Genomic DNA, 72089 nt, shown 5'->3' with positions numbered 1-72089 from the left:
GTAAAATCAGAGTCGGCCTTTGCCGAAAAGCGAAAACATAAGACTCAGAATTCTGACTATTAATTACTACAAAATATAGTTAAAACTGTGTTTAAAACTAATTTAGTAAACATAGGTGACCATCCTTGCCGAAATGTAAAAGGGGTGCAAGGATTTGACCCCTAATTTTTAAAAATCTATGTTCAAAAGTGACGTTAAACTGGTATAAAATCTTGCATAATTTAAATTAAAATTTTCATTTAAAGTTTTTAAAAGATAGATTATGTAAAAAATAATATGCGATTAAAGGCCGTCGTATGATTTATATAGTAAAATCAAAATCATAAAAAACATGTACGTAACCTTTATTTACACTGTCCTGTGACTTTGGAACATGGTGGGGGTAAGAGTGAGGTTAGGTGCATAAACCGGTTTAAGCTCCCCAGTGGTGGTTTTGCCACTGACCGTCCCAAGGCGGTGCCCCGCTGTGTTCCTTTAATTGTTCGTTTTTGTCATTGTGTGTGCGTGCGTGCGTGCGCGTCCGCGAGCTGGGTTTACGTTCATCCGTGTTTCTTTGGATTATAAAAATTAATATATAAATGTAATAAAATACATGAAAACACTTTTGGGCTTGCTAAATAATCAGCTCCTGACACTTTTTTTTATAGACATTGTTCTAGCAGAGGCCCGCCCGCAACAACCTACCTTAACAGCGCCATTCAACCTGAGACTACACGCATATTACCCCTATTGCCGAATACCAGTGCTTAGCGCCTTACATGGAATGCCAAGACGGGCTGCAGATAAAGGTTCAAACACCCTAGTTGTTGGCGCTATCACTTTTTGTTTAAATATTCGAATTTTCTATACTTGCAACCTTTCCCCTAAGGCTATATTACCTCTACTGACAGAAACAAGTGCATAAAGCCTTACATGGTACGCCCAGATTGGCTTCAGGTAGAGGTTCAAACCCCATTATAGTTGGTGCTTTTACATTTTCTTCGAATTAGTGAAGTAATGTAGCGACTGCGGGCCGCTGCCAGAGAATATTATTTTTATATATTCATATAATGTTTAGTATTCTATTTTAGAGGTGAATTGTAGTAGGAGCTTTAGCCTTGCTGCTCAACTTCCTTTGGAGGGAAGAGAAGAGTGTTTCTATCAATACAGACCAGCCCGAGTTTCAGCAGGCCAAATTCGAGTTCAACTGTGTTAGGCATTCCATGTACACTCCGGATGTATGTCAAATAATACGTGATCGAGTGTTTCTAATTCAGTAAAATGTCGGCATAGATTATTGTGTAAATAACTCTCTCATCCCAGACCGTGTCGCCAGAGCCTTAATCTCTTATCATGCCGGAAGCCATTACTATAAATTTGCATTTTACTGGGTATATGGTCTGAAAGGGCATAGCCCATTGTTTCTTGTTGCAGCCACATCTGTTTAAAAAATCTCTAGATTTAGCCTTTGTTAGACTATACCCTTGTGATACCGCAAGTTTGACCGGTTGTTGGTTTGCGTTTGCCTAGTTGATCGACCCTTTCATTTCCCATAATGACTATGTGACTCAGTATCCATAGTAGGGAAATGTGTATACCTAGCTACGTTCGTGAGATGGTTGATTTTATGTAAAATATAAATTATTATTTGACCTGCATGTACTTATTGATTGAAGTACTGACAAACTATCGCTTAATATTGCTGTATTATTGGGCCGATATTCAGGCATCCAAATCAGTGCCGATTGAATGGCCATCGCCTCGCACATGAAAATGGATACCCTAGGGCCTAGTTTAACGGCGCCCGACGAGCAAATTTCTTTGCCATAGGAGTAAACAAGCACAAAGGCTGCACCCGCTGTATTATTACTGGGATTTTTACTTCCATCTGTATATTTGCGATGATGTTCCATTATATGAATTTCCGTAATACTTTTGGCCAGATGAATGACTTTATTTTTAGTAATGAAATTTGTAAGGCTAATAGCAGGGATCGTGACCTTGATACCAGCACTGTATGTTAACATTGGCTCTTGTACATTTACATCATTCAATTGATATTTATCTAGTAACCTGTTAACTTCCCGAGAGTATGATTGTATGTGGAGTTCTTTCCTTTGGACGTGGTGGTCCATAAGCCTTTCAATGGTACAGTAATGGCAGTGATTCACCGAATCGGCTTGATCTGGTCCAGTATTTGGGCATATTGACCTCTCGCGTTAGATCTAATGGTAGCTGGGCTGCTTCTGCTGAAACTGTCATCCTACTGGTTGCCTGATATGCACCTACAGCTACTCGTAGGGCCTTGCTTTGTATTGCTTCTAACCTATTAACTTGTGCCTTACAGACCAAAGCAGATGCTGCGCTACCATAATTAATTTTGCTCATTATTTAGGAATTACATAATAGTTTTGTTTGCTTATTTGGCGGATTATAACTCAAGAATGCTTGTGCCTAGCATCATGAAAATTAATAATGGGGAGGTTGGTAATGACCAGCAAATGACCTCTATTGATGTTGAGGTCAGTAGGTCAAAGGTCAAGGTCAAACAATGACAAGGAGCAGTTAAACGGTTTTTGGACGATAACTTGAGAACACTTGGGCCTAGGATCACGAAACTTTAGAGGGAGGTTAATCACGACCAGCAAATGATCTCTCTTGATTTTGAAGTCTATAGGTCAATATCACAGTGATCTAGAACAGTTAAACCGTTTCTGGACGATAACCTGAGAACGCTTGGTTCTAGGATCACGAAACCTAGGGAGGTTGATCTTGACCAGCAGATGGCCCCTACTGATTTTGAGGTCATTAGGTCAAAGGTCATGGTCACATTGACATAGAACAGGAGAACATTTTTTGCCAAATAACTAGAGAATGTTTTGGTTTAAAATTACATTTGATATTGAGGTCACTTAAGACTGGTAAATGACCAGTAATTATTGATTTGAAGTCAGAACGTCAAATGTCCAGTGCACAGTGACCAAATAATGTCTGTTCCTTGTGCAGTTACTGAATGCATCAAGGGGGGGGGGGGGGGGCATTTTGCGTTCTACGTGCTCTTGTTTTGTTGTTGTTTGAAAAAAGTGATTTCTATGACAAAAGTAGTTAAAAGTATGAAAAACCATGATTCTGTAATTACACATGTATAATGTGAAATTTGGTACATAGTGAGAAGACAATATTTATTTATTTTCTATTCCGTTTGTACACCCCTTCTCCTGTCTGTACATAGATCCTGCTATAACTTGTTTAAGATAAGCAAGAGGAAAACTAACTAAATGCAATTAATAAACTAAGCATATTTCCTTTCAGAATATTATAATATGAAATACTATTCACATAAAAGTTCTAACAATTCATTTAAAACATGTAAAACACACACTTCAAGATTTGTTAAGAAAAACAGGGACCCTCCTGGCCTAGTGGTGAAAGTCTCGGACTTCAATCAATTGCCCATCACCAATGCGGGTTCGAGCCTCACTCGGGGCATTGAATTCTTGATATGAGGAAGCCATCCAAATGGCTTACGGAAGGTCGGTGGTTCTACTACCTAGGTGCCCTCCCGTGATGAAATGATGCACGGAGGGGCACCTGGGGTGCTCTTCCACCACCAAAAGCTGGAAAGCCGCCATATGACATATAGTTGTGGTTGTGCGAGTTAAATCCAACAAAAACAAAAATTGGTTAAAAAATGGTATAATCTATGGGTGCATGGATAACACATTACGCTCGGAAGCTTATTTCCAATGGGGTCCGGTTTGACCAAAAGGAAACAAGACGGAGAAACTACGGTGATTTGATTAGTTACTTAAACTAATATTTTTGCGATTCAAAGGATAGACATAAGTAAAACGATCTATATAAAATTTGCTCACTAGTTATGAGAGACCGAAAGACCACAGAATAGCTATAATTTCACAGGTTTACATCATCACAAAATTAAGTTGCATACTAAGATTTATGACGCTAGCATTAACAGTCATTTCGGTAATATAACTAAACAATCTTCAGATTTGCAGTTGCAAGATGACTTTTACAAAGACGTGTTTCTTATACACTTAACATTATTTGGCACATACCATTAAAACAGAAAATTCCAGCAGGTAGACTATTGCAATGAGGAAAAATATTTGGTCTAGTGTCATGTTATGTACATCAGTTACACGAACACATATATCCTGGACAATAGTTGTAAAAATGTTATTTATATGATTTAGCCTTAGATGTTTTACACTGCTTTCAAGAATTAGCATGTTTCAACATTTAGCATGTTGACATCTGAAAAGTATGAAGGAGTTAAACTAGTTTTTGGATTACATTCTTTTATAAATCTAACAGTATTATTTTGAGTTAATTGTAGTTTCATTTTCATGCTTTCGTTTAAACAAAGTGGCAGCGGATTAATGCAGAACATAATAATTTTCTGCAGTTGGTTTAAACAGTATTTTATTGATATAATTATAATTGTTACAGTAAATTGTTAAATGTACAAACATAGAGGATTGAGTAGAAAACTATAAGCTTTTTTTTAGAAACTCTCTCCCTATAAATAATGTTATTTCAATGGTAACAATATAAACAATCCATCATACATGTTCTGCTTGCAGTTTCTTCGTTTATCTATGGTATCTCACAAAATGTGTCAACTGTAATTTTGAAATAGATTGACAAAAAGGATTTTCTAAATAAGAAAATTGAAATGTGTATATGAACTTAACTCTAAACTGTAAATACTTTATTATGCGATGATATCTAAGAAGATAGGAATAGGAAAGAAGGAAGCAAAACTAGACGAAATGAGGTTGATAGGTCAGAAATGCCACTTTAGACACATGGAGTTTTAGGACTTTCGTTAAAGCTATGTAAAAGGGCTAAACTGACAAATTAAAGAACCTGGAATACAAAGCTATTATCACAGCTATTAGTGTTCAAGAAATAGATAAATAAATAAATAAAAGAATTACATATCGAATCTCTTTGTCTTCTGTATATATTTATGTACATGTAGAAATATGGAGTTAATAAGTGTGCTTGTAATTGAGGAATCGCCATTTAACAGTGTATTTAGTGTAACAGCAGTTATTGGCCTAATATAGCTTAGAAGTTATGTGCGTTCTCTTTGATAATTAGGACAGCTGAAAAAGAAATGTGTATTTTCCTCCTCACCACATACACACAGTGGACTGTTTACAGTATTTTTTTTTGAGAACATATGTTCGTTAAGAGAGCTACAATGTGGCCTAAGTCTGCCATGAAGAATCTGGAATTTACGCTCTCCTACATAATAATGACTTGGGACGTTCAATACATCAGAATAAAGTCGTCTTTTGAAGATACTTAATATTGGAGAATTTCTGTGTTCTAACGGTAGTTGGTTCCAGTCACGACAGTTGATGGCAGAAAGGAGTTAGCAAAGAGCTGAGTGTGATAAAACAGGTTTCTGGAATCACCGGCATTTCTAAGATTGTATACGGATGTTTGTGCAACAGTTTCAGGTACCAATGAAGAAAGATACTGTGGAGTTAATTTTTCATTTTGTAGAAAAGAGTGAGTTTATGTTTTGGCCTTCTGACTTTAAGGGGTTGGAAGCCAGTCTCTTATAAAGATTGGCAAAAGAAACAAGTTTGGTGGCTCCTGTGATAATTCTGTATGCTTCAAGTCGGATTTTCTCAAGTTCAAATTTATCGTGCTGGGTTATATTATCCCACTCGACATCAGAATACTCCAGAACAGGTCGTATAAAAGACAAATAGATAGTTTCAAGAGACTTGCGGTCAAGAATAGATTTTAAGGCTCTCATTATGTTGATTCGTCTCCATGCCTTTTGTTTGATACTATCTATATGTTTGTGCCAGTTTCCGTCGTTTGAAAATACATCTTCAAGATGCTTGTGAGACGTCATCTCGTTGATTGGAACACCATGCATATACAATGGAGGATGCAGGGGTTTGTTATTTTTACGAGAAATAAAAAGAGATTCTGTTTTTTTAGGGTTGAAGTCGACAAGCCACTCATTTGCCTACTCGTCTATTTTCATGAGGTCTGAATTTAGGGTTTCGGCTGCAGTGACCGGGTTGTCAACAACAATGTACAAGCTAGTAGCATCAGCAAAGAGTCTGATAGTTGAACTGATATTGAGAACAATGTCATTAATAAAGACGATGAAAAGAAGAGGACCAAGGATAAAACCTTGTGGCACAACTGCTGAGATACAAATCGTTTGAGAAGAACCTCCAGGAAGAACAACTTTTTGCTTTCTCTTAGATAAATAGTCACGAAACCATTTTAACAGGCATCCAGATACACCTGCAGATTCCAGCTTGAACAAAAGACCTTTGTGCCATACGCGGTCAAAAGCTTTGGATATACCACAAAAAACTTCTCGGACTTCTTTACCTTCATCTAATGCTTGGCAAAAGTATAAATTATAGAAACAATTGGTTGGTAGTTGAGTCATTGGGAACAAATCCAGATTGGAGAGCTGATAGAGTGTTTTTTGCTGAAAAGAAGTTAAAAATATACTTATGAATGATTATTTCTATTACTTTGCTGATTGTGCTTAGAAGCGATATAGGTCTGTAGTTTGAAATTATGAGAGTCATTTTTCTTAAAAACAGCACATACATGTGCCAATTTTCATTGGGATGGTATTTGACCAGTATTAATAAATATGTTAAAAAGCTGACAAAGTGGTCTTGCAAGTTCCTGTGAGAGTTTCTGTTACTTCTTCCTTTGTGATGATAACTGAATCAAGTTTCGAATGGTTTGTAATTGTTTGCATGTTTGGCAGTGTTTTGTTATTGTCGTTTAGTAACGTTGAGACTGAAAGAAATTGTTAAACAAGTTTGCTTTATCTGTATCTTCTGTAACAAGAGTACCATTGTCATTTAGTAGTGGAACTGATGTGTTTTTGGATGGTGATATAAACTGTTTTAGTATCTTCCAATAGTACGATGTTTTAAGATTTTTCAGTCTGTAGTTTATTTGATATTTTTTCTGAAAGTTGTGTTTTTCATAATTGTGTAGTTTTGTTTCTTATTTGTTTGTAAATGTTCCAGTGATGTTCATTTTGGGTTCGTTCGACCTTGTCATAAGCTCTCTTTCTCTTTCTTATATGTTTTCTTATGTCGTTATGCATCCATGCAGGGTCTGATTGTCTTATTGTTGCTATTTTGTTTGGAATGTGCTTTTTAGATATAAATAGAATTGTATCAGTAATATTTTCAACATATGTATTAATATCATCATCAGCTAGGGAGTCCCAATTAATAGATGCTGCTTCTCTTCTCAGGTTGTCATAATCCCCCTGGTCGAATTTCCATATATTGCGCTTATACTTTTTCGAATTAGGTTTGGAGCAATTAAGACAACAATAGATGGGGCAATGGAATCTAAGATTCTGGTCAAGAAAGGGATCTCCTTCTCCACATGTGTAAACACTACATGCTGAAAAAGGTCAATAAGAGAGTGAGGTGTTTCAGTAAAATGAGTTGGCTCATTTATGAGCTGGTTCATGTTGTATTGTGATGCTAGGTCGTTTATTTTTTCTGTGTGTTGCCGGTTTAAACATATCTTAATTAAAGTCACCTGTGACGATTACACTATTGATGTTTGTGTCAAAGGCAAGGCCAATAGAGTTTTCTATGTTTGACAAAAGAAGGGGGGATGAGTTTGGAGGGGGATAAAATGTACCATAAAGAATTTTTTTACGCATGATTCTAAGTTCAATCCATATAATTCCACTCCAGCAATCTCTAGATCAGGTCTCCTGATAGCAGGGATATGACTTAACATAAACAAGAAAGCCGCCATGGGTGTCACCTGGTTTGTTGGATTTAACGTCGCACCGACACATGATAGGTCATATGACGACTTTCCAGCTTTAATGGTGGAGGAAGACCCCAAGTGCCCCTCCGTGCATTATTTCATCACGAGCGGGCACCCGGGTAGAACCACCGACCTTCCGTAAGCCAGTTGGATGGCTTCCTCACATGAAGAATTCAGCGCCCCGAGTGAGGCTCGAACCCACATCGATGATGGGCAAGTGATTTGAAGTCAGCGACCTTAACCACTCGGCCACGGAGGCCCCCACCTGGTCTGTCCTTTCTAAAAGGTGCAGCATAATTATCAAACATGATACAATCAGACTCAGTGTCATTACTTAACCAAGTTTCAGTAAAAGAGATGACATAGAAATGCTGGAGTTCTCCTTGTAATATATCTCGTTTATGGAAAAAACTCTGAACATTATAATGTACGAAATATAATGACTTCTTAAAACCATCTACGATATCAAAAGTAGACCACAAAGAAGATGACGACAATGAAGAAGAAGGCTGACTAGCGTTTGAGCTAGGTCCTAAGTTCTCGTGAACATCGCCAGCTAGAAGAAGAATCAAAGCCATCCAGGTTATCAGCTCAAAAGTTGTAAAGCGTCTTAGACCCTTTGTCTTCATCTTGAGTCCAACAGAAAGTCCTACCTTCGTCCTATATAAGATCAAATTTACAGACATTAAGTAATACCCGGACTGAATATACTATAGGGAGAGGCAGTCCATAGTCTTAAGTGACCTACCAAAAAAGAAAGAAAAGAAAGTAGGAGTAAAGGTTGGAAAGGAAAAGTAATGATAAGTAAGATAATTAGATCGCAAGTGCGCATTTGTGTGTGTGCGTGTGCGTGTGTGTGTGTGTGTGGGTGTGATGTAAACTTCACGACAAGATTGACTTTTTCATTTTGATACTGTATGGTAAACAAATTAGTGCAGTTCAATAAAAGACATTTACTTTGTCTGTACAAAAAATCTAAGTCTTGAAATTACTTTGTAGACAGTATTATTGACGATTCTTTCACCCGATAAATGTGATTTTTGACAAGCTTTGTAGATTCTCTTCCAATACATACTATACTGAAGCGTTTACTTTTTCTTACTTTTTTATGAGGTTCCAAAAGCATACATTCTGTTTTTCCAATATGTTGAGACAATTTATTATCAACAAACCAATACTGGTATAGTGTAGTGTAGTGTAGTGTAGTGTAGAGATAGGTATAGGTATAGGTGTAGGTGTAGGTTGAGTATAGGTATAGGTATATATGCAGGTATAGGTGTAGGTATAGGTATAGATGTAGGTATAGGTTAGGTATAGGTATAGGTATAGGTATAGGTAAAGGTGTAGGTGAAGGTATTGGTATTGCTATTGGTATTGGTAATGGGTATCGGTACCGGTATCGGTATCGTATAGTAAAGTATTGTTTTCCCATATACTTCCATTATAACATTATGGCGCTTACGGCCTTCCATAAATCGAAACACGTATATTTAATCACATGTTTTTCAAGAACTGTCTTATTTCCACCAAAATATCGGACGAAAAACATATGAGTAGTTATTTATTTATTTAAGTAATTTTCGTGTGAATGAGATGACCCCCTGTTTACATCGTTGGCACTGCTGATAAAACTGACTAATCAGAACGGACAAACACTACCTCATTCCCAGAAAGTTTCCTCTACTTTTTTGAACTTGCAGTCTCTGACCTATGGTATGATCAATAGTATCGTAATCATTCCAGTAAATAAGCCTCTGGATTGTTTGTTCTGACATAGTCTAAAAATGAATAAGACAAGTGCCTATTGAGTGTGAACCTCTAAAGCCCGACTGATGTTCACACAATAAATTATTCATAAATAAGTACTTTTCTAAATGTATGTAATAGCTCCTTCTAAGATTTTAGAAACAGTTTCAAAGTAAATATTTAAGAGTTTGAATGAATGTCTTTAACAGCAGTAGATTAAGAGTACACAAGGTTTTTTTACAGTTGGTAGCTTGGCTATTATTTTCAAGCTACTTCCCCTTCCTAATTTGTCTCTGTACATTGAGTCTTAATTTACTGTATTATTTTGAACTTGTCAATCATAATTTTCATTTGAAATGAAACCACAACATATTAGCTATTGCTTTGCTACAGGAAGTTACTCCTTTTAAACAGATCACGCATGGATATTTTGGTGTCCTCCCTTTACTCGTGGATTTCGTCGCTGCATCTAGATTCAACATCGCATTGACTGCTGACGATCGAATGTTTATTCTTTTTTTACTGTTCGTCCCTCTGGTACGAAACTGCTTCCTCCCAATATCATATTTGGGTGTGAAAGATACATGCACAACTTGCATCGTTCAATCCTCTGAAACAAGTGAAAGCAACGGTGTGTAGATGAGTATAAAGATGTTATTTGTTTCCTTTTGTTGATGGATCACTCAACGGCAAAATGTTTGTATTTATACAAAAAAAATCAATGGCGAAATTCAGGGAGAGAGGAATTCCGCGTTGTCCGGTAATCTTGGTTTTTTGTTATATTTTTATAGCAACTATTGGAAGAAAGGCAGGTGTTATAGCCCACTGTGGACAAATTCTCGAGGCCATGCTTCTATGGCTCGTTATAATCTTTACCTTGTGCACATATCTATAATTTACACATCCATCCATACTCTGTCATGGGGTGTATTTTGATGGCAGAGGAGGAAGGTATTGGTCTTTCTCTTTTCTTCGAACAAAAAAACCCATCGGAGTTATTTTCCCTGATATTAGATTTCCAGTTGTTATTTTGTAGCTTATTGTGGCGAACAGCATGCTTCTATGACTCGTTATAATCTTTACCTTGTGTACATATCTATAATGTACACATCCATCAATTCTCTGTCATGGGGTGTATTTTGATGGCAGAGGAGGTAGGGTATTGGTCTTTCTCTTTTCTTCGAACAAAAAGAAAACTAGAATACCTTTGGAGTTACTTTCCCTGATATTAAATTACCAGTTGTTATTTTGTAGCTTATTATATGGTGGCGAACAGGATCATTCTTATATCTTATAAAAATATTATGCGTCATCAAGGCAGGATATGCTAACAAAATATAAGTAATATAACTAACAGTTATTGTTCGAGGAATAGGTAACATTGTGTTTATAGACCTGTGAGAGATTTGTGAACTGAGCGAGCGTAGCGAGCGAGGTTTTCAAACCTCCTCACAGGTATATAAACACTATGCAGACCTATTCCGAGAATGATATGCTTCTTTGTTTTACATGGTCCAGATTGGTTTCGGATTTGTAAAACGTTTGTAACGTGTATGTATGATTAAAAACAAAAAATTAGAAGAAGAAACAAGACAATATTGCTACAATTTATCGGGTACTATTAATATAACAAAATGCCCAACTTGCTACGCACCTATAAATATATTAGTCAGCAGTTAGGACATGACATTTTGTATTGCATGGAAAATCCGTGCTCATTTGGGAAATATAGGGAAGATTATAGTCTCTTTCTGAGATCATCAATGCGTGTCTTGACAGTTAGTGAGAATTTGACGCGAATGGTATTCTTTTTAATTATTTTTTTACATAATCACACTGGATAACCGGCTATCCTGACGCTCGCTGGAAATGTAACCCTGCTGTAAATTGGTAGGTAAAGTTTTTCATTTAATTCTAATAAAACGAAGCCAATTCTTGCAAATCAACTTGACAGTTTTGTCAAGGAATGAACATGGCTTACATTTACAATTTCTGGGCCAAAAACGATGGTTATGTTTCTAGATATTCGCTAACAATTTCTTCAGTTATGTAAAATCTAGCAAAAATCCAAAGATTTGCGCAAATTGTTTTGTTTATGAACAACCTGTGAAAACTTTTATCATCTGGTTTAACGGATGTGTCCTTACGGAACACCTGTGTGAAGTTTCCGGATTCTACGTTATTCCTGAAAAAATATATTAACCGTTAAATAGGCTTGGTCGAAAAAAAAGGACTGTCGAAAACGGCCGCTAGTGCTGTCGCTGAACTCGGATATTAATATTTATAGACTATCCATTAACTCCGATGATTTTGAATACTTTTGTATGTTAAAAGTATTACTGGCAGTTATTTGACGGAAACGTAATTATTTTATAAAACGGCAAATTCATTTCAAGAGGCTTTATGACTATGTTCCTTCACACCCGGGCTGAATTTTAACCTAGTACACGCCATTTTCTTGCCATTTTTCAGCCATGCGAAAGCCAACCATATATTTTTTTTTGTAGTTACACCGAAACAATAAGTACATATTGCCACTTTGCCAGCTTTTGATGGTGGAGGCAAACCACTACAGGTGCATCAGGGCTACTACAGAAAGTAATTTCACCTCGGGTTTTGCAAGTGCAAATGATTGCTTCTGGTCGTCAGTCCTTTGAATTTCGTTTGAAGAATTCAGTATCTTTAATGAATCTCAAATGCCCGTTCTTGTCTTGACAAGTGTTTTTAGCGCAGTGCTAGATACGTGTATAATCTCATTTGCTCATACATAATTATTTAATTACTCCTTATGTTAATCTGCTATTTTGTTTTATTCATAAATACCTTTTCAACAAATAGCAGTTTTTTATGGTCTTTAAATGCAAGTTGTTGATGTATACAGGCAAACGGTTGTAAACGATTGTTTCAAATCTAAATAAGCAGAACTTCGCAAAATCTCACATGACTGTTTTAAAGAATAGCGTTCATTTATCTAATCAGTTATTTCTTAACATGCCAGCCACATGTAGCTTTAATCAACATATAACAAGGTAGATCGGAACTCTTCTTTGCTTGTTTATGATCCCGGATCCCAGACTTTATGTCACAAGAGTTACTCTCCTTTTGCGCAGTTCACGCATTTGCTCTTTCTGTCAACAAGATCTTACACTGTTACTTTGTACACCGCTAGGTATTGTGCATTGTTTCACATACATAATGTCTTTTTGTATAAAATATAAATGCTTTAGAGACCGGACCCGAAAGTGCGACCTTAATGTTCAAGCAAGGGTAATGACTCTTGCATGTCTAAGATCATTTGGCTGTAGTTAACATTTGTGTAACATATTTCAAAATCTCTCGAGGAATAATTTTCATACGCCGGACAAGAAATGTTGCTTTATAAACCTATGGAAACATGAACACCCTTGTTATCCGGATAATACGAAATGATGTGATAATTCCTAAATGCTACAAACCTGAGGAAATGTCAAACTTGGTATGGACATTGTTTTTGTCAATATTTTCTTATTACTCATTCTGAGTTTTTGAAGTATTATAACTGATTCAGGGGCCTCCGTGGCCGAGTGGTTAGAGTCGTTGACTTCAAACCATTTGCCCCTCATCGATGTGGGTTCGAAACCTCATTTGGGGCGTAGAATTCTTCACGTGAGGAAGCCATCCAGCTGGCTTACAGAAGGTCGGTGGTTCTACCCAGGTGCCCGCTCGTGATGAAATTATGTACGGAGGGGCACCTGGGGTCTTCCTCCACCATTAAAGCTGGAAAGTCGCCATATGACCTAAAATTGTGTCGGTGCGACGTTAAACCCAACAAAATAAATAAATATAACTGATTCAACATGGTTTAGAAGCTGTACCATTTGCACTAAACAATTTGAATATCGGACATATTGTTCAGTATAGAGAGCCCCAAACAATGTGTACATTTTACTTTTGAGAATGAGTTTGGCGATTCAAAGCGTTGTCAACCTCATTTAATGGACTTTCGGTAATGAATATTATTTTGTATTATTCAGTTATTATATAAACAATGATATGAACATGTTTAAAAGTTTTTATTTTTGATCAAATAACCCACATTGACAAATATATAAGCATATGCAGTAGTCGATGGATACTGACCCAAATGTTCATAGAAATTTCGAAGATAAAGCCCGAAGTGCTATGACGATAATAGCATATTGTAGTTTGAAACTTTGCGTATGCTGTTCTAAAGGTACCTATTGTATATTGAAGAAGTATACTTATAAAATGTGGTAACTAATGGCTGTAGAATGCCCAAGGTACTGTTTTATACACATGGACAGTACCTGATGTTCCTGAAACATTTTATCAAAAGGGAAAATGTCTATATCTTTGTAAAATTCTGTTTTAAAACTCAAGTCCGCTGTCAAAAGGTTCTAAAGTTTACACGCCTGTATCTTTTTTGCTAGATTTTGGTAAAAAATTAAACAAGCCAGAACAGGTAAATTTAGCACCTGAATGTAAATGTGCTGAGATTCCACAGGGGGAGGGATACGCCCATATTTAGAAATTAAGTATGCTAGGGGTCTGTTAGCATTTTAAGAGTGTGAAAATAATGGCACGTTAACAGGTCAGTTTTGCTGGAATATGTTGAATACTGCTGTGAATTCATAGAAGTACATTCCCTTAATCCCTTAACTGATAATAGTTTGATATTGTACTTAATAATTTAGAACACTTGTTAACTTTTCCATAAAAAGTTGTCCCCTACCAAAAATTCATCTGCAATACAAGACTCGCATGCATTTCTATACTGAAATATAAAAGTTGGTCCCAGTATATAGGATAAGATCTACGTTCATTAACTTAATATTTGTTCAATATCCCCTTCCCTCTTCTTCTGTAAGTTCAATACATTAAGTTGGTGTTATGAATTGTAATTGAGATCATTTTTTTTGCTTTGTTCCTTGGGCTATAATAACCATGGTATTTTGACTGCTGTTCAAAATCTGTGGTATGTTTTGTGGTGTTGAAAATCCTGGGTATTTTTGAAGACAGTATAATACGTCTCGCAGATCTTGGTAGGTTGAAGATAACCTCCAGACAAACTCCAAAAGCCATTTATAAAGAAGCCAAAGATCTGTATAGGTTGACTGCCGGGTACCCCCCAACAGTACTGAAACAAGCGCCAATATGTGGCCATATCTTTTCGGCATTCTTTATCGGGTCTTTATCCAAAGTCATCATTCGGACTATCTCTGTAATTACATTCAAGGAAAGAGAGTGTTAAAATTTCTTTCCGATAACATATGAGGCAAAAGCTCTTTATCTGCGATGGGTTTCATATGCTCTACTTATTAGGTTGCTGTGACTATTACCAGTATAACAAGATCTGTCGGAGGACAGCAACGCTCGACTATTCAACAGCCTTGTCAACTGAATAAATACAAAAGTCGAAAAAGGGGCATAATTTTGTTAAAATGGGAAAAAAGGTTATAAAACCGTCACAGTGCTTATCAGCTCTCACAGTGCTTATCAGCTCATGACTGATACTCATGACTGAGTGTGTGAAGTTTCAATCCTTTCCCATTAGTGGATACTGAAATACCAGCTTACATACAAAAACTTAAAACCAAAAACTGCTAAGTTGAAAAAGGGGCAAAATTTTGAAAAAATGCAAAATAGAGTTATGGAACCTGCGAAGTGCATGTCAAATCATGACAGTGAACAAGCGTGTGAAGTTTCAATCCATTCCCATTAGTGAGAACTGAGATACCAGCTTACATACAAAACCGTAACCAAGAATTTCTAAGTCGAAAAAGAGACATGATTTTGTAAAAAGGCAAAATAGAGTTATGGAACCTGTGCATTATAGGTCAGTTTATCACAGTGAATAAGTGTGTGAAGTTTCAAGTGGTTACTGAGATACCAGCTTACATACAAAACCTTAACCAAATCGGGACGCCGACACCGACGCATGGGTGAGTCCAATAGCTCTACTATTCTTTGAATAGTCGAGCTAAAAATCGTTAACAAGTTCATATCATCATGTTGTTACAAACTCATTCACCAAAACGTGTCCACACACACACAAAACTGGTCAATGTGTAATGGTTTGTAAATGAAAGAAGTCAATGATGGCTATTATCCACTTTCAAAGACAACACGTGTAGGGCATTATCCATTGTCATTTTCGGCTATTATCCATTTTTCAAACAAGGATCAATATAAATGGTTTTGGTATAAAAACGGTAAACGTAAACAACTTACTCTAAACTATGTCAGATAATGAAATGGTAGAGCTGTAAATACAGTGAATTACAAGCATAAAAAGCAATTCTAAATATTTTTTATGAATTTTCAAACTAAACTTACATGGATTTTGTAAACTATTTAACATACTGTGTATTGTATTCACAAAAATAAAGTAAAATAGTTTGAGTTCCATGGAAACAAATCACCATTCGATCTTTTTGCAACATCTGGTTGTTAAAATCTCACAGCAACTTACCAAAAAACCTGAAATTTCCAGAAGCGTTCATCTGTCATTTTGTAGCATTTTGGAATTATCACACCATTTCGTATTATCCGGATAACAAGGGTGATGAATATATTTGAAAATTGGTCAATGTATGTAGAAATTGCCAGTCCGACACAAAATAATTAAATATAGCTCTGTGTTAAATATTTTTTTGTGATACTGACATTGGAGGTGGTCATTCGTGATTGCCTCACATATACTTGTATCATTGGTAACACATGTTTGAAGGTTAAAAATCAATGCTTAAAAATCAGTTCATGTATGTAGAATCACAGCCCTGACAAGACACTGCGGACGGACGAAAGGAATTAAGCAACTTTTAGACCCTAAACCAAAAGGACAATGATAATGAAATCGACCAGATTTACTCGACATGGCAATAAGGACCATACATAAGTACAATATTATATAAACTGCTTACTGACTGCAAGTATATACACATTTTACACAAATGAAAGACGAAAGAAATCGCAGAAACACAGGTAAATTAAACAGATACAAAATATACATGAAAAAAGAGACACTACGGAGCATATAACATGTCTACAAGACAGTTTCTACTTTTATACAGTTGTATTCCCGATAGCCGACAGCTGACTTCAACGACTGCCTATTGCAAATACAGCGGCCGTTTTACAGTCTTTTTTTTCGACCTTGTCTATTTAACGGCTAATATATTTTTTTTCAGGAATAACGAAGAACCCGGAAACTTCACACAGGTGTTCCGAAAGGACACATCAGTTAAACCAGACGATAAAAGTTTTCACAGATTGTTCATAAACTAAACAATTTGCGCAAAACTTTGGATTTTGCTCGATTTTTCAAACTGAAGGAATTGTTAGCGAATATCTAAAAACATAACCATCGTTTTTGGCCCGGAAATTGTAAATGTAAGTCATGTACATTCCTTGACAAAACTGTCAAGTTGATTTGCAAGAATTAACTTCGTTTCAAAAAATAAATGAAAAACTTTACCTACCGTTTTACAGTCTTTTTTTTCGACCTTGTCTATTTAACGGCTAATATATTTTTTTCAGGAATAACGAAGAACCCGGAAACTTCACACAGGTGTTCCGAAAGGACACATCAGTTAAACCAGACGATAAAAGTTTTCACAGATTGTTCATAAACTAAACAATTTGCGCAAAACTTTGGATTTTGCTCGATTTTTCAAACTGAAGGAATTGTTAGCGAATATCTAAAAACATAACCATCGTTTTTGGCCCGGAAATTGTAAATGTAAGTCATGTACATTCCTTGACAAAACTGTCAAGTTGATTTGCAAGAATTAACTTCGTTTCAAAAAATAAATGAAAAACTTTACCTACCGTTTTACAGTCTTTTTTTTCGACCTTGTCTATTTAACGGCTAATATATTTTTTTCAGGAATAACGAAGAACCCGGAAACTTCACACAGGTGTTCCGAAAGGACACATCAGTTAAACCAGACGATAAAAATTTTCACAGATTGTTCATAAACTAAACAATTTGCGCAAAACTTTGGATTTTGCTCGATTTTTCAAACTGAAGGAATTGTTAGCGAATATCTAAAAACATAACCATCGTTTTTGGCCCGGAAATTGTAAATGTAAGTCATGTACATTCCTTGACAAAACTGTCAAGTTGATTTGCAAGAATTAACTTCGTTTCAAAAAATAAATGAAAAACTTTACCTACCGATTTCCAGCGGGGTATTTATTTCCAGCGGGCGTCAAGCCGGTTATCCAGTGTGATAATTATTTTAAGAAAATTTAATTTATTTAGTTCTTTAATTTGCTACTTAAATATACATTGCTGTATAAAAGTATTGTCACTACATTATCACAAGAAATGCGTATCATCCGTATCACGTCAGCCAGTAAACGGTGCGTGCCCATTACGTTACACGCGAATAGCATAATTTGATTCTCTTGTATATTTTTGGTAAAATAATCTTAGCAGGCTAGGTATTTCTCCCAACGGTATATCATCTCGATCGGGATAAATAATATACACCAACTGGTGTAACGTTGATAATATAGGAACAATAGAAAATACTAAAGTTTTGATAAATTTTTATTAAGAAAGTGCTAATACTCATACTATCATTACAACTTTGTAAGATACATGTATAAAAGTTCAGCTTTTTTACAAAAGGAAAACAGGTAAAATTGTACGCAGGCGTGTTCGTATTGTTGATATATAGGTAAACTAAATAAAAAATATGAACTATATGAAATATAATTATTAGTACTTTTCTAATGACACTGAAACTTTTGTGTTTTTTTTTCTGTTGTTCTTGTATTTCCCAGATCAAGGCAAATTAATCCGACCCTTATATCTCCGAGTCCAATCGTTACCTTGAAAACCCGGATCAATAACGTAATGATCTCGGATCAAATGGAGCGGTTTTGGTAAGAAACTTGTCTTTTTCAGTTATTTAGAAATTATTATCAGAGACGGCATACATGTGCTCTGAACATTATGGAATACTCGTTGCTATTTGTTTTTCAGCAAATCTAAGCATCTTTTACAATTACTTTGGAAAACCATGCGAAAATAGCAGGTAAACAATACCGCGACTCAGAAAAAGCATTATTTTCAGTACGTTCCTTGATAAATATACAATATTACCAATTCCGTGTTGTCCCTGGTACATTCATGAAACACGTTGGTGCTACAAAAGAAGAATTAAATGTTTTGAAAGGCCAATGTAAGGCGATTTATGACAGAACTGATCAGTAACGCAGGAGCCAAAGGATCAGCGACTGCAAAATGCAGTAACGCAGGAGCTTCGGATTTTACTTTTGTGTTTTCATCTATTTCTCCTGATACTGTTCTAGTCTAAACCACAATTTTTGTTTTATATAGTTAATCATTCTTCTGAAACCACGTGAAATACTATGGGCAGTAATTTGGTCGCAATGTGGTCAAATTGATTAAGACAGAAAAAAGCAAGCATGCACTAAATCCTGTTGTCTATATTTTCTACATAAAGTAAACAAACATATGTACCGATAGCTAGCTCCGTTTCAAATTTTAAGCACGATTGCGAAAAAGCAATTTTCGAGAGATTTTTCCCGAGATCAGAATTAAAATGCTGTTACTTGGAACTACTTTTCATTCTTCAATGTAACTTTATTTCTCATCTTAGCACATCTATTAGTTTAATGCGTTTCTACCAAAATGTCAGAAACATTCGCACTGAACACACACGTATTTTATCTTTAAGAATTCCTCTAGTAAGAACTGGTCCCCAGTTACGTGACTATTCTTAGATGGTTCTCACCCTTGAGATTTTACCTCCTTTAGACTAGTATGTAAATTTTCCTTTTTTAGACTAAAAGTAAGGCAAAAGCTTTTGGGTCCTTGACGACAAACACAGACTTTTCTCTACCAACTTTATTCATTGGTAAAATCGACAATATCTAAACTGAAGAATTACGGGATTAGGCATTTCTTTAGCAGAAATAATTCAAACTGTCTAAAAATATAAATTATCATATCACTGCTTTGCAAGTTATTCTCTCAAAAATCACGGCAAGTAAACACTAGCTCCACCTCCTTTTAGGAGGTGAATTGAAAAAGAGTTAATGGTAACTCCGTGGCAGGGTTATAATTACCGGAACTATACGAGTTCTAAATGTAAGCAAAGAAATCGGGTGAGTGGTTTCATTATCCTTTCATTATTATGGCTTCATGCTACATATGCTATCAAACATGCGCAACAAATTCAAACCTGAAAGGACATATGAAAAGACACAAAGACAAAATTCTCTGGTGTAACAGAGTAATAAATCATATTGTGCTGGCGAGCTGATGTAAACCTTCATGGAACACGGAACCCAATGGCATGTCCACAACATGGAACGTTTTTTTTTTGTATTACAACCAGTGTGGTTGTATACCTTAAGAATCAGTACTGCATGATTTCAAGTTCTTACATAAATTGGTGCCATCCTGTTTGTTCGTCTATTCAATTAGCATCTATTTCAATTTAGTAGCAACATATGGTGACATGACTCTTATCAGAGAGGAGCATTAAACATCTTTTTGATCGTGTTATTCTTTGTGTTGCCACTAATTATCACTGTTTTGATAGATAAATGCAATGAATAAAGGTATGTTTCCCTTGTAAATTTGTAAATTGATGAAAACGAACACAGAAGAAAACCCCGAAGCTCTTATTTACTGTATTTTGCAGTCGTTTATCCAGTGTCTCCTGCGTTACTGACCAGCACAGTCATGAATCGCCATATATTGGTCTTCCAAGAAATATAATTAATAAGACACGTTACAGGAGTGTGTCAGTGATATCGTGGAAGTGGTAATTTAGTGTTTTTGCCGAAGAACGTACTGAAATAATGCTTTTTCTGAGTCGCGGTATTGTTTACCTGCTATTTTTTGCATGGTTTTCCAAAGTAATTGAATGAAGTGTTTAGATTTGCTGGAAAATGAATAGCAATGAGTATTTCATAATACTCGGAGCACATCTTCCGCTATATGCCGTCCTTGACAATGATTTTCAAATAACAGAAAAGTATGATTTTCTTACCCAAAATCACCAGAACCTCTCCATTTGATCCGAGATCGTGCGTTACCGATCCGATTTTTTAAAAAGCTGCGCGCACCTCATCGAGAAGATATTAAAACCTTCTACCTTCTTGACAATGAAAGTAATGAGTACTAGTAATTAAGAGGTTTGTAGTTCGAGACCTCTGTTTTCAGTGACATGGCAACGATTTGAATAAACATTATTTTGTTTAAAATCGTTCTGGTCCTCCATATCTGATTCACGTGAAGAAGTTGTCAGTTACTTGTGGATGATTTTTTTTTCTTTTTGGAATTGTTTCACAAACGTGGAACAACCCGTTTATTTTTTAATTTCAACAATACTATAATAATAACACATTGACATTTGAGTATGAGACAATAAATGAATTATACATCTGAGCAATACCTTCTTGATTACATTAGTAACTTGAACACAATACACAATCACATATTCTTTAAAAAAGCTTTCAAAGTATACGGGTTAATATTCCTATTTAAAAGTAAAATATCGTAATATAAAATGTTCCAAATGTTTGTTTTTTTGTTCGTCTTTCGCTCATAAAATAAGTTTTATATATGCAATATGAAATACAATTTAGTAATAAATTTATATTGTTATATTCACGGAGTTCTATCTTGTATCCAATAATCATACATTTCAGATTCCTGGATGATTTATTAAAACCACATCTATTAAATGTAACTTCAGCTTTTGACCAGAAGGTATCTAAATATTTACAACCAAGGAAAAAGTGATCGAAGTCTTCAAACTCATTACAATATTTACATAATGGACTATTTTCTATGTTCCACTTAAACAGATTAGCATTTGTTGTTATTATTCTATGTATAGTCTTATATCTAAATTGCTTTATTCGATTATCTACTACAATTTTAATACCTAGTAAAAGGATTCACATTTGATATTATTTGAAAATAGCTCTTCCCAGTATTTGTGAATATACGGGTTGTTAAATTTGGCGTCGAGAAAAGAATTGTATATGTCTTTGTTTACTGTATTTTCGATTAATTTGTGTTTGATGTACATGTAAAAAGATGTTTTAACTTTCGACTTTATTGACTCTTCAGAAGTAAGAATTTCTTTCCAATGACCAGGAATTGATTTTTTTTTGAGTTTGCTAATCTCAGCAATCCAGTTGTGTTTGTTTATAAGTTTTCGATATATACTGTTTGTATTAATTTCACCATTGTCAGAAATAATATCGTTTATGAATATTAAACCAGAGTCAATCCATGATTGAAACAACAGACATTTTCCATTGTGTTTTATATAACGATTCCCCCAAATGATTTGTTTCCTTATGTCATAAAATGTTTTTAGTGTTTCTGTATTTGCTTTGTCGGTTTGTTTTAATTCTATCCAAATTTCAATGAGGTTTTTGTAAAATGATGGAATAGACAAACTAGTTTTTTGGTAAACTTTAAGTAGAATCAGTATTCATATTAAATACTAGGAAATTTTTACTATATTGGTTTAAGAAATATTTTGGATTCAATTTCCAATTTGCATTGTCTGATACTTTTAAGCTTTTAACCCATTTAACTGTCATTGATTTGTAATAGGAATAAATATCAATCATATCTAGTCCTCCTTCTAATTTATGACCGATTGTTGTTGTTCTTTTGATTTTGTCGTTTATACCTTTCCATAGAAGCTTAAAAAATAACGAATTGAACTCATTCAAAACAGACTTTGGAGGGACTAGACTTTGCAGTAAATATGTAATTTTGGGTAATAAAATTGATTTAATGATTAAGATTTTACCGTACATAGTCAAATTTCGTTTGTTCCAGGCGTTAATAAGAGACTGGCACGCTGCTAATTTTTCGTCCCAATTTAATTTATCACTTTCATTTTTGTCATTTCCAAAATAAATTCCTAAAGCTTTAACATGTAAATTTGTAATTTTTATTTGGTTCAAAGTCTTAGCAGTTTTCGTTTTCGACTTCCCTATCCATAAACCAATTGTTTTGTCTTTATTTAGTAGTAACCCAGAATGTCATCAATTTCTTGTAAAGCAACTGAGATATCATTTTCATGTTTAAGAAACAATGTAGTATCGTTTGCTAGTTGCATTATTTTGATTTTTCTAACATTACCATCATAATTTACAGAAACACCATTAATGTTTTCACAATCACGTACTTTTATTGCAAGAATTTCCGCTACAATGATGAATAATAGGGCTGTGTAGTCTATAATATCTTGAATTTGTCTAATGCTGTACCCTATATATCTACTTTTTATATAACCTTGTTGGTCTAAACTAACGATTGTTGGGTGAACATGTTGCAATCTCTTTGCTGAAATTCTTGCTGCTATTTTGTAATCGACACAAAGAAGGGAAATAGGCCTCCAATTTTCTAGATTTTCTGGATTTCCTTTCTTATAAATTAATGAGAAAACACGTTGTCTTTGAGTATTAGATAGTCGCCCATTATCATATCCTTCGTTTAATGAATGAGTTACTAAATTTCCAATTAAATGCCAAAACTTTAGATAGTTACTTGTGGATGTAAAGTCAATACAAGTAAAGAATCCAGGAAACTGACACTTTTACACAAATGAAAGACTGTCAGGTCGACAAAACTTTGTACAGTGCAAAATATATAAATATATAATAGTACAGTCCGTGGCTGATAACTTCGGAGTGACGTCACGTTTGTTTATGTTTTCTGGACTTATAAAACTAACAAAATAGGTAAAGCAGCTTACATAAACAATAATATTAGGTATATTTTATTGCAACACATCTGTCAGTCCCGGTAGCTCAGTAGTTAAGCATTGATGTTTGAAATGTCGAATTATGCGGGCCGTATGTTCAAATCTAGGTAGGTGATTTTTTTTTCTCTTTCAGGGTAACCACCATAATCATTCATTTTCCAGGAATATATTGATATATTTAGATATGAATATTATTAAATTAACTTTGTTTAAAGGTGACCAGCCATCAGGTCTGTGTAAACACATCGTAATATGAATGCATAGTCACGAAAACACTTGGAAATTTCGTGCAGGTTAAATTCCTCTTTGGTATATTGCCAGTATTAGTGTAGTCAACATGTCCGAGGCGTCCACGTCTGTTGTTGCAAAGAGAAACATTGTTCAGTATAAGAATGATGCTAAATGCATACTACAAAATGTTCTGAAGGTTATTTCAAGCATCATTATTTTTCCATATTTCAGTTCGTTATTGTATACCGTAGTGCTGTATTACTGCATTTTGAATATTTTCAATTGTCTTTGAAAAAAAAATGTAATTAAAACATAAAAAAACAAAGATTAAAAAAAAGTATAAATCACGGTGAGATTCGAACCAACGCGACAATAAAAAGAATCGCACATGTAAGGCTAACGCTATACGGCCGTTACTAATCTTCTACTTCAAAGTACGCGTTCTAGTTAGTATTATAATATAAAAGTGTGTACTTAGATAATGATAATTATCGATTACTCTCCTGACTTGGACTCGTCCAAATAGTCACTCCGAAGTTATCAGACACGGACTGTATTTTAAAGCATAACAATGGCAACCGTTAATTTGACAAGTGATACTATTATTTACGGAGTCAATCACGCGTGCACCGTAAATGACATGCACAGACTTTTCGTGATTTTACTGCATTGTTACGTTGGCTTACGCATAACCTTAAATTTAATCTCTGACAACTGCGTAAGTGTGTCGGCAATTTGGCTCAGCGGTTAGAGCATTGGACTAGTATCTGAGCGACTCGGGTTCGATTCCCACTACAGGTACTTGAGATTTTTCGTTATAAACATTTTCGTGTAAACAGTAGAAGTAGGACAGGTCTGGTAATTGTTATAGACCTCTTAAGTGGTCTATAAGGTCAAGGTGTTTATAGACCTTATCGAAACAAAGAAGCCGGTACAGTCGGCGAACGATAATAAAAATGGCGCGAAAATGGTAGGCGAGTCTAAGACAGATAATTTAGGTTGGTCAGTTATCAATGTAAATTAGATAGGCATTCTTATGATATTTGTCAAATAAAACTGAACGTTTATTTGAATGGCGAAATAGCTCCGGTGGCTAAACTGTCAGTTTACAAATGCAGTGCGAAAAATTGTACGAGTTCGAAACTCGTAAGCGGTTATTTTCTAAGAAAATGTTTTATGTAGGCCGGCTTTATTCTTGTTTTATTTCAGTTTGATTCTCAGTTTGTCTTCTCTTTTTAGTTTCTTTCTTGTTACGTGTATTACTTTTTTTCTATTTTCTTTTTCTTTTGTTATATCAATGACATTGTGATCAATACAATTTACAATTCATTTTATTTCCGGCTCGTTCGCTGTTTCTGTTGCAGAATTGTTAGCTGTGTCCGTTACAGAATTTTCACCACCAGAAGCTTATTTCGAGCTATGGAATGGTATGTTAGTGTATAATGTGGGGGTGCTGTACTTACATTCCATTGGTATAAATGAATAATCACAAAAAAAAAACGTGTATGCTGTATTACCGTATTATTTTCAAAGCCAGTGGAAAAACCGGTATTGTTTCTATGCTAAAAAAAAGTAAAAAAAAAAAGTTTACTGCAACTCAGTATCGAACTACAGACCTCGGGTGTGATTCCTAGCGGCCTAACGCATTGCGCTATTACAGTACTTCGTTCATCGAGTCTCAGTTTGAGATACTAATCCATATCGTCTGTGCGTGATTTACCTAAACTGGTAAAACTGAGACTCGATGAACGAAGTACTGTAATAGCGCAATGCGTTCTATTGATTTATTTCTGGGTTTAAGAGATGGTTTCATTAAGAATTTCTGTCTACTAGCTTTAATTATCACTTCTAGACTACAACTGCATCGGAACTTCGGCATTTGTTTTTGGTTGCGGGTTTACCCCGCTACCAAAGTTACAAGTGTATTTCTGACAATCATATGGCATCTTTATTTTATTCTAATCACATCAAAAGGATGTTCATATGCTACACAAAACAGTCCCATTCATGAACAGTGCGGATGGATTATCAATGATCAAGCAGTTTTTATTGGTGGCTGCTGCCACCAGTGTCAAAAAGAATACTCCGTTTGAGAAATCTTGTCAGTTCTTAAGACCATCCTAACAACACAACCAAAAATAGTTCCAAGCTTTCCAGGTAAACAATTATCTACACAACGTGCAGAATATGCAAAGCTACAATATATGCCTTAATACCATTTTTAATGTAAATTCGGCGACTAAAATCAATACAAACTGAAGTCAATGTTTTAATTAAAACAACCACGTGTATGAATACAAATATGCAAATTTATGGTCACGTGAATAAACGATGACCTCATGTCACCTGAACTGGAGCGATGATATTGATTAGCTATTGCATAGTACTGCCCCAGAGGTCACGTAGCTTATAACGTAGAAAAGGTAGCTTATATATATAGAAACCTAGCCTGGGAATCCAGACTGACAATTCAAAAATGTTTCCTAACCGCAGTGTCAAATGTATAACTCCCGAAATTTAAGGCTTTATTTGATAAAGAACAATGACTTCTGCTAGCGGCTAAAAATAGAAACGGAATTTCAACGGAAACGTTTCCAAACATTTCCGGTCCATAGACAATACCAGTTTGTACCTCTGATAGCTTTTCCAGCAAGTTGTAACACTTTTCAAATATGTCAGAACAAACTTAAATGTTCGTTATAGCTATCAAATTGTAAGATATTATATCAATGCAACCCTAGTGATCTAAGAATGTTACTGAATTTTCGACTGCATTGTCTCGTTTTCGTTTCAAGCACGCAAAAATATGACCACATGTTAATTAAGCTATTTATAGAAAATAGATAATCAGTAGTGATATGGATTTCCTCAGGCGTTGATACTGCCAATTAACCCTAATTAGCGCAAATTTAGTGAGATGATTTATGAACAGGACAATACTTTATTGATATAACTTGAACATGTACAGTTCATCGTCATATCAAGAACAAAATATACTAAAACATGCTTAGCAATACTAGAGTGAACAAAAATTAAAGAACATTCAGTTAAAATTCATTCGATATTGTTTGCAATTTGACCTGCCGTGAGAATCAAAGACATGTATGTTTTCTAAATAATATTCCCTCACGGATAATCTTCCTTCAGCAAATGTACAATATAAGATACTTTATGTATGCATAGATACACATGTATTCGGTATAATTTCGTCTGACAAAACACGAATTATCAACGTGGAAACCCACAGGTCGCCCAAGCTGAGAAGTGTTGCAAGCTCGCTTTGACTAAGTGGTGCTACTGTATCACGATTTCATCAACTTGTAAGCCCGTGAAAGTGGGCGCAGCGATGATACTAATACTCGCCTTTTTGAAATGGCAATCTGTCAGACTGTAGCAAGTCGTCGGATAACAGATTTGACCAACTTAAAGATTGAATTGTTTCAAGACAGATTCTGCTCACTTCAGCTAAATTCATTCGAGTCGCACCATGAGAAAAACAACATAGTGCATTTGTGACCAGCATGGACCCAGATCAAACTGCGGATCCGCACACCACTCTGGTCAGGATCCTTGCTGTTCGCTAACGGTTTCTCTAGTTGCAATAGGCTTCGAAAGCTAATAGCATGGATTCTGACCAGACTGCGCGGATGCACAGGCTGCGCAGTCTGGTCTGGATCCATGCTGGTCGCAAACGCACTATGTTGGTTTTCTCATGGTGCGTCTCAATATATCTGGATACAAATATATGTATAAAAATTAAAACGGTTTCCTCCCGCCAGTTACAAATTTTCGACTTTTTTCTTGGTCTGACTAAAGTTGTAAGTTTGTTTGACTTAATGTCCAGCATTTTTGCGCAGCCTGCTGTTATGTCTAGCGAACTTTTGAGTATAACAGATGGAGTGATAATTAATGCACCTCTAAAATACACTGGCTGCAGAACTGACATTCTGAGGTGCATTTGTGGTGCATGTTTGTGTTGTTTTCTTTCACAAAAGTCTCATGAAAACCACAGCTATCTGATACGGACTAAATCAGTGTGTATAATAATTCATGACAGACACTGCCCAAAAGCTTTAAAAAGAAATCTTAAAAGCTGAATGATTTGGGGAAAAAGCTTATATTATTTATTCATAGTAAAACATCTTCGATGTCATTTATGTTGTAGTTTTCGTCACAAATAATCAAAAAGGATCAAAACTATTCGTTAAAGACTGGATCAGTGTGTATGTAAACAATGACTGGCAGTGAAAAAGGATTAATTTTGAAACCAAAGCCGAATATTAAAAAAATGCAAAAAAAAGTTCTTATGGTTTATATTAACAATTCCTCAGTTGTCGCTTTCTTTGTAATATTTTAAACATTGATTAGCAGCCACCATCAGCGCTTTGAGCGCTTTGATTCAACCTGTATTCATTCACACTGACAATTTAGATTATATAAGATCTATCAATAATAACATATTCTAGCCCATGGTTGTATCACTGATTTCCAGCTGGCAATTTAGATAAGTTCATGTAAGGTAATGCAGAGTTTATCTTAGATATGAAGCACATTTTTATTTGTTTCTCATACATGTATTTTTATAGATTGGTATTTGCTTTGTTAAAATCTACCAAAACCCACAACTACCAGACGTCTCAAGGCTTTGATATATCTGCCTTGTTATATTTTCTTCGTTGATACATATTTCTTTCAAGAATCCTCTGGCATTTCAGTTGAGAAAACTAGGCCCGAATCTCATGATTATTTCACGACAGTCGTTGGCCTAGGCAATTTAATGACAGAATTTAAACAAGTCTTAATTAGAAATAATCGACCAAGTTTTATAACGTTTTGTCGTTTATTTTATAGATAACTGATCTTTGAACCACGTCAGATAACCGCGGTACGATGGCGAAGTGTGTCAGTACGATGGTGAATCACGACAGTACAATGGTGACAGTACGATGGCGAAGCGCGACGGTACGATGGTGACACTACGATGGCGAAGCACGACAGTGCGATGGCGACTCGCGACACTACGGTGGTGAAGCGCGACGGTTCGATAGCGTAAGCGTGACAATAATAAATGTTTGTCTCAGTTAGTTAAAGAGTTAGATTGCTGAACGGTATTTCTACAAGTGATAATCCATCGACCCTGTTACAATTGATTTCTATGTATCTCTATGTTAAGAGAAACTACGTTTCAACACTGCTGTTTTATGATAACTCGAATTACTAATTTAAATTGACTACCATGTTTGTTTGGTTTCATAAAACTGAGCCCCAATCAAACCAAGCCTGCTATTGTTTTGTTTGGTTGTGTTATATACTGAAAAAATATCTTTGTTTAACAGTTATCAAATATTACCATTCAGTGTTTTCTGATGTTCTCTGATGTCTGCTATTATTCTTCTTGGTTGCATTCTTTGCTTCCAAAGGATCTTTTTACAGATTTTATTAACTATCACAACAGCAATCTTTAAGTGCCGTATGGCGGCTGTAAAAAGTCTCCCCGTACTTGGATTCAGTGTTGTTATATTTTCTGGTCCTTTTGGATCATGGAGTCCATTCAACATATGTGTAATAGAGTTCCGCTTAAGCCGGTGCTAGGGGGCGTGAGAAGTGTTGCACATTACATTACCTCTCATGAACAGACTCAATCATACCGAGTCTGATATCATTCTTCTTGGTTGCATTCTTTGCTTCCAAAGGATCTTTTTACAGATTTTATTTGAATCCATTTAAACTAACACCATTTAAACGGGTGCTTATAACATTCACACACACAATCAAACAGTGTCTGCTATCGCATGCCTCCAGATCGTTCGACAACAAAAAATATATTTTTTTTAGATATCTTGAAATAAATGCTATATTTCTTAAGAAGGCTTTAAACCTTAATTACTGACAAACCTTATGTTACGGAAACACATAAGAATTTGCAGTTTTTACTACTTTTTACGATGAAAATCTTTTTTGTTCAACAAACGAATTCTTCACACATGTGAGGATTTCACAAAAAGTATACGAATATGTCACAAATTTGTGAAATTTACGTTTCGCATCTATACCCCTATAAAAGCAAAAACGTATATTTCACATGTCAAAACAGAACAAAAAATGCAATAAACGGTTGTTTAGACGAATACGTCACACTGTGGCAACGTTAAATGTCGCAACGCCGCTAAATGTCGCAACCACCGTTAAATGTCGCAAGGTTGACGTTATATGTCGCAACCACCGCTAAATGTCGCAAAATCGTCTGCCGCTAAATGTCGCACCTTTAACGTTATATGTCGCAAAAATTTGCCCACCAATATAATTATGTCGCAACACCAACGCTAAATGTCGCACAGCAAAATAAGGTAAGTTAAACAGTCTTTACAACTTAGAGATAAGACTGGGTAATGCATGCTTGATTTGGGAAGGGCTGAATTGACCTTTCACTCTAATCTGCACGTTTGCTTTTCAGTGGTACCGCACCATACATACGTTATATTTCATATGTGAAGGTTTGAGCACTAACGTGGTACTCGCCACAGTACTAGATTTATTTCAGGTCTGAACTATGTAATTCTATGGAGTCCTGTTTAGCTCATGAGACATTAAGCTCGGGCTCCGTATTGTCGCGCGTTGTATCGCATGTCTTTAGTCGACCTGAATTTCGTTACACAACAGGCCGGGGGCCAAAAATTGTTGATCGAGGATGGGAGGTGGGGATGGGGTGGTGGTGGGGGGGGGGGCACCAGTTTTAAACTAAAGCGTCACCGGCGACGTGCGGTAGGTACGGGGTTCTTCTGTCCGTATTTGTGGGAAAGGTTTTTATATACAGGTATGAAATGTTGGCCTATGGTGCATTTTTGCCTATTTTTAGGTACGTACTAGAGGGGCACTCCCCTTATTTTAGGTGGTTAGGGTCTTTTCCCATGGACAATTTTGAAAAACAAGTATGGAATGAGGACTTTTATTGCATTTTTTGTTCAAAATTTCGGTGTATGGGAGGGGTTATCCCTGTCATTTTCGAGGGCTCAGGGTCTCTCCCCGGGAAAGTTTGAAAAACAGGTATAAACTGGTTGCCTCTGGTGCATTGTTTCTTAATTTTAAGGTACTGGAGGGGTACTCCCCCCATTTTAAGGGGTCAAGGGTTCTTCCCCCTGGGGAATTTTGAAATATAAGTATAAAATGTTCGCCTCTGGGGCGTTTTGGGTCTACATTTTGAGAAAATATTATTTCCAAAATAGTTGGGTGCAACTTTGATGAGTATAAGTCACTAGTAAGCCAACAAAGGTCGGGTTTGGGGTGGAGGAATCGGCTCGGGCAACAATCCAGGCCTGTTACACAACAGGATGTTTAACTACGCGACACGAAGACTGTGTTTTGTACCAGCTGTAGAAAACGAAGATTTTCTATTAATCAGCCATGGGTTCTATTTCTTTGTTTGGAGGATTACATTTAAAACCATAAGGTGACTATCAAGCTTCAATGGCGGAGAAAGATCCTATGTGGCCCTCTGTACATTCTTTCAGGTAAAGCGGGAATTTTGATATTTTTTTTACTTTTAGTCTCTTAAAATTGTTTGGTTTAGTCTCATTCCCCTCATTATCCTACTTTTCCGCCTACCCACACATAAACCCCTCTGACCCCCCCCCCCACCCCCCTTCAAACATGTAAATATTTATATTTTCTATTAATTGTCTTGGTGCTGTGTGTTTGTGTCTTAGATTTCTGTGTCGTTATTTACCCCGTTCCCCACCCAAACCCAACCCCCCCACAAACATACAACACTATTACCAAATCGTATTTAGTTAGAAGAAACCTCAGAATTCTTCTGTCCTAAAATACTGGCCCTATTACAAAATAATTTCACAAATATTTTTCTTGCGTGACTGTTCAAGCAAGGTGTGGAACTCAGGTGAGCGATCTAGGGCCAACAAAGCCCTCTTGTTGCTATACGTAACAGCACTTATCATTAAGATAATTATTTGTATTACATAAACCTGCTAATTTTCCTTCCCCAAAAAAGTAAATATACACAAGGAATTGATAGTCATAGTGTCAAATAGGAATTGCGACATTTAGCGTTGGTGCTGCGACATATAACGGTGGGCAAATTTTTGCGACATTTAACGTTAAAGGTGCGACATTTAGCGGCAGACGATTTTGCGACATTTAGCGGTGGTTGCGACATTTAACGTCAACCTTGCGACATTTAACGGTGGTTGCGACATTTAGCGGCGTTGTGACATTTAACGTTGCCACACACACGTACATGCAGAGCTGCGAGAAATATAGCATAATCCTTTACACACATCACAACACCACAAAACATACAGACAGATTCCTACTGTGATAGTAAATAAAATCTATAAAAATATCCTTAGCAGGCATAGAGTCCAACATTAAGCCCTAAGACTCATTCTTAAAAGTAATAAACGTTTATCAACCATTTAAATCATCAGTTAGTAAAAGAGTTAGATTGCTGAACGGTATTTCTACAGGTGATAATCCATCGACCCTATTTACCTGAACATATATTTGCAATACATTTAAATTTATCATTTTTAAAAGACATTAGAGAATACATTGGAAAGCTACCTGTTGATACAAGGCTATTATAAATTTTTTTTATAAAACCGTTAGGATATACACTGTTTTGATTTACGCTTGCATCTGAAAATGTAATTACATAAAGTAGGTTAAAATAAAATATACTAATCTTTAAAAATACAAAATGTGTCATGGTTAATTATATATATAACTCTCTACATATTTATCTTTACAATCAGTTTATCAGGTTAAGAAGTTAACGATCTGTTGCGTATATTTATATCTAAATAGAATAATATGATTACATGTTTTAAAACAAAACTATTTATTATTGCTTTTATTTACATCAATACTGCTTAGGTAAGCAATTATGAGTATCAACGACAATAGTGCTATAGAACGGACAAAGATTTTTCCGTAAACTGAAAAGAAATGCTATTCTAACTAGAAGAATAAACAATTCAATATTTGAACTACCAACACTGTAAAATAAAACGTAATGATATTAATAAAGACCAGTTTAGTGTTATATGTAACAGATGTCGTGGCCGAGTGGTTAAGGCGATGGACTAGAAATCCATTGGGATCTTCCCGCGCAGGTTCGAATCCTGCCGACAACGCTTATCTTTTATAGAATATAGTTACGCCACATAAAACCACAAAAATCAGAACTGACGACTGATTGGGTCCAGAGAAGCTATATATTCTCTCCAGGAAAGCTAACTAGACCGCAAGGATACATTTAAGGTTTAGAAGTATATCACCAAAACACAGACATTTTTGATAAACGAACAACATCGTTACCATATATTTTACCTGACCATTACATGTTCTGCCGTACTGTCCCGTACTTAAACTATTCTGAAAAGGTTGTCCCCCTTTGAAAATGAATGCCATTTGTAAAGAAATAAAAACAAACAATTGCTGAAAATTGTGTTCCACCTGGTTATATAAAATTTCAACACTCGCACTGTCCGGAAGTGGGGGCCTTTTAGGCAGTCGTTTTCCGGAATTTAATGTTAATATCAGTATATTGACACTTGTTTTGTAGTTTTTGTAATGATAGCGTGAATATTACTCTACAAAACAAGTGCCAGTATACTGATATAAACAGTGAATTCCGGAAAAGGACTGCCTAAAGGGGCCCCACTTCCGGCCAGTCAAACGCCTTTAAAAACTCACCATTTTCAAGGAACTGTTACACATGTTCGTTTTGATGCATTTGCAATAGCGTGCTGAAATTGCACATTACTAGGTTGAATACAGTTTTCAGTCATATTAACGACGGTGTCTACTTGTAGCAGTGAGCACAATGCCCAACTTGACTTGAAATGTGGATATGTATTAGTAGACAAATATTTTGTTATAACTAATATATCTTTCAGATTCCTAGGACGTCTGAATGCCATAACTGGCTTACATTTATACAGTTCTTGAGCAGCAGGGTTACTAGATTTTGTGCTTCCGGGGGATCTTCTGATAGTTTATATTTATAATTTTGCCATACTTACGATACATAAAGTAGGTTAAAAATAAAATATACTAATTTTTAAAAATACAAACTGTGTCTTGGTTAATTATATAAATAACCCTCTACATATTTATCTTTACAATCAGTTTATCAGATTAAGCAGTTAACGATCTGTTGCGTATATTTATATGTGATTACATGTTTTAAGACAAAAGTATTTAATATTATTGCTTTTATTTATAGTATCAGCGACAATAATGCTATAGTACGGACAAAGATTCCTCCGCAAACCAAAAAGAAATGCTATTCTAACTAGAAGAATAAGCAATTCAATATTTGAAGCGTTAACATTGTTTAATAAATAGTAATGATATTAATAAAGATCAATGTAGCTTTATATGTAACAGTTGTCGTTGCCGAGTGGTTAAGGCGACGGACTAGAAATCTTCCCGCGCAGGTTCGAATCCTGCCGACAACGCTTATCTTTTATAGAATATAGTTACGCCAGATAAAACCACAAAAACCAGCACTGACACTTGAGTCTTTTTAACTGATTTGATCCAGAGAAGCTATATATACTCATAAGGAAAGCCATAAATATATTTTAGTTCCTATAAAATGGCATAAAACTGTACCATTCCCTTTGCGCTCTTAACCAAATAAATGATAGAGTTGTATATTCATAATTTAAGATCATAAAAACTTCAAGGATATTAGAGAACATTATCTTCTTTCAGTGTAAGTTTACCGAAAGAGATCATTCGTTTGTTCAGAAAAAAGGGCATAAAAAGGGTGCCCCGGGTGAGGCTCGAACTCACAGCCTCCGCATATCATAGTCAAGTACTGTCTATAAGTACGGCGCGCTAACCGATTGCGCCACCGGGGCATATGAACATAATTTGAACTAAGATACAAATTTTCCAATATGATAAAAGATAAAATATATTATCTTGCTTGTTTTATTTTATGGTGCAAATGGATAATATATCTATAAATTGATTGCGTCTTGTGCTTCCGGGAGATCATCTGATAGTTTGTATTTTTTTTCCCCATACTTACGATACATATAATAGGTTAAAAATGATATATAGGAACATAGTAATTATGAAAAATACAAAATATGTCATGGTTAATTATATATATAACTCTGTACATACTTATCTTTACAACCAGTTTATCAGGTTAAGCAGTTAACGATCTGTTGCGTATATGTATATGTGATTACATGTTTTAAGACAAAAGTATTTAATATTATTGCTTTTATTTATAGTATCAGCGACAATAATGCTATAGTACGGACAAGGATTCCTCCGCAAATCGAAAAGAAATGCTATTCTAACTAGAAGAAGAAGTAGAACTGTTTGAAACAACACTGTAAAATAAATAGTTATGATATTAATAAAGACCAGTTTAGTGTTATATGTAACAGTTGTCGTGGCCGAGTGGTTAAGGCGATGGACTAGAAATCCATTGGGATCTTCCCGCGCAGGTTCGAATCCTGCCGACAACGCTTACCTTTTATAGAATATAGTTACGCCACATAAAGCCACAAATGTCAGCACTGACACTTTAGTCTTTTTAACTGATGGGTCCAGAGAAGCTATATATTCTCTCAGGAAAGCTAAGGATCGCAAGGATATACAATGAATTTAAAGACATAGTGTGTCTTTAAGGTATATAATTAAATTCAGAATACTTGACTTTCTCATACACAAAACCATTTACGGCAAAGCGCCTATAACAAACGAGCATAATATTCCTCAACAAATCAATTAACGCAATAAGATTCGTTTCAGTGCTGCTTTGTTGAACAAACGGATTCTTCACACATGTGAGGATTTCACAAAATTTATACGAATATGTCACAAATTTTGTGAAATTTACGTTTCGCATCTGTACCCGTGTAAAAGCAAAAACGTATACTTTACATGCAAAAACAGAACAAGAAATGAAATAAACGATTGTTTAGACGGATATGTCACACGTACATGCAAAGCGGCGAGAAATATAGCATCATCCTTTCACACATCACAACACCACAGAACATACAGAAAGATTCTGACTGTGATAATAAATAAAATCTATAAAAAGATCCTTTGGAAGCACAGAATGCAAGGCTCGGATTGACTAAGTCTGTTCACGAGTGATTATGGAAAGTGCAACACCCTTCACACCCTTAGCACTTAGCTTAAGGGCGTACGCTAGAGTCTCTGTATATGAGATGGGCGAAATTTTTCCCAATAGTAGAATTTCTTCAATTTTATTTTTGGGTGAAATGCCGTTTTCAAGGGCAGATAACTCTTTTTCAATACTTGTGACCTGTGACTTTTATGTGAGGGTCTTTCGATATCCAAATTTTGAAGAAATTCTATTACTGGGAAAGAATTCGCCCATCTCATATACAGAGACTCTACCGTACGCTTTTCATAATGGCATATGTTTCAAATTATCTGGTGTTTATTTTCTTGCTTGTTGTATATATATATATAAATTTCTTTTTGTGCTTCCGGGGGATCTTCTGATAGTTTATATTTATAATTTTGCCATACAATACATAAAGTAGGTTAAAAATAAAATATAATAATTATGAAAAATACAAACTGTGTCATGGTTAGTTATCTATACAACTTTCCATACATTTATCTTCACTGTCAATACTATTTAACGGTTATGTAGTACACTCTACAATCAGTTTATTATTCCTTTTATTTACATCAATACTGCTGCGACAATAGTGCTGTGGTACGGACAAAGATTCCTCCGTAAACATTCTAAGTAGAAGAATAAGCAATTCAATATTAGAACTGTCAACACTGTAAAAGAAATGGTTATGGTATTAATAAAGATCAATGTAGCTTTGTATACTACAGTTGTCGTGGCCGAGTGCTTAAGGCGATGGACTAGAAATCCATTGGGATCTTCCCGCGCAGGTTCGAATGCTGCCGACAAAGCTTACCTTTTATAGAAATAGAAATCAGCACTGACACTTTAGTCTTTTTAACTGATTGGGTCCAGAGAAGCTATATATTCACCTAAGGAAAGCTAACTAGACCGCAAGGATACATTTAAAGACATAGTGTGTCTTTTAGGAAAATAATTAAATTCAGAAAACTTGACATTAATACATGTAGAGAGAATTTATACGACAATACACAAAGCCATTTACGGAAAAGCGCCTTTGTTATATTTTCTGGTCCTTTGGGATCATAGAGTTCATTCAACATATGTGTAATAGAGGTCGCTTAAGCCGGTACTAGGGAGCGTGAGGATGTTGCACATTTCATTACCTCTCATGAACAGACTCAATCAAACCGAGTCTGCTATTATTCTTCTTGGTTGCATTCTTTGCTTCCAAAGGATCTTTTACAGTTTTCATTAATGTGATGTGCCATTCTTAATGTCCATTCTTAATGTCACGTGCAATTCTTATGTGACGTGCCATTCTTATTGTGACATGCCATTCTTAATGATCATAACTGATCTTTGAAAGTCAGGTCAGATAGCCACTGGGGTCTGTAAAATTTAAGATCTACGACTGACAATATATTATACCGTCATGCGCTCTCATCCTCTTGTTTACATTTTGTCCCGTTTTGATGCTAAGGTATCTCAAATTATTGTTACTATTAAACGCATCAACTTTAACTTAGGCAGGAATTATATATATCACTAAGAGTCATCGAAAATATTAAAATAAAAACACTGAAGCATAAACACTTTCATAACAATATGAATTAATACAAAGACACAATACAAAACACAATGTCATTTTGTGGGTTGGCATGTGATGTCGCATTAAATAAAAATACTCACAACACACATGGAAACCATTCGCATAAAAATTTTGCAAGTCATGATTTTTAGACATTTTACTACGCGAACACAGCAACATAGCAATATAGCAAAAAATAACTTGAGAAAAAAATCTTCTAGATGCAGTCTTTTTACTCTGACGTAAAATTTGTTTAAACCGTGTTACTTTAATATTCAAAATTAATGTTTTAGTGTAATTCTTCGATATTAATATTAAGTATTGGAGTCAAGATTCATAATGCACCAACATTACCTTTTGTGGAAAAAATTATATGATTTAAGTATTGTTTTTAAGTAATGTTTCGGTTCTTATACAAGTACACGTACAAAATACCCTACACAATAAGCGTCCAGAACATATGAGAACATAAAGGAGACTGTAAAACATAATGATAGCGAATGCTACTTAATGTATGAAATAGAACGAATGACAAAACTAGACACGTCCATACACTGTCTCTTTTCGTAAAGTTTAAAGCCATTATTTAATGAATTTGATATATCTAAAATCTTTGGAAGCAATTCGTAAAGAAAGGTGCATTTGCAAAAAGAAATTGTAAATATTCAAATTAACAGAAAGAAACAACTAAAGTTTTGAAGCAGTTTTAATGCTAATTTGAAATTAAAGCTTCCGATCATGTACCAGATGTAATGGCAATTCGTTTCTTAAACTCTCAAATAAAACAAAAACAGAACACGCCGCTTGCCATCAAAGATAGAAATCTTCAACATTAAGCCCTCATTCTTAAAAGTAATAAACGTTTATCAACCATTTAAATCATCTGTTAGTAAAGGAGTTAGATTGCTGAACGGTATTTCTACAAGTGATAATCCATCGACCCCATTTATCTGAACATATATTTGCAATAAATTGAAATTTATTGTTTTAAAAGACATTAGAAAATATACATTTGAAAGCTACCTGTTGATACAATGCTATTATATATCTTTATACAACCTTTAGGATATACATTGTTTTGATTTAAGCTTGCATTTCAAAGTATGTTAAGAGAACTGCTGTTTTATAATAGCTCGAATTGCTTATTTACACGTTATGACGTTAAGGTAGTTCTGTACGTTTGTCAAAATGAATTTAACTCTTAATTCTCAAGATATAATAGATTCCCGGAAGCATTTATGCAGCCCGTACAACGACTGACAGAAATTATTCTTGGTTTTCCGGATAACTGACATTACTTCCGGTTAAGCAAACGTGCAGAACTACCTTGAAATATATTAATGTTATCAACTATAACTGCGGACTCATTAAGGAAATGGACCAGTAATAATAAACCCGCGATAAGGTAGCAGGGTACATTTAGATTCGATAATTTTGGGCACAGCCAGGCTTACATGTAGCGAGTCGTAATATTGCACTTCCCTAATGAGCAGAATCAGGGTGGCCATTTTATAAATTGCGTGCATGTTTTGTGCTTTTAATTAATGACAAGATCAGGACTCTCATACAAGAATACGGAAAGTTATCAAAACGAAAGTTTTACACCATCCATTAAAAATAGCATGCCAAAATCATCAATTTTGCACTTTTTGAACAGCCTGTAATGATCCCGCTGCAGGAACAATGCCCAATTTTATTGCATTTCTCAATTTAATAGTCCCTACTGAACTACAGGATATAAACGGAATGGGGGCCCATCCAGCTCGTTCTTTTTTCCACAAATTAGCGAAAATGTTCCTGATTCTCGCGCTCACGTGCTGTCAAAACATCTTTTCACATATGCGCGTTTCCCCGGTAGTGTCATACAAAAACGTGAAAAATGGTAACAGTAGCTCCCTTGCTTGGCGCTCGGCATTAAAAGGGAAACTGCAATCTCTTTTCTTATACCCCTGCGGCAATGGATTCCGCTAGGAATGGGATGTCGAGAGTGATTAATAAAAGTTGTAGAATTTGTTTTACAATCGACCTAAAATAAATTAATATAAACTAAACTGATATATGCCAGTTAAATAGGGTATAAAACCTAATGCCACAGTTGCGACTATCAGATGTACATATAATAAAATGTTAACTCGACTTGTGAGATATTTATATATTTATCCAAATCTATCTGACTGAAATTTTCTCCTATTAATGCTTCGCATTGGATCTGGTCCTCACGTTCTGACGACTTTTCCGCTGATCTTTAAAGTAACAGTTGGAGTTTGAAAGACCTATGAAATTATCTAACCTGGGATTCAAGTTTGATGGCTCAGGTTCAATTCCCGAGTTTGTAATGGCATAAAAATAAGGACAGCATAATAGTTAAACATATTTATAAACTTATATAAAACGTGGGTGGTGTGATCTGGCCCATAAATATATTTAAGTTTGTATATAACATTAATTGTACCATTCCCTTTGTGTACTTAACCAAATAAATTATAGAGTTGTACATTTATAACTTAGTTAAAATCAGACAATTTCCAAAATGATAAAAGATAAAATATATTATCTTGCTTGTTTTATTTTTTTATTCAAATGGATAATATATCTATTTATTGATTTCGTTTTGTCCTTCCGGGCGATCTTCTGATCTTTTGATCGAGTTTATATTTATAATTTTGCCATACTTACGAAACATAAAGTAGGTTAAAAATAAAATATAGTAATTTTTAAAAATACAAAATGTTTCATGGTTAATTATATATATATAACTCTCTGCATATTTATCTTTACAATCAGTTTATCAGGTTAAGCAGTTAACGATCTGCTGCGTATATTTATATACTTTTATTTACATTAATACTGCTTTAATAACAATTAATGCAATTAAGAATATCAGCGATAATAGTGCTATAGTAGTATAATAGTACGGACAAAGATTCCTCCGTTAACTGAAAAGAAATGCTATTCTACTAGAAAAATAAGCAATTCAATATTTGAACCATCAACACTGTTAAATAAATAGTAATGATATTAATAAAGATCAATGTACAAAATAGGATCAATATGTAACAGTTGTCGTGGCCGAGTGGTTAAGGCGATGGACTAGAAATCCATTGGGATCTTCCCGCGCAGGTTCGAATCCTGCCGACAACGCTTACCTTTTATGGAATATAGTTACGCAACATAAAACCACAAAAATCAGCACTTACACAGTCTTTTTAACTGCAGGAACCGGTGCCAAGGGAGATAACACCGTCACAGTAGCCTCTGTATCATTTCAACCCATTAAGAACGGCCTGAGACACTTTCAGGAGGATTCACAGACTTTAAGGAACCGGTGCCAAAGGAGAAAACATCGTCTCAATAGTCCTTGTTTTGTTTTTTTCAATCATTTTAAACGGTCTGTGACACTTTCAAGAGAACTCGCAGACTTTCATGAATCGGTGCCAAGGGAGAAAATACCGACACAGCAATTCCTGTGTCATTTCAAACCATACAGAACGGTTTGCGACACTTTCAGGAGGACTCGCAGACATTCAGGAATCGATGCCAGGAGACATAAGACTAACCAAGTAGTTCATGTTTCTTTTTAAATCATTTAAAACGGTCTGCGACACTTTCAAGAACACTCGAAGACCTCCAGAAACCGGTGCCAAGGGAGATAACACTAACCCAGTAGCCTCTGTATCATTCTTAGGTAATTTGAATACCCAACCCTGAGCTACCTGGATATTCACCTCCGACTAGATATTTGTCATGTATATTTGAATACCCAACTCATAGCTAGCTGGGTATTCACCTCTGACTGAATATTCGTCTTAGGTAATTTGAATACCCAACTCAGAGCTTGCTGGGTATTCACCTCTGACTGGATATTCGTCTTAGGTAATTTGAATACCGAACTCAGAGCTTGCTGGGTATTCACCTCTGGCTGGATATTCGTCTTTTTTTATTTGAATACCCAACTCAGTGCTAGCTTGATATTCACCTCTGGCTGGATATTCTTCTTAGCTAATTTGAATACCCAACTCAGAGCTAGCTGGGAATTCACCTCTGGCTGGATATTCGTCTTTTATATTTGAATACCCAACTCAGTGCTAGCTCGATATTCACCTCTGGCTGGATATTCGTTTTTTATATTTGAATACCCAACCCAGAGCTAGCTGGGTATTCAATCCTGGCTGTATATTCAGTTTCCTTATATATCGTGAAAATCCAACTCATAGCTAGCTGGGTATTTACCTCTGGCTGGATATTCGTCTTAGGTAATTTGAATATCCAACTCAGAACTAGCTGGATATTCACCTCTGGCTGGATATTCGTTTTAGTTAATTTGAATATCCAACTCAGAGCTAGCTGGGAATTCACCTCTGGCTGGATATTCGTCTTAAGTAATTTGAATATCCAACTCAGGGCTAGCTGGGTATTCACCTCTGGCTGGATATTTGTCTTATGTAATTTGAATATTCAACTCAGAGCTAGCTGGGTATTCACTTCTGGCTGAATATTCGTCTTTCTTATCTGAATACCCAACTCAGAGCTAGCTGGATATTCAATCCTGGCTGTGTATTAAATTTTCTTATGTGTCGTGAATATCCAACTCAGGGGTAGCTGGGTATAAACCTCTGGGTGGATATTCGTCTTAGGTAATTTGAATACCCAAATCATAGCTAGCTGGATATTCACCTCTGCCTGGATATTCGTCTTTATATTTGAATACCCAACTCAGAGCTAGCTGGGTATGTAATCCTTATTGTGTATTTAGTTTTCTTATGAGTTGTGAATATCCAACTTAAAGCTAGCTGTGTCATTCACCTCTGGCTGGATATTCGTCTTAGGTATTTTGAATACCCAACTCAGAGCTAGCTGGATATTCAACTAAGACTGGATATTCGTCTTATATACTTAAATACCCAACTCAGAGCTAGCTGGATATTGGATTCTAGCTATGTATTCATTTTTCTTATGTGGTGTGAATACCCAACTCATAGCTAGCTGTGTATTCGCCTCTGATACGAAGTCGAATCATATTGCAGACTATAGTTGAAATACCTTTAGTAACGTTTTCCAATGTAAAAAGTATAAATAAGGATGTACCGGGTGAGGCTCGAACTCAAAGCCTCCGCATGTCATAGTCAAGTACTGTCTATAAGTACGGCGCGCTAACCGATTGCGCTACCGGGGCAACTTTCCAATATGATAAAAGATGAAATATATATTTTCTTGCTTGTTTTATTTTATGGTTCAAATGGATAAATATCTATATATTGATTTCATTTTGTGCTTCCGGGGTATCTTCTGATAGTTTATATTGATAATTTTGCCATACTTACGATACATAAAGTGGGTTAAAAATAGAATATACTAATTTTTAAAAATACAAACTGTGTCTTGGTTAATTATATATAACCCTCTACATATTTATCTTTACAATCAGTTTATCAGGTTAAGCAGTTCACGATCTGTTGCGTATATTTATATGTGATTACATGTTTTAAGACAAAAGTATTTAATATTATTGCATTTATTTATAGTATCAGCGACAGTAATGCTATAGTACAGACAAAGATTCCTCCGCAAACCGAAAAGAAATGCTATTCTAACTAGAAGAATAAGCAATTCAATATTTGAACCGTTAACACTGTAAATAAATAGTAATGATATTAATAAAGATCAATGTAGCTTTGTATGTAACAGTTGTCGTGGCCGAGTGGTTAAGGCGATGGACTAGAAATCCATTGGGATCTTCCCGCGCAGGTTCGAATCCTGCCGACAACGCTTACCTTTTATAGAATATAGTTACGCCAGATAAAACCACAAAAATCAGCACTGACACTTGAGTCTTTATAATTGATTGGGTCCAGAGAAGCTATATATACTCGTAAGGAAAGCCATAAATATATTTTAGTTCCTATAAAATAGCATAAAACTGTACCATTCCCTTTGCGCTCTTAACCAAATAAATGATAAAGTTGTATATTCATAATTTAAGATCATAAAAACTTCAAGTAGATTAGAGAAAATTATCTTCTTTCAGTGTAAGTTTACCGAAAGAGATCATTCGTTTGTTCAGAAAAAAGGGCATGAAAAAGGGTGCCCCGAGTGAGGCTCGAACTCACAGCCTCCGCATATCATAGTCAAGTACTGTCTATAAGTACGGCGCGCTAACCGATTGCGCCACCGGGGCTTATGAACATAATTTGAACTAAGATACAAATTTTCCAATATCATGAAAGATAAAATATATTATCTTGCTTGTTTTATTTTATGGTTCAAATGGATAATATATCTATATATTGATTGCTTCTTGTGCTTCCGGGAGATCATCTGATAGTTTATATTTATAATTTTCCATACTTACGATACATACGATAGGTTAAAAATAAAATATAGGAACATAGTAATTATGAAAAATACAAAATATGTCATGGTTAATTATATATATAACTCTCTACATATTTATCTTTACAACCAGTTTATCAGGTTAAGCAGTTAACGATCTGTTGCGTATATTTATATGTGATTACATGTTTTAAGACAAAATTATTTTATATTATTGCTTTTATTTATAATATCAGCGACAATAATGCTATAGTACGGACAGGGATTCCTCCGTAAATCGAAAAGAAATACTATTCTAACTAGAAGAATAAGCAATACTATTTGAACCATCAACACTGTAAAATAAATAGTTATGATATTATTAAAAGACCAATTTAGTGTTATGTAACAGTTGTCGTGGCCGAGTGGTTAAGGCGATGGACTAGAAATCCATTGGGATCTTCCCGCGCAGGTTCGAATCCTGCCGACAACGCTTATCTTTTACAGAATACAGCTACGCCACATATAATTATATACACCACTTATGGCCAGTTTTTCAACTCTAGCACTAAGAAAGGCTTAAACTAGTATTTGTTAAGCCATCGCTCAACCTTGTTTTCTAACGGATTTTTACTAATACTCGGCGGGTATATTTGCGATGTATTAGCTAAACCTTGGTCACACACTATGAACATGTAGATACAGTCATCGGACCGTTTCGCTGTATTTTTACATATATAAAACGTGTTACTTTGGTGATTTACTACTTTCGAAAAAGAAATTCTCATAGAAATCATAGAAAAATACAAAGACACATTAACACTTAAAAGCACTAGCGCCCGTCTAATGAATGAAAAAAAAATTTGCTTGGAAAAGGTGAATTTAATTCAAGGTAAGACTACAAGCATTCTTATGTTTGCTCACTGTCTTATTGTTTTCATTATTCCTAAATGTTCCACCTTCCATGTACAAAACACGTGCAATATGCACTTGTTATTAGGAATGCATTTGTAAATTTAAATTAATAGTATAGGTACTCAAACTGCACTGAATTTCAAAATCCACATGTGATTAAAAGGAGACGTATATATGTAGACGTGCGTATCCATATGTTCAACTACATATTTTTGCGTCACATGTAATTATAATTAAAAACCTGCACTTATATATTTATGCTTGCACGTATATTTTGAAACGTGTATAAACGTAGCGAATTTAGTAAAGTTAAAATTGAAGAGTTGAATCTGTTACATTTTTAGCTCGACTTTTCGAATAAAAATAGAGCTTTTGCACTCGCCCCAGCGTCAGCGCCAGCGTGGGCGCAGCCGTTGGTTTAACAGTTTTATAAAGTAAAACATCTCTAACACTAGCTTTACTGAAACGAAATCTATCCAAAAGTCCAAATCGTCGTACATAACGAAAGGGTTTGCTCAGTCCCGTATCATTCCCTCCCTCCTCAACATTTCTGCTTTAACTTCATGCTGGAAATTTAAATCCATGTCTAAATATTCCGCCTTCATCTTTTCTTAAACCACCTATGCCCCAGGTTTAAAATAACAATAGAAAGATAAGCCATTGCTGACACCACTCAAAGTAGAAAAATCCAATCGAAGGTTTAACTTTTGTCGAGCCCCGTTATTCACGTGCTGACTTAAGCGCTGTAAATATATCCGACACGGCTTAAGTCGGAGCTTAAGTCTTTACTTAATAGTTGAAAAACTGGCCATAAGAGTCATCGAAAATTTTAAAATAAAAAAATCCAGAAGCATAAACACTTTCATAACAATATGAATTAATACAAAGACACAATACAAAACACAACGTCATTTTGTGGGTTGGCAGATGTCGCATTAATAAAAATACTCACAACACACATGGAAACCATTCGCATAAAAAATTTGAAAGTCATGATTTTTAGACATTTTACTACGCGAACAAAGCAACATAGCAATATAGCAAAAAATAACTTGAGGAAAAATCTTCTAGATGCAGTCTTTTTACTCTGACGTAAAATTTGTTTAAACCGTGTTACTTTAATATTCAAAATTAATGTTTTAGTGTAATTCTTCGATATTAATATTAAGTATTGGAGTCAAGATTCATAATGCACCAACATTACCTTTTGTGGAAAAAATGATATGATTTAAGTACTGTTTTAAGTAATGATTCGGTCCTTGTACAAGTACGCGTACAAAATATCCCACACAATAAGCGTCCAGAACATATGAGAACATATGAGACTGAAAAACATAATGATAGCGAATGCTACTTGATGTATGAAATAAAACGAATGACAAAACTATAGACACTTCAATACACTGTCTCTTTTCGTAAAGTTTAAAGCCATTATTTTACGAATTTGATATATCTAAAATCTTTGGAAACAATTCGTAAAGAAAGGCGCATTTGCAAAAAGAAATTGTAAATATTGAAATTAACAGAAAGAAACAACTAAAGTTTTGAAGCAGTTTTAATGCTAATTTGAAATTAAAGCTTCCGATTATGTACCAGATATAATGGCAATTCGTTTCTTAAACTCTCAAATAAAACAGAAACAGAACAAGCTGCTTGCCATCAAAGATAGAAATCTTCAACATTAAGCCCTTAGACTAATTCTTAAAAGTAATAAACGTTTATCAACTATTTAAATCATCAGTTAGTAAAAGAGTTAGATTGCTGAACGGTATTTCTACAGGTGATGATCCATCGACCCTATTTACCTGAACATATATTTGCAATAAATTGAAATTTATTATTTTTAAAAGACATTAGAGAATAAATTGGAAAGCTACCTGTTGATACACGGCCATTATATATTTTTATAAAACCGTTAGGATATACTTTGTTTCTGATTTACGCTTGCATCTGAAAGTGTCATAAGAGAATTACCTTCCAACACGTATAACGATGTACTAAAATCAGACTTAAATACCGGAGCTTAGATACTAAATTTGATATGAGTAATGAACTACTGTATTTAGATTTGGAACAAAAGTAATAATTCACTGTACGATATGTATGAATACAAAGTTCTAAGTTGAAACTTAAACGCCGATTCGTTTCACGTTTTTGAATAAGAGTTGTGCTCTACTGATCATATGTCTTTATTAATATTATTATCGGGATGTGATCTCATGTTTATGTAATATATATACTGAGATGTTAATAATAAACTTGGAAACTTAGCTCAAATATCCTATTTGATTAATAACTAAAGTTTGTTTGGTTTCATACAACTGAGTCACAGTCACACCGTGCTATCGTTTGTGCCTGGTTGCATTTTTTTTATAAATTTGTTTACAGTGATCTTATCTTTGTTCTTTGCATTTCTGAGGAAAACCGGTAAACATAAAGTTTGGTGCACTTTCTTCGTCATGACAAAAAGTATATCATCAGTTTCACAAAATGGGGTAATCACGTATATTTTGTCGTATTTGCGCTCTGGAATTAGAATTTATTTGATGATTATCTTCCCTTTGTCGTTACTATAAATAACTTATATTGTAACATCTTTTATAATTGACCGTAGGGGGAAATCAAGACCACTTTTCTGTGGTACACCATAGATGTTACTTTCAAATTTTATGTGTATTTTAAGGTATCTCTACCTGGTTAGGAATTATTTGTGAACTTAGAAAAACAAAACTTACTTCCCTTTGTTGCTACCATAAATAGCTTATTCTTTAAACTTTTAAACTGGTTGTTAGAAATGTATATGCCATTGTTTTGGCTTACTGTCTACCAAATTTATACAGAATATATTTTACTGTAACATCTACATGACAGGCGTATATTGTGACATTCTGACACTCTTGTTATTTTTGTTCATGCCAAGATGCTGTATTGGCATGCAGTATGTTTTGTAAAAAATGTCCTCAGACGGGGACGTTGATAACTCTGTTACAAATTCTTGTTCCTACAAGATCACTTTAGAATTGTGCTCTCATTTTGCAGTATTAAAGATGTTTATTTAATGCTCGTTGTTACTTTTAACCATTTTCATTCCTGAACAGGACTAAATCCTGTAACTTTGATGATGAACTATTTACTGTGAATTCTTTAGATAAAACAGGGAAGAAATCGCTCTCACATGCTACCAGTTGCGACTATTAGATATATAGCGTTAATAGGAGATAATTTTTTTCAACCAGATTGATTGGCGTAAATATACAAATATTTCATTTATAAATGATATCCTATTAACATTAAGACAAACTATAGACGCAAATCAGAGCGTTGCTGTCACGTGACATTTGAAAGTGAAAGTATTAAAAATATTTACCATGAATTCCAGCTTTCGACATGTGATTATCACGGGTTTAGAATAATCATGGCTACACCCTCTTCTTAAATAAAATAAAATAAAGCACGGAAACACATGAGAATTAGCTGTTTTTCCTATTTTTTTTTCATTTGAAAATTGAATTGACGGGGTACTGGAGGTAAACTGTCGTATTAACCCTCGGTACGCACGTGTTCCTTTGTGGTGTATCGGACAAGAACACGGAAACAGCTCTATTGCCCGGCGGCATACTCGGGTGTGATTGTTTCTTGATCTGGCATTTATTAAAATAGTTAACAAACAGAAGCTCATGTTCTTATGTTTTTAATATGACGAAACCGTGAATAACTTTAAAAGTGATTTTAACCAAAATCTGGAGTCCAGTCTCTTTAAGCCAAACGCTTGTTGAAGTAAGTCGTCTGATTGGTACAAATAAAAAAGATTGATGGAAATAAAAAGTAATACTGAAAATCCGATATTTTAAATGGGTTGCCATCAGATCTAACATTTAGAAAGATCAAGTACTTTAATCAAATTTTACACAGAAAACCGCCCATAAAAATGTTTGTAATGGCATCAACGTATGTTAGTTAAACATATTCATAAACTTATATAAAACGTGAAAAGCGCATTCTGGCCATGAATACATTTTAGTTTCTATATAAAGTTAACTTTACCATTCCCTTTGTGTACTTAACCAAATAAATGATAGTGTTGTATTTTTATAATTTAAAATCGGAAAAATTTCAAGGAGATTAGAGAGAATTATCTTCTATTAGTGTAAGTTTACCAAAAGAGATCATTTATTTTTGTCCTGAAATTGTTCAGATATGACACCAAAGGAATGAGTCTATAGTGTGTATACCTTTAGCTATGTTTTCCAATGTAAATAGTATGAAAAAGCGTGTCCCGGGTGAGGCTTCATCTCACTTTACAGTGCAAGAAGTATGAAAAAGGGTGCCCCGGGTGAGGCTCGAACTCACAGCCTCCGCATATCATAGTCAAGTACTGTCTATAAGTACGGCGCGCTAACCGATTGCGCCACCGGGGCGTATGAACATAATTTGATCTAAGATTCAAATTTTCCAATATAATATAAGATGAAATATATCATCTTGCATTGTTGTATTTTATTATCATATATGTATATATATATTTCGTTCTGTGCTTCCGGGTGATCTTCTGATAGTTTAAATTTATAATTTTGCCATACTTACGATACATAAAGTAGGTTAAAAATAAGACAAAGTAATTTTGAAAAATACGAAATGTGTCATGGTTAATTATATGTATATATATAATCTATATATTTATCTGTACTATCAATACTACTTAACTGTTAGGTAGTACAAGCTACAATCAGTTTATTAGGTTAAGCAGTTAACGATCAATTATTTGAATCTGTTGCGTATATTGTGCGAGTTTATACTCCATAGCTTAATAAAATGTTACTTGATAAACTTTTAACTTCGGAAAAACAATTAAAAATCAAAAGGTAAGAATAGTTTTTTGAGAGATTTGAAGTAGTCCGACAACAAATAGACAATGCAGAGGAAAGAGTTAGTAGACAGGTTCCCTCAAATATCCATCAACAATTACATTGTAATTATAATATATTTTTTATGCATGGGTTAAAGAGGGAAGATGGATAGGTACATTAAACTGGAGAGGCATAAAAAGTAGAAAGGAGTATAAAAAAGGCGGTGTGGTTTAAGGGAAGAAACACAACTAATATAAAAGACGATACCTAAGAATTTTAAAGAAAGATGAAAGTAACATTGAAATGATCAGTAACCAATATAAAGAAAACTGGGGATTTAATACATTTGACCTTACTATATTTAGCTGGTTAGACAAGACAGTGTAAATAAGATATTTCCCCTCTGAGTTCTATCATTAGACGCTATTAAGTATTTAAAGCAAGTAGGTTCAATCCGAAATATCTGTACACACTGTACTCAATAACCCATTGGGATAAACTTATTTGCCTATATACTTCATTTCCAAATTCAGTTAAGTATATTACCAAACAGAAACCTTAACGCTCCACATACCTGATCGCTGTTTCGCAAGGTATATTTGATACTTTTACTGTTGGAAAACTGCATTTATTTCATTATCAAATACATGTAATCACCATTTTTATTGCAAAGGATTTATCAAATAATACTACCATTTTTTTTGTAAGTTTGTGTGGAAATTAAGTATAAGCAGTAAGAATTGTAAATATTAATAATCGAATATTTGTAAAGTGTTAATAATAAGTTTTTTGTTAATCTCCGAAATTCTTAATGGACAAAGCAGATAAAACATCCGAGTAGTAATAAACGTGAAAGAATACCTTTAATGCCGTTAGACACGAAGTCAAAAGCAGGAAAAATATTTTGTAGTAAGTAATGTTCAATTAGGCCATACCAAATTGATATGTCGTTCGTCGGAACTACCGCATCAATAATTTCATTCCCGAGAAAAAAAATAAAAATCACCCGCCCGCACGTACATAAAAATCTCCGGAAAAAATATTTTTTTCCGATTACGCGGTCCGGAATAATAACGGCAAAACAGGTTGTATCGCTGTTTTAATGCGTCAAAGTGATATTGATCGGATTTCATGCGTCCGTAATACATGTAGCTGATGTCCCAAACTCAAAAAGTCAGGAATTATGGTGTTGTTCATCATTTGTTTTAAATCTGGGGTGTCTGACTCTGTGCTAGTGCCACACATGGCCTTCGATGTGCCGGTAGGTAATGAAGTAGGCACATTCTACTTTTGTTCAATACTGTGAAAAGAACGAAGCCCGACTTGTAAGACGTGCACGGGGATGCAGTTAAAAGTATTTGGAAATATTGTTCAGATATAAAGTTTTCAAACCATTTGTTATCAGTTGTTTAGTTCAGCATGTTAGATCTAGAGCCCAAAGCTGAGGCCAACTACTATCTTAAAAAAATATTTGTTCACAGATCCTGACCGACCTATCACATTGTCTCGGCCCAAATCTTTTTGAACGTAACTTCTTTAGTACAGTAGTCAGATATTCTATCAAAACGCATTTAGTCAATTTAAAAATTGTTTAGCTTTTCAAATAAGTAGTGTTGATATGAAAATAATTTCTAACAAAATCTGTCCTTTCGTAACACCAATTTTGCCTGTTTGTACATATGACGCCAGGATATATTAATTGGCTGTAAATTAATTGAACGAAAGAAACTGAAAAAAAAAACCAGACCTCCCCAACTCTAAATTTCTAGTTCAGTCAAAGCACAACAAACATCACTTTTAAGGGTGGCCATATTGGGATCATTCTTTGTCCGTCTGTTATCATTTTTGCCTGAAATGAATCTCTACCACAAAAACTTAAGCTAGCCTGATCTGTTAAGAAATTATTCCAAAGGGATTTGAGCAATGTCGAAGCATCTGTCTGCCCAACTCCGTTTGGTCTCACTGGTCAAGTGGTTTATTACTTCCCCTCACCTCTATGGGTTGGAGTTCCACTAGGGGCACAAATTTGTTCATGTGTCAAAGCCTGTGTTTCAGAAGAAATGTTATTCCACACATGTGCCTGTTTTGTCTTAAATATTCCTCATCCTGTGCCGTTAAATAGGCACGCCTTCAGATTAATGTAGAAAAATCAAAATTAAAAATAAGACACATCCCTTAGTAATTATAATTACAAAATAAAAAAAAAACAAAGTGATTCAGTGAGTTTTGGCAAGAATTTATTTGCAAAATCATTCATGTCGTCTTTAAAACATATAGAAAAGCTATATACTGTGTTACCCACACTGTAAATGTTTGATTTCTGTGTTATTTCTAAAGAAATGTTAACTTTATGTATAATCATAACCGCCTCCTCAAGGGTCCAAGCTGGGAAAAAAAAATAAAAAAAAGCCCGCTCGCTCCATGTAAAATCTACCCGCCTCTGAAAAAATCAAAATTGAGAAAAAAAAAAAAAAAAAATTCCGCTCGCTCGCTCCTATTGTTTTTGAAAATTTTCCGAAGAACTATTAAACAATTTGGTATGGCCTTATGTATGGTTTTAGTAATTTTGGGATCCAGCTTTTAATGATTATCAATAATTACGACTTTACAACTGATATATTGATCTACATGATCTTTTGCAAAATTTGTCGCATCTAGTTGCAATTACAGATAATGTTTGTATGTTTAAATTTGTATAGTTCATGCGTCATATTATGATAAAATTGATAGATGTTTTATTTGCAAGAGCAAAAATAAAATTTGAATTGAACTTGGATATATCTCTCCTTACCTTTCGAATTGAGAACTTGGCATTAGGTAACACAGAAAGATGCGCTTCATTCGATTTTATACAGTTTGTATAGTTTTCAAAATGTTTTCTTTTATTCAGTAAGAGCATAAGGTTCTGCATTTTCTTTTTAACAATTTGCCGGCATAATCATCAATTGATTGAGTTAAGGAATTCATAATTTTGCACGTTAGAAACTGATTATTTTCTTTTCAATTCTTTTAAATTTACCAGTTATAATATGACCGGCATGTTGATAACAGTTTTTCTTTGATATATGACACTAAATATGGTTGGAAAACGAGATTAAACTAGTACCATTTATTAGTTTTTCTGTTTATGTTGTAGGGCTTTATGAGGTTATGGAATAAAGAAGATCTTATGTAAGTATATAACGTAGTAATTAAACAAATCTGTAAAAAGATCATTTGGAAGCATAGAGTGCAACCAAAAAAGAATAATAGCAGACTCGGTTTGATTGTGTCTGTTCATGAGAGGTAATAAAATGTGCAACACCTCTCACATCCCCTTGCACCGGCTTAAGCGGAACTTTATTACACATCTATTGAATGGACTTCATGATCCCAAAGGACCAGAAAATATGATACTGAGTCCATGAGTAAAGTATGACGACAACAGAATCGGTTTCTGTTCATGAGAGGTTTGAAATATGCAACATCCCTAAAGCGGACGTATTTCATGCACACATACATAACCGGACTATATGATTCCATACACACATACATAACCGGACTATATGATTCCATACACACACACATAACCGGACTATATGATTCCATACACACATACATAACCGGACTATATGATTTCATACACACATACATAACCGGACTATATGATTCCATATACACAAACATAACCGGACTATATGATTCCATACACACAAACATAACCGGACTATATGATTCCATACACACAAACATAACCGGACTATATGATTCCATACACACATACATAACCGGACTATATGATTCCATACACACATACATAACCGGACTATATGATTCCATACACACATACATAACCGGACTATATGATTTCATACACATATACATAACCGGACTATATGATTCCATACACACATACATAACCGGACTATATGATCCTAAAGTACCAGATTTAATAGAAAACACTGATTTAACACTGATATACAAAACGTATCATCATTTCTTATACATACCTCAGTCAATGGTGCTCTGTACCTATAACTCAGAAAATAATACTTCATTATGAATCCCTAAGTATGGACGATATTTGTCTAACTATAATGAATCTTACATAATTAGGTACCATAGTGGTCTCGCTGCCTTTAATATTACAGGTCTAAAAGGTTATATACTCTTCAAAAGTTGGTCTTGGTAAGAGGACACTGGTATTTAGCTTTTAAATTAGCAACTAAACTTTAACTCGTTTTGCTGTCTGCTGTCTGCCATACATTTATTGCCTGTTGTCTGTCATACATTTATAGTAACCCATTAACAATTATGTTTCTAGTAATTCTTAATTTTGCTCTCCTTGGCACTCCTCATGTTACGTTAAAATTACCACAGAGGGACGTTTAAAATCAATGTCAAATATAACCTAAACGGGTGCTTATAGCCTGACTCCCTGGCTGCATGGTTATTTTTTATATAAATACTGCAAGCAAAGTAAGAAATCTTAAGCCTCTAAAATAGCACATTTTGTCTGATGGCTGAACCATACCTATGTTCGGAGCCAGGGGCAATAAAAATGTCAATGCAGAAACAACCTGCTTGAGTTACTTCCCTCTTAATGAATAAACTTATATATATGTAAATAAGAACAAACATAGGGACGGGAGCCAGTCTAGGGTGCTTAAAACGGAAATTAACGGATCGGTTAACAACTAAATGCTTTATCCATCCTTAAGCATCAGAACAGATAAACTAGGTTACAACTTAATAGAATAATTTTTCTACAGCAAAGGTAAGTAGGAGTGCTATTTGATTTTGACGTGTTTAAACTGACCTTATTTAATGTAAACTACTTCTGAAAAACACGAACAATTATCATAGGGATACTTTTTAATTAACAATGAATTTCAATTTTGTAATGAAAAACTATGAGAAGATTAAAGCATACGTGCATCATTATTACAACTTTATTACCATTTCGCAGAGTATAGTGTGTCGATTCTTCTGAAAACAGAACGGTTTTTACATTACAAGATGAACAAGTAAAGAGTAAGGGATGTCAGCCAGTTGTTTTCCCTGAACATGGCGTTAAATATTTTTATATTTATTATTCATTTTAACTTAAAACTGCTCGTATTTCCCCAGAAAAAGGTGCAAACATTACAGTTCCATCATAATTGGGTTAAAGGCCCGCATTTTTAAACGTAATGAGCAGTTTTATGTTTGAAAATATAAACTATTTTGATTTTAAAAACATGCATCGTTTTGATACTGCATTTGACAAGGATAGAGCTATAAAGAATTAATTGGAGGATGTTAAAATGAAACATCTATTCCTGTAGTTTACTTGAACTTTTTTTCACATATTACCCGTTGAAATTTGAACTATCATTAAAAAATGTAATAGATTGCGTAGTTCAATCATGCATGTAATAATTTTGTTTATATGTTAATAATACCTTTATAAATAATGTTTGAAATTTCATCAAATTGTTAAATAATGGTATTCAAACATATTTATGTTTAAAATTGGGCAAAATTATATATAAGATTTGGGTGGTCTCGTTTGAGGCATGAATAAATTCCAGTTATAATATGGGATAATTGAAAGGTATGTCTTCTTAACCTTTAAAATGATGTAGAATACGCTGCGAAAGTCAAATCTGAGTCCGAAAAACCTCCATTTACAAGGCTATTTAAATTTATAATAATCCTTAATTTGCTATAAAGATGATCATCAGCACATGCTCAAAGGTAGGTTAACATGTCAGATGAAGTATCAATTATTTAGATCTTTGACATAATTTGTGTTCGTGTTCTCGATGATTTTTACTCAAAATTTATAACACTCTATGTTTTGGATCACTGTAGATTCAAACGTAATCTACATGTTTTAGGCTATTTAAGAAACCGCAAGCATTTCGTTCCAGAAAGCTAGGATCTCATGATTTATTCATGGCGCTATAGACAGTTTGATGTAAATATTTTCCGAAAAAAGCGATGATAAGTGAGTACTTGGAAAATGAGCGAAGTTTTTTTATGAGTTTTGTTTTTAATGTTGCTGATATCCAGGAAAAATAACAAAATTATAGTGAGCATTATTCTTTCGTATTCAGTCTTGGGGCCATCAGTATTTGTAAACATCAACATTACACAATAAAAATAAAAAAAACACAAGTTATTGAACACAGCGGCATATGATTGGCTGCACAAACATCATTTGGTGGTTTAAACCCTACAAAACATTTTAAAACGTTAAAACTTATATGAATACAGTCAAAGTTGATGTGACCGAAATAATTTCTTGAAATTACTTCGGTAATAACGGATTCATTAATTAAGTATCCCAATAGGTCTGCCATGATATGGATAAAACATACAAATGCTCTTAATGTTATCGTGACTCCATCAGTTTAGTTCATAACTCACCGATATTACCTTCTTATGGTCTCTCTTATTACGAGGCATTATACTATTTATTACACTCTTTATGAAAGTAAATATATACCCTTTTAGTACTGGTTATGCTAATTACATGGTTCGGTCCTTCTATTCAATGATATTACGTGTACAAATATGTTAAGCCAATATCGGAGAATGTATAAATATGATGAGAAAGTAAACGTCAGTTTTAGCATTATCTTAAACATTTGTAAACAAATGAGTTTACGATGGAGCATTAACTTAAGATTGTCTTCACAAAAAGAAACAAGAGCTTTGCCAAGCGGGGCAATATACGCCCGAAGGGTTATATCAGCGGAGGATGGGAACAAAATTTAAAGAACTTGACGGTTGAAGCCCAAAGGACAGGATCAACAAAGGGAAGAACATCCCCACCCCCTACACACACACCAAAACAAAATCCTCAGAAAAAAATCCTTACTAGGTACAGATATGTCATAGTACACCTCAAAATGTTGTACCACAGAAAAGTGGTTTCGGTTTTTCCCTACGGCCAATAATAAAAAAAGCAAAAAAAATGCTATTTATTGTAACATAAAAGGGAAGTAATTTAATAGAAAATATTGTAAGTAAACAAAACAGCTAAATAAAAACAGGAGCACCCAAATGCAGATCAATATACACACGAAAGAAAGTCATATGAAATTTGACCCCTAATCAATTGTAATTGTGACCTTGAAATTGAACCGAGCCATCCGAAACATGCGCTCTGCATGTCGTCTTGAAGTGATAAACATTTGTGCCAAGTTTCTTTAAAATCCTTCAAGCAGTTCAAGAGTTACAGAGCGGACACAAAACAAAGTCATATGACCTTTGACGCTTATGTTTGACCTTGATACTGACCTGGAAGTGAGCTATCTGAAACATGTGCTCTGCAGGTCGTCTTGATATGGTGATATTTGACATTTGTGTCAAGTTTCTTCGAAATCCTTCAGTGGGTTCAAGAATTGCAGAGCGGATACGAAGTTGCTAACGGACAGACATACAGACAGACGGACAGGCGTCACAACAGAATACATCCCTTCAGAAGTATAAAAAATGAAAATTTTCTTTTGAACTAGTTTTGATGTTGATAAGGTGATAATTGATTTAGCCACAGGAATGCATTGAAATCTGCTGCCTGTGCCAACTGGTAATAACAATTTAATTACGAAGCAAAATTAGAACGATGCCGCTAGCCAGAAAGGATATAAATCTTCAATATTAAACTCTTAGACTCTTCTAAATTGTATTCAATGTTTATCAACCTTTTAAATCATGATTTAGTTATATAGTTAGTTTGCATAACGGTATTTCTACAAGTGATAATACATCTACTCAACTTACCTGAAAGTATATTTGCAATTTATTACGTACTCGTTTCTATTCCCCGTTAAGTTACACTGGTACCGGAAACGTCAATATTTTTCCATACACTGACGCCTGAATTTCATATCGGGTGCGTGACGTAATTCAGTACGTGTTGTTGCACTATTTTTACTGTTTAGTTCAGTATTGTCAATCCTATTCAGGCTATTGAACAAATTTATGATATTTGCATTATATTTATACGTGTAGATGCGTATGTAATAAAAAGGTTATTATCTTTGTATCGGGAAATATGCACTCGTTCTTCAGCGGAAGAATACTGCGCTCCTAAAGTCGCGCAATATTTCCGCTGAAGAACTCGCGCATATTTCCCGATACAAAGCTAATAACCTATTAATATTCGAATTTATTGTTTTTGAAGCATGAAATTCGCTGCACATTTCAGAGTGCATCTGGCAATGGCAGCTTTGTATTTCTTAAGTTTGACATCATCCAATGCATTTATGACTAGAAAACATCTGCCAAAAACAATGAACTTCTATGCTTCATTTCAATGTTTACAATCACTACAAAATTTTCATACGCATCAAGGTCGTCTAGTTCGGAGTAGGTTTTAATCCTTCCGCACAGAAATGTAGTTCTGCAAATATTAGAAGAAATTACTATTAAAAACAAAATTTACACAAAATTTACACCATGTCAATAAATACATTTGAAATGTTACCAGTCAAAATAGGAGTGGCTTTAAAATGCAGTCTTCACAATTTCAAAGATTTACTTCATAGGGTACAACGATTCGGAAGTACTTCAATACCGGGGTGACACCATACGTTAGCATCTTGATACGTGTTAGCTGAACGTCCTTTTAACGATTACATTTTCGGAATCCTTCGGCACAGCAAAACAGTCATATGAAGAATGCCGAAATCGCGGATAATAATAGAGTATGTTTGGCAGTCAGAAAAGTATTGATGATACATCACAAAATAAGATCAATTACGTCAAAGTGAAATAAGTTATCTTCATTTCTTATACAATAAAGTCAAAGAACGACATATAGCCTTGTACATAAAACATGCATTCTTTCACATTTTGTGAGAAAATACAGGGTGATCCATAATATATGATATCATAAATAACTTCAATAACTTTGTCAGTTTTTGCGATAGAGAAATGGTTCAGCACTTGTTAGAAAGCGTATTGGCCCATAATTTATTAGTCAGGTAGACTCATTGCAAGCAACGTCAACGTGACGTCAATAACGTCATATCTTTTCAGTGTTTCTGTGTTACAGAAATTTGGAGGTCAGATTATTTCCCTGAAGACTAACTTTGAATGGCCCCCTCACTCACCAGACTTAAATCCGTTAGATGTCTTATTTGGGAGATGTCTAAAAGAAAGAGTCTATTCTCCTCAGCCAGACACGTTACTGGATTTGAAGGATTCTGTTCGCCGTGAAATGCACAATATCAGTTGTGAAACTTGCAAAGACACCATCAGGAACTTCCGACCTCGCTTACAGTTCGTTCTGCAAAATCGAGGGGGGACATTTTGAACATTTATTGTAACTGAAGAAAGTGATACATTTGTATACGAAAATGATGTTTATGTGTAAAAAAAACCTTACATGTATATGCTAATGTAATATATATATTACAATATAGAGTTTTGTAAAAACTGACAAAATTATTGAAATTATTTATGTTAACATATATTATGAATCACCCTGTATCATCTTTTTAATGTAGGCATGTGTCATAACATTCAAAGAACGATAAAAATTTTACCAGGATGCTACTGAATTCATCGTGTAGTATACAAAAAGAAATGATTTTACAGAATATTTCCAAACTATTTGAGTTATCTTATTTTGCGTTTGTATGCTAGTTCGAAAGAAAAAAATACGTTTGCCACAAGAAACGACTAAAAGAGAAAAAGTGGAAAACCACAGGCCGCCCAACACGACATAAACGAAAACTTGCAGACATGGTTCGATTTAGTCTTTTCATGTGCGGCAGCGGAAGTTTTGACTTATCATATAAGAATCGTGCTCACGTCGTTTAGTTTTACATTTAATTATACACTTTCAAAGAGGTTGAGGAAACATTCCAACCAATCACCTTTCTGAACAGGAGTAAAACTTCTATGAATAAAGAATGTAAATGTATAATTCGCCTTGTGCATTTCCATTGGCGCATACATGCGTCATAAAGGAAAGGTGTATACGTATAACCGCATACGAGAAGACGTATTCAACGATTCTTACATCGTCAAAGGACTTCAAGTAGGTCGATTTTTTTTTTATCAGATGAAGTAGTTTCGTATTCGAATACAGGTGCTTTAATCAAGAATCACTATATTACGTGTTACTATGTTTTAAAGAACAATGAAATTGTTAATATATGAATGCAAATTAAAAAGAGAATAAACCTAACACTAGTGAAGATATTAAGTCTTTTCCTGTAACTTTGATGACTAATAACTTTATGTAAATTAAGATAACACAGAATCGTCAAGTACTAAGACTGTAATTGAAATACCTTTAGTAGCGTTTTCCGGTACAGACAGTATGAAAAAAGAGTGCACCGGGTGTGAGATTTGATCAGACTTTCCACCGTAAAATGTATGAAAAAGGGTGCCCCGGGTGAGGCTCGAACTCACAGCCTCCGCATATCATAGCCAAGTACTGTCTATAAGTACGGCGCGCTAACCGATTGCGCCACCGGGGCCTGTGAACGCAACATGATCTATGACACAAATTTGCCACTATGATAAATTATAGATACTTCCTATGGATCATCATTTGTATTTATCTAATATTTTAAGTGCAGTATTGCGCCAGTAATTGTGCTCAGTGTTGTTATTACTCTTTGGAGCATGAACTTCATTCAATGTTATTTTATATCATAATTCGGTTTTAGCGAAGGACACTTTCATTAATTTTCATCTGCGAACAAAGTCAGTCATATTTTGCGTTGTATGCTTCAAGAGGATTTATAGCTTGTTTTTCAAAACCTTACATTGACTATGATACAATAAGTAGTTAAGAAATAAAAGTTAGTAAGTTGGATAGAAACTTGTTATGTCATTCTTAGTTTCATAAACAGACCTCATTCTTCACTAACATTACAGTCTTACATTCTACTATCAGCTCGCTGAAATTGTTCAAACCAGTTGTCAAAATAATTTTTATGACCAGTTATCTAATAAAACTTCCGCCGCTTTTCGTGGTTTGCACTCTGTGCATCACTGAAGTTTCCATATGCACCGCTGTATTTATATATCTGCGGATGTCTCTGAATTACATGCTGGTACTTACAACATGTGTAAATGTTGAGTTCTGCTCAACCCGGGGCTAGAGGGCGCAGACGGTAGCTTGCACTTCCACCACCATCCATAAACAGGCTCAGTCAAACCCAGCCTGCAACATTTTCGTTTATGTAGTGTTGGGCGATCTTTGGTTTTCCACTTTTTTTTATCTTATTTAACTAAATAAATTTATCAGTTCGAACAAGTTAAAAAATAAAAAGGTAAGAGTAGATTCTTTGGAAGCATTGAGCATAGCATGCTCAGAGCCACAAATCACAAATAAGTCAATCTCAAACAGAAACTGTAGAGTAAAAATATAGTGGACTGGTTGCTTCGAATATGCATTAACACGTGGATGTAAATTGTATGAAAGGTAATTTTAATGATGGATGCGGATAGGTGAAAAAATGATAAAAACACATGAAGCGCACTGATAGTGACAAAATATGAGAATGTAAAAAGTAAAACGTACATTTAAACACAAGACTGTAAAAAGTAAACGTATATTTAAATTGTATGAAGCATGATTTTAATTGTGGGAGTGGACCGTTAAGTGGTGTGGCGAAGGGAGGAAACCCAACATGCATAATAGATTAAAAGCAAGATGAAAATAGGGACACCGCCTTGGAACGGTTAGTTACCTGCACGAAGGAAACTGGGGAACGCAAAGCGTTTGAGACAATTTATGGTAACCTCATGCTTTCCATATCTTTAACTAGTTAGACAATACAGCGTAAATAAATTAATTCCTCGCTGAAATAAGTAATGAAAGTGACAAAATACGAGACTGTAAAAAGTAAAACATATAAATTATGATATCCAAGGTTCCGTAGACCAATGTACTCAAGTCAAAAGTTAGAAACCCGAAATCATGTATTCTACTTATGAAATGCACGAACAATTAACCACGAGACACTTTCTAAATTACAACGAATTTCAATTTGTTAAAATTTCAGTGTCAGATCCCGTCTTACATGCACGTGTTTTTATTCAATTAAAGTGCCTGAAATACTCAAGACTGTTAATCACAAGAAGATAACAAGCATTCTATGCAACATACATGCATCATTAATACAACTTCATTGCCCTGTTCACAAGTTACAGTGCGTCGTTTCTTCTGGAAACAGAACGGTTTCTACATTACAAGATGAACAAGTAAGAGTAAGGAATTCAATCAAATTGCATTCCTTGAACATGATATTTTCATATATATATATATACAAAATGTACTGTTGTTGAACAATACGGATAATATATATATATATAAAAGTTCAATTTGTAAGGAATAAACAGCAGCAGACTTCTGTGTTTTACAATTATTTTAATTCTTCACTGCAAGCGCTTTCAATACACATATCTTCAGGACGTTTACATTTTGAAATAATGTACAATGACGTCACGTTACATTTTGAAATATATATATTCTTGAAATATTCATTTCAACAGGTAAACTCACAACTGCTCTTATTACCACAGAAAAAATGATGTATACATTACAATTCCAACATGACTGGGTTTACCTCCCATGTCTTGTGAACGTAATAAGTAGTTCTAGGTTCGAATAAATGGGTTGGACAATATCTGAAAATGTTAATAGTAAGTATACTACTATTTTGATTTTAGAAAAGTATATACCGTTTTGTTACTATATTAAAAAATAGATAAAAAATAATGCATGACAATGAAGAGAAAATAAAGGAGAAAATTTTGTTTATGTTAGTTTAGTTTAATTTCATTAAACGTCAAGTGACTGTTAGATAAAACACTTTGTTTTAAAATGTTACCCGTTGAAACAATTTGAACTATCATTAAACAATGTAATTGTGTAGTCAATCATGTGTACAGTATTTAAGTTTATGTTAATAACACTTTTATAAATAATGTTTGAAATTGCATCAAATTGTTAAATAATAGCAGTTAAACATATTTATGATTGTATAAAATTGGACAAAATTATATGGAAAATTTGTGTGGTCTCGTTTGAGTCATGAATAAATTCCAATCATAATATGGGACAATCAAAAGAGATGTCTTTTTAACCTTAAAACGATATAGATTACGCTGTGAATGTCGAAATTGGGTTCGACAATCTTTCATTTGCAAGACTGTTAAAATTTATAATAATACATAGCTTGTGATAAAATGATTATCAGCATATGTACAATCATCGATTAATATGTCAAATAAAGTAGCAAATACTTATATCGCTTATATAATTTGTGTTCTCAGCTTAATGTGTTTTATTTAAAATTTATAACGTCTATGCTTCGGATCACATCAAATTTAAGCGTAAGCCACATTTTTACAGACCTGAACAAGTAAAATTTTGATGCAGAGCATCAAGTCGCCGGAGAGCTGTTGGCTATTATTTTGAAGATTGGTTTAGAAAAAAAGGCTAATAAAGCTATAATTGCTATTGCGGTGCATTGCATGCATGAAAGGCTAAAAATCGTCATATCCTTGATGAAAGATATCCCAAAACCATTACCCTCTTACCATCTTAATTTTTTTCTTTGTTTACAAACCAACGCTAAGCCTCGTTTTGAAACCTACGCGCCAGCATCCTCACGAATAAGAACGGAAATCTACGACGGCAAATATTTTTCACATTTTCCAACAATGAATGCAAAAGATTTCTTGTAACCGAAACATTTCGACAAATTATATTATATATCCTCTAATGAAATGCCCATAGTTTGGCAATAAAGAAAAAAAGAATCACGAAATTTATAGACTTTTCCTATAGGTTGATGGTCAGTAATTGTGTTTCATATAAAAAAAAGACAACTTCAGGTCGTCTTGAAGTACCTTTATAGAACATCACTTTTTCCTACACCTATTTTTCACGAAAGTTCTATTATAAATTAACGATAAAAATGAAAAGAAAATAGGGGGTTGAATAGTTCCTAGTGAAATGCTAGTCAGTTGTGGTCTGCTACCCTATAAACGGCGCACATTTGCTCATGTCACAAATAACCCCTGCTTTCGGTTTCGATCTGTAAAACCTACCATTAGGGGATGTATAAACATGAAAACCGTTTCATCACATGCAGAATGTATTCTAGCAGTGAAAAAGTGTAATATAAAAGCACTCGTTCTACAGGAATTTGCGCTAGAAATGGGAATATTAGGATCTTTTTACTATGGACTTCTTTCGACTACACCACAGAAGCACAGTTTCAACCGAATTACTGACCTTATTCCGACGGACCAGAGACAGTCACATATTATTCCCTTACACTGTTTTTCAACGCCGCCCTGAAGGCGGTGTCGAGTATATGGGATACACTTTTATTTCGGACCCTGTAAAGATGGTAATGAATAGTTTCGGAGTGATAAACTGAACACAGTGAATAGTTTGTAAAAGGATCAACGATATTGCACAATGCATTTTAGTGAATAAACAAAAAATGGCAAAAAGAAAACATAAAAAATGTATGTAATGCAACTTATTATGTGATTTAAAACAATGCTATCTGTCTTTCCTCTCCTTATTTGTAGAGCAGAACATATTTTTTTTATTTACAATTTCGTCAAAAATGTTGATCCGATTTATTGATAAGGGAGGTTACTCTGTCAAGTTTTCTATTTCTATTCTTAGCATGACCTACTTACCTATCTCATTTTCTATAAATAGAACACACCGCAGATATACCATACCGCCTCGACAAGGGAGCGTTCGTGTATTTTACAACTTCGAAGAGAATATTAAAAAAAAATAATTATGGAAAATTACAATTGCCTGCATAAAAATTCCTTGGAAAAAAACGTATTTACAAAGTAAATAAAGGAATCAATAAGCATAGAAAGTTGAAATGGACGAAGGGAGTGCCGCAGTAACTTATTTTTAACCTTTTTGTCTTATTTTCTTTGTTGATAGGTACAGTGATGTAATTTCAGAATGCGCACACTTTTGCAAATTCCTGTTTCTATTTTTTTTTTTTCACTTGGCTGAATTTGTCAGTGACAAGTTAATACTTCTTTAAATGTGGTTAGATCGAAATATCAAAAGCCATGGGACCATAACTTATCAAAGCATCAGTGACTTTAAAATAGAATTCCTTATTGAATTTATATGTTCATTGACCTTATATGACTAGTCAGTTGCTCTGGTTTTATTATATCTTGTTACTTGCTTCTTTTTTTTTCTTTTTTTCTTTTTAATTTAATAGATAGTTTTTGTATTTGTCCATTCCTGACAAAAAAACAAAAACAAAAAAAAAAAAAAAAAAAAGAAAAAAACATTTTCATTGAAATATTTTCTCGCTTTGGCAGTGGGTTATTATGCTTTCTAAATTTCTTGTAATATTAGATTTGAACTAGACACTGACATACTCCTAGTAACCTTACAGTTCAACGAGGACTTCAAGTTTATCGTTCGTCCGGAAAAAAAAAGAATTCTATGATATTCAAAAGTATATAAGAAAGATTCATGCTTTGTGAATAGGGGCAATATAGAGATTATTTATGTTATATCATTCTTTTCTTGGACAAAATTTTTGATTGTTTTTGTCAAGGGAAACAGTAAATTGCTGTGTATAATCTGCATTCTGAAATCTATAATGTAGGTGACTAAGGTCCATAAAACTTCATCAGTAAATAGAAAACACTCATTACATTACATGATAATAAAAATAATGGTTTCTGTGAACCACAACTTTGAAATAATTTCAACATTTCTTCATTTCCCAACTGCATTTCTGTGAAACTTCATACACACGCTCCTGCATATAAGAACTTTTCACAGGAGATGACTTTAGTTAGTGAAATAATTACTTTAATTTTGTATGTAAAGGGACCACCTACTCGCAATGTTAATGTCATTGCAGGTAGAGGATTTGTATTGCATGGTAAAACCTTTCTATCATGTTTATTCTTCATGTTTTAAACAGTTTATAACATATATTGTTTTATGTGCTAATGTTGATAACTTGTAGCCAGTCAGACTAATAAAGTAATGATTAGGTGATTTCTCATATTGCAATAAATGTACTTCAGACACAACACTTGGCGGCGTCTTTGATGCTTGCATCAATGAATTTCCTTGTACTTCCCTTGTCTTACATGCGCTCATGTAGCTTTGTTTTTCGTCTGCAGAGGTATATTCTAAATAAAGCAGCGTGACGTAGATAAAGGTAAAGACTCAGCCAATCATTGCTCGCTGGAAATCTCTAGCTGTCGTTAATTTATTTATAGGGATAAGTTCTTTATACATTTTTCCTATTTTCCTAAAAATGCTATCTTTTGAAATAATAAAAATCTTATGCAGTTTTCAGCTCATAATTCGTTTATGTAAGCATTTCAATAACTGTCATATAATTCTTTTATTTACAATATCATTTTTTCATTGTCACGTATTAATAACTGCTCTTCTCCAGTGGTAAAATCCTAAAGCGAATCAAATATAGCCGGCGACTAATAATCAGAATAATTAAGACATCTCGAGAAAATTCACACGGATCTCATAATTAATTCATAGCATTCATTAGACAATGTGATGGAGATATTTACCAAATAAAGCTGTGACAAGTCTTGTGTTAGCAAACATTGAGTGTTCTTGGATAATAGGAGATGTTTTATCTTGGTTTTGTTGTTAAAGTTACCAACATCCAGGACAAACCGCGTTGATCTGTTTCAGATGAATGTCTGGCAGTTTGCATCGACTAACTCGAAGTAAAACGTTAAATACAATAACATTTCGAGGGCTTGGCGCAAAACTATTGTATCTTGTTCTTTATTTATATACACTTACAATAGTTTTGCACCAAGCCCTCGATTTGTGCATAATGTTTCAAGCTGGCGTTATCCTTCATACCAATATTTTTTGGTCTTTCCTAGCTCCTAACATAGTTGAAACGTTACCAAAAAGGTCAATAACTCATATTTTATATTTTTAATGTCAGGAAGTATCTAGATTTGTCATTATTATACATTTAATTGTGTATTAAAACATTCCCTTTCGTCATTACTTCTCATGTTTCGCCCTACATTTAAGGTATCTGTACGTTCTTAACACTTGTCATGTCAGGTATTGTCTTAACATAGTTGCGCTCGAAATATCGTTACATAAAAGTACCCGAACCGTGTAATAAGCATGAAAAAGTACTAGAATGGTATATATTTACTTTTAAGAAGAGTATAAAAAGAACGATAAAGAGTTTAATGCCTCGTAATAACAGATTCCACAAGATAGCAATATATGTACGTTATGAACTAAACCGATTGCCACTAATGGAGCTTACTCTTGATTTTATATTTGGCAATACTTCTTATATTATCAATGACATTAAAATCGTTATATACAGCTGTCACATTTTCTTTCGTTATTACTGAAGCAAGTAATTTTCAAATATTATTACGGTCATATAAATGAGTATACGAGAGAGCATTCACTTCAAGAAGTTTTTGATACTCTCACTTGCAAAGTTGTCTTTATAAATAAGAAAAAAAAGAGAATATTTTCTCTTGAACCAGTTTTGATGTTAATCACGTGATAATCGAACTAAGCTACAGGAGAACACCGAAATCTGCTGTCTTTGCCAATTTCAAATTGCAGTCTTTGCTGATGTACCAGCTGTAATAGCAATTTGATTTTTAAACGCCCCGAATAAAACAAAAATAGAACAATGCTGCTTGCCAGAACAGATAGAAATCTTCAACATTAAGCCCCTAGACTCTTTCTAAAAATACTCAACGTTGATCAACTTTTTAAATCATTACCTACATAGCTACATTGTATAACGATATCTCTACTAATGATAAAGCATCCACCATGTATTTGAAATATATTTGAATTTATTGTTTTTAACATATGAAAATCGCTGCTTGGAACTTAAAATACATTTCAGAGTACACCTAAAAAGCCACCTGTTGATAAAAGGTAATTTCCCTCAAGGGATATTTTTGTAATTGATACGTGTGATTCGAAGTATGTTAGCTGGGACTTCCTTTGAATGATTACGATTTCGGCAACATTTGGCCACAACAAATCTATTCTATTTCATAACAAACTGAGAATGCCGGACTAGCTAATAATACGGAAAATGGTAGTAGTCTGTTTGGAAGTCATACGAGTATTGATGATACATCACAGAATAACATAGATCATCTCAAAGCGAATATGTGTTCCTCATTTCAAATGCGATTAAATGAAAGAATGTCATCTAAGTCATACTTTTGTACATAAACCATGCACTTCTTTGTATCTTATTACATAAATCATCTTTTTTTTAATGCAGGCATGTGTCATGAAATTCAGATGTTGATATGTTTGACAAGATGTTACTGATATCATCTTGTAGCATACTACAGAATATTGTGTAGAGTATTTGTTATCTTTTTGACGTTTTATGCAGGATCGAAAGCAAATAAAGTTACTTTTGTAGCTAGAAATAAAACGACTAAAGTTTGACTCGATGTGAAAATGAAGTAGGCAATGAATTTAAGTCAACTCTTATCTACTAAACAAAAAAACAACTTGAATTCATGAGTATCAAAGATTGAACGAATCAATGATTATTACTTAGTAATGAGTATGGAAACGATGCCCTGGATATTCGTAAAAAATGAATGTCTTCACGTAAAGACAATGCTTATGACTTGGATTTTTAACGTATTTGTAAATTTGAAGTTCTGAAGAAATTTGAGGGAAAATCACTAAAATTAATTTATCATAAGCTATATGTAGTTTTAAAATAAATTCATTTCAGAAAAAAACTGGGATTTTAATCTGAAATATCTATAATTTGTAAACCGTTCGAAAGAAATTAAAGTAAAAACATCGCTAGCCTACGTGTTTATTAAACCAACGATTCTTAGATACAGTTCCACAGCTCATATATAGGCCATATAACGAAAAGACGTATTTAAAGATTCTTGACTTCGAGTATGCCGAGATTTTGTTTATGAAATGAAGCAGTTTCATATTAGAATATAGGTGCTTTAATTTAGAATCAATATATAACATGTTACTATGTTTTAAAAGAACAATGAAAATTATTAAAAAATATAACCTAACAGAAGTTAAAATGAAAAATATTTTCCTGTTACTTTGATGATGAACTATTTAGATAAAACAGAGAAGAAACATTTCTCACATGCTACCAGATGAAACAATCAAATGTACATGTAATAAAACGTTAAATCGACTTCCATATGAAATAGTTATATATTAATGTCAATTATGCTCACAAATAATGTTTGAATTGGCATCAAAATGAAGAATGTATAATCATTAAAATTATTAATGTATATGTATAAAGTTGAGAGAAATTATATAAACCTTGGGGGGCCTGATTTGACCTAAGAATAGATTCAAGTATGTGAAATAATTAAAATCTTCCTTTATGCACATGTTCAGTACACCTGAACAATATAAAATGATAAGAGTCGTAGATTAGAAAACTTTCATTGAGATTGGATAGAAATATCTTATTATAGAGTAAGTTTACTGAAATAGTTCATTTATTTTGTAACCCGTATTTTTTCAGATATTACACAAAACAAATTCATGGTGCAATTAATGTCGCCCAGTGGTCCAAACTATAGGACGTTTCAGGACAGCGTGATAACTTTTAAGAGGAATGGCAACTAAAACTTAGATAATAACATAATCGCTAGTGTTATTGAAATACCTTTAGTAACATTTTCCAGTATAAACAGTATGAAAAAAGAGTGCACCGGATGAGGTTCGATCTCACTTTGCATTGCAAAAAATATGAAAAACAGCCTCCGAATATCATAGTCAAGTACTGTCTATAAGTACGGCGCGCTAACCGATTGCACCACAGGGGCTTGTGCACACAATTTGATCTAAGATACAATTTCCGTAATATGGTAAATCATAAATATCTAATAAATATAGGAAAGATGTAGTAGACAGGTTGCTTTGAATGTCCATCAACACATGTGAATTGTATTAAAGATGATATTAATGGTGGGAGTGGGGTTGCGAATGGAGGAAACTCTACATAATAATAGATTAAAAGCAAGATGAAAATAGGGCCAGCCAGTTACCTTCATAAAGGAAACCTCATGCTTGTCCTAGTCAAGACACTGTAAATAAAGAGAACAGTTCTAGTAATAGTGTCAAATTCCAACCCTGTAAAAAGTAAAACATATAAATCGTGATATCCAAATTCCGTAGACCAATGTACTCAAAGACTTAGGAAACGTAGATGGGTCAGTCACCAAGCTCGCACGGTTCTTGACAATTTTAACATTGTATTCTCTTTTAAAAAGTTATCTAAATGATTTTACAAATATTTGATTAAAAAGCATAATGTTCAATTTTTTGTTGTCTATAAAATACATCCCTATTGTATATGGGGTGTGTTAGACCAAATTTTAGAAATATTTAAAGGTTATGTTATATATTTACATAAAATTTTGACGATCTGTGTTAATTTGTTATACTGAAATCCTCCATAAAGTATATGTGTTAATCCTGTTGTAACAAACTTTTTATAATATTATAGATTTCTATAACTAAAATTCTTTAATTTTGAAAATTTTCTTGTTCATGTCTGACACTGACCATACTAGTATTTTATTTCCACTACTTATGAAAAACACGAACAGTTAGCCACGAGATATTGTCTAAATTACGACGAATTTCTATTTAAGATGTGTGTTAATTCAATCAAAGTGTCTGAAATACTCGAGACTGTTAATCACGCGAAGATAACAAGCATTTTATGCAGCATGCATGCATCATTAATATATCTGAATTGCACTGTTCACAGGTTACAGTATGTCGATTTTTCTGGAAACAGGGCGGTTTTGACATTACAGGATAAACAAGCAAAGAGGAATGAATTCCAACAAGTTACATTCCTTGAACATAGCGTTAAACGTTTATACAGGCTTGTATTGTCACAGAACAAAAGATGTATGAATGTATTACAGTGGAGAACATTACCAGGTTTACATCCAGCATCTGTTGAACACAGTAAGTAGTTTCATGTTCAAATACAGGGTTTGAACAATATTTAAAAATACTTAACTAATTATACCAATATTTGGATTTTAAAAACAATACCATATGTAAAATATAGAGATATAAAAATTAATGCGGGACAATAAACTGGGAGAAAAATCAGCAGCGGTTAAAAAGTAAAAGTTTGTTCATAAAACTGTTCTAATGAATTTGAGCTTAATTTCAATAAATGTTAATTCCTTCCCAGAGAGAGCAGAAAAAATATATTCATTTGTTATCCTTGGAATTTTAAGCAATCATTAAACGATGTAATAGGCCGTTTAGAGTAATCATGTATGATATATTAATATGTTTAGGCAAATAATAAGCTTATAAATTATGTTTGAAATTGCATCAAATTTTTAAGTATGGTAGTTAAACATATTCAAGTATAATATTTAGCAAAATCATATTTACTTGTGTGGTCTTTTTTGACAAATGAATAAATTCCAGCGATATTTTGTTTGCTTTTTTTATAGGTTATGTGGTATGAATATGTCCATAAATCAGCCGCAACAGTACTCAAGTTTGTCATAACTCCTAACCTTTGGAGAATGATCACATTTGTCTAAAAAGGTTTCCTTAAATCTATCAACTATTTGTTATCAAAATGCATGCACCAGTCTACAATCTGTTCATTATTGAAAAAAAAATAAAAAGCAACATTTAACTTTCATGAAGCACATTGTAAAAGTTTTAGCACCACAAGTGGGTGGAACCTTCAATTCTTTACCGATTTTTAAATAAATCTGATATTTCCAGTATGTGTACAGCTCTTGACTACAACAAAAAAACGGCCAAGTTGACTTACGGAAGGTCGGTGGTTCTACCTGATGAAATGGTGCACGGAGGGGCATCTGGGGTCATCCTTCACCGTCAAAGCTGGAAAGTCGAAACCAAAACCGATCAAAAGGTATGTGAAGGAAGACGGACGTATGGTCAAAATATTCTTGTTTGGTGAGATTCAAAATTGTGGTATAGGACAAGTAGCACTATTCAAGGAATTTGACAAACCTAGGGCCATGACCGCTGAAAGCAAATCATTTAATCAAAACATAATGATTATATGCACAACCTCGATTCACACTACTGTATCACTTGTGAGGTTTGCTGACATTTAAGCTTAGTAACGGACATTTTTGTGATGTTTGGTTTAATTTCTATTCGTGGATTAGGAGCAGTTGTCCCGATGAGGTAAATACGACAAATCAAGGGCAATAACGTCACTGAAAATCACTGACCCGGAACTTGTCGATAATCTGCACATTGAGGTTTAGCACAGATCACTCCTGCACAGTTTGGTGGAAATACACCTAATGAAGAGAAGTAGACAAACATCATAAAATTGCTAAATAAAGGGCGCTAACATTCCCAGTAAAGATTGTAGCTTGATCAGATCGGAAGAAAAGATAGAGAAAAGTAACATAAAAATGTTAATTACGTTGTCATGAAGAATATATTTTCCGTTTTAAATTATTATACTTTACCGCGTAAATATGTACTCTGGCATGTAATATGACAATATCATACCATATTAATCAAACCGTGTCTGTTGGAAATAGATATACAAAATATTTTTCGGATTAATCATTGATGTATCTTTTGGTTCAAACATAGAAGAATAATCACAATCAGTCGTAACCAAACTAGACATTTTCGCACAAAAGATGCCCCATAAACATGGAATTAAGTTTCAATCCAGTCCAACATACACTGCATTAAA

At 34.2% G+C, this 72089-nt stretch overlaps 11 non-coding genes across 11 annotated transcripts; 7 read left to right on the top strand and 4 right to left on the bottom strand.

Annotated features, from left to right (window-relative positions):
• The first annotated feature begins 32631 nt into the window (after positions 1 to 32631).
• On the top strand, positions 32632 to 32713 carry Trnas-aga (transfer RNA serine (anticodon AGA)). Its single transcript has one exon. It is a non-coding gene; the product is annotated as a tRNA-Ser (tRNA).
• Positions 32714 to 33970: 1257 nt separating this feature from the next.
• Trnas-aga (transfer RNA serine (anticodon AGA)) lies at positions 33971 to 34042 on the top strand. The gene has a single exon. It is a non-coding gene; the product is annotated as a tRNA-Ser (tRNA).
• Positions 34043 to 34357: 315 nt separating this feature from the next.
• On the bottom strand, positions 34358 to 34450 carry Trnai-uau (transfer RNA isoleucine (anticodon UAU)). Its single transcript is given in 2 exon segments — positions 34358 to 34393; positions 34413 to 34450. It is a non-coding gene; the product is annotated as a tRNA-Ile (tRNA).
• Positions 34451 to 34992: 542 nt separating this feature from the next.
• On the top strand, positions 34993 to 35074 carry Trnas-aga (transfer RNA serine (anticodon AGA)). The gene has a single exon. It is a non-coding gene; the product is annotated as a tRNA-Ser (tRNA).
• Positions 35075 to 36433: 1359 nt separating this feature from the next.
• Positions 36434 to 36515, top strand: Trnas-aga (transfer RNA serine (anticodon AGA)). Its single transcript has one exon. It is a non-coding gene; the product is annotated as a tRNA-Ser (tRNA).
• A 3820-nt stretch (positions 36516 to 40335) lies between these two features.
• On the top strand, positions 40336 to 40417 carry Trnas-aga (transfer RNA serine (anticodon AGA)). The gene has a single exon. It is a non-coding gene; the product is annotated as a tRNA-Ser (tRNA).
• A 2543-nt stretch (positions 40418 to 42960) lies between these two features.
• Positions 42961 to 43042, top strand: Trnas-aga (transfer RNA serine (anticodon AGA)). Its single transcript has one exon. It is a non-coding gene; the product is annotated as a tRNA-Ser (tRNA).
• Positions 43043 to 43358: 316 nt separating this feature from the next.
• On the bottom strand, positions 43359 to 43451 carry Trnai-uau (transfer RNA isoleucine (anticodon UAU)). The gene is given in 2 exon segments: positions 43359 to 43394; positions 43414 to 43451. It is a non-coding gene; the product is annotated as a tRNA-Ile (tRNA).
• Positions 43452 to 43996: 545 nt separating this feature from the next.
• Trnas-aga (transfer RNA serine (anticodon AGA)) lies at positions 43997 to 44078 on the top strand. The gene has a single exon. It is a non-coding gene; the product is annotated as a tRNA-Ser (tRNA).
• Positions 44079 to 48825: 4747 nt separating this feature from the next.
• On the bottom strand, positions 48826 to 48918 carry Trnai-uau (transfer RNA isoleucine (anticodon UAU)). The gene is given in 2 exon segments: positions 48826 to 48861; positions 48881 to 48918. It is a non-coding gene; the product is annotated as a tRNA-Ile (tRNA).
• Positions 48919 to 59717: 10799 nt separating this feature from the next.
• On the bottom strand, positions 59718 to 59810 carry Trnai-uau (transfer RNA isoleucine (anticodon UAU)). Its single transcript is given in 2 exon segments — positions 59718 to 59753; positions 59773 to 59810. It is a non-coding gene; the product is annotated as a tRNA-Ile (tRNA).
• Positions 59811 to 72089: the final 12279 nt, after the last annotated feature.

This window comes from Mercenaria mercenaria, chromosome 12, assembly GCF_021730395.1.
Source record: "Mercenaria mercenaria strain notata chromosome 12, MADL_Memer_1, whole genome shotgun sequence".
Lineage (NCBI taxonomy): Eukaryota > Metazoa > Mollusca > Bivalvia > Venerida > Veneridae > Mercenaria > Mercenaria mercenaria.
This window is presented reverse-complemented; position numbering and strand designations above follow the sequence as displayed.